Consider the following 72,089-nt stretch of genomic DNA (forward strand, 5'->3'; position numbering starts at 1 on the left):
GGCACCACATCTCAAATGTTTCCATTCTCTTCTGTTCCGGTTTTCGCACAGTCTATGTTTCACAACCATACAATGCTGTGCTCCAGACGTAAATTCTCAGAAATTTCTTCCTCAAATTAAGGCCTATTTTTGATACTAGTAGACATCTCTTAGTCAGGAATGCCCTTTTTGACAATAGGGCCTACTAGTCTGCTTTTGATGTCCTCCTTGCTCCATCTGTCATTGCTTATATTGCTGCCTAGATAGCAGAATTCCTTAACTTCGTCTACTTCGTGTCCATCAATCCTAGTGTTAAGTTCCTTGACGTTCTCATTTCTCCTACTTTTTGTAAAATTTCTGGTAAGTTCCTATGGGACCAAACTGCTTAGGTCATCGATCCCTAGGTTGACACACTACCTAATCTAACTTAAACTAACTTACACACACCCATTCCCGAGGGAGGACTCGAACCTCCGACGGGGGGAAGCCGTGCGAACCGTGGCAAGGTGGCCCTGACCACGCGGCTACCCCAAACGGCTTCTGCTACTTCCCATTACTTTCGTCTTCCTTCGATTTACTCTCAGTCCATTTTCTGTACGCGTTAGACTGTTCATTCCATTCATTAGATTCTGTAATTCTTCTTCACTTTCACTCACGACAGCTATGTCATCAGCGAATCGTATCACTTGTATCCTTTCACCTTGAATTTTAAATCCTCTCCTGAACCTTTCTTTTATTTCCGTCATTTCTTCTTCGATGTACAGCTTGAACAGTACGTGGGAAAGAATAAGTCTCGGTCTTACACCCTTTTTGATCCAAGCGCTTCTTTCGTTGTCTTCCACTCTTATTATTCCTTCTTGGCTGTTGTACATATTGTATATCACCCGTCTCTCGCTATAGCTTGCCCCTATTTTTCTCACAATTTCGAACATCTTACACCATTTCACATTATCTAACGGTTTTTCGACAAATCCTATGAACGTGTCTTGATTTTTCTTTAGTCTTGCTTCCAGTATCAGCCACAAAATCAGAATTGCCTCTCTGGTGACTTTACCTTTTCTAAAGCTAAACTGATCGTCACCAATACTTTCCAAATTTTTTTTCTCATTCCTCTGAATATTATTCTTGTCAACAACTTGGATGCGTGAGCTGTTAAGCAAATTGTGCGATAATTCTCGCCCTTATCAGCTCTTGCAGTCTTCGGAATTGTGTGGATGTTACTATTCCGAAAGCCAGACGGTATGTCGACAGACTCATACAGTCCACACACCAACGTGAATAGTCGTTTTGTTGCCACTTCTCCCAATGATTTTAGAAATTCTGATAGAATGCTATCTGTCCCTTCTGCCTTATTTGATCTAAGGTCCTCCAAAGCTCTTTTAAATTCTGATTCTAATACTGGATCCCATATCTCTTCTAAATCGACCCCTATTTCTTCTTCTATCACACCAGACAGATCTTTTCCTCATAGAAACCTTCAATTCACTCTTTCCAACTATCTGCTCTCTCATCTGTATTTAACAGCAGAATCCCCGTTGCACTGTTAACGTTACCATCCTTGTTTGTAACTTAAGGGGAGGTTTACTATATTTTGCTTCAAAAAATCGATTTTTTAAAATTTCATTTTTGGATCCATAAAAGTTTTTAGAATCCATCCCTGAAACGGTTTTTCCGAATACTGAACGGAAATGTTTGTTATTCGCGGTTGAACAAAAAAATGCACCTGCCCAAAACCGGAATTTTTCGCGCACCAGTTTTTTTGTTTCAGAGGACGAGTTATTGTACCAGTGCTTGGGAGGGAACACACAAAATTCAAATGAAAGTCTGAACGTGTGTGTTTGGAAGTTAGCCCCCAAACAATTGCATTCTGGTGCGAAGACTGTGGCGATTGCGACTTTCCTGGGAGTGAGCAGCTTCAACGACGGGTATTCAGCAATTCTGAATACCATGACAACGATGGACGTCACCCTGGGACTCTATTCGATGCAGTTCGCCAAGCATTCGGACGACCACCGGATTCGAGCGGCCGGAAACCGCTTTGTCACCGGCCGTACGAGCGGCTCTGGAGCAGCGCAGGATGGCCCAGGTCGAGCAGAACGCCCTCTGTGAGGAAGAGGAAGGACTAGTTTATGGACCCGGAATAGCAGATTGAACGTACGTTGCATAATACCGAAACTTCAAACGCGTTTTTCTCGAAATGATTTTTTTTTTTTATCGCGCGGTGTGGTAACTTCAAATCTACTGAACCGATTGGCATGATTCTTTGTTTCCGACGAAGCTAACTAAATTGTCTAGGAGTTGTACCATTTTTATTCCGATCCATCAAATATAAATATTTTTACTACCCCGACGAAGTCGAAAAATCGATGAAAAAAACCCTATTTTTTCAAATCGCCGCCATTTTGTTTTCTGTGGCCCAGATAACTTAAGCGATGTTTAACTCCTAAAGAATCTTATATACTTCGCTAACATCAAATCAATTTTGATTTCAGACGAGCCGGCTGACCTATGACATACCGCGCGTTGAGGTCTATATCGAAATTTTGTTTCGTTCCGACGGCACTTCCGCCTCTTCTCTTCGACATTTCCGGTCGGAAAAACTCCAGTTTGTAGAGGAAATATCAATGGACCAAATTTAACATTGACATGTATAACACATCCCGAGAAAAAAATTCTCAAAGAACATGCTTTTTTCGGGCCAAAGATAGTAAACCTCCCCTTAACCGAAGACTGTTTTGACTTTGCTATATGCTGATTCAGTCCTTCCGATAATAATGTCTTTTTCGATTTCTTTACATTTTTCATGTAGCCATTTCGTCTTAGCTTCCCTGAACATCCTATTTATTTAATTCTTCAGTGACTTGTATTTCTGTATTCCTGAATTTCCCTGAACATTTTTTATACTTCCTTCTTTCATCAATCAATCGAAGTATTTCTCTTGAGTTACCCATAGTTTCTTCGCAGTTACATTCTTTGTACCTATGCTTTGCTTTCCAACTTCTGTGATTGTCCTTTTTAGAGATGTCGATTCCTCTTCAACTGTACAGCCTACTGAGCTATTCCTTATTGCTGTATGTATAGCGTTAGAGAACTTCAAGCATGTCTCGTCGTCCCATAGTATGTCCAGAATTAATGCAATAATTTTATATCTGTGTCTTCCTTTGTGGTGAGAACTGGTCTGGACAGATGCTGTGGTCTCGCCATGAACTTGACAAAGTCACTCCATTTCCAGGAGTGTAGAAACGTTCCTAGATTAGGAAAGGAAAGGCATGGAACCCAGAGTATGTCATTGCGATGCATTACACACTCCTTTTCGTGTATTTGGAACGATATGTTACGTGTTCCGTCGAGTTTAGCATAACCAGTTCAGCTACACTGCGAGTGTTTTTGCAGCAGAAGCGGAACCGCAAAGGTACAAAACAGGACGGGAACGATCTCCCGCTATTGCGATGTCCTGAAGCTGCAACGCCCCGTGTCACTGCAGGAGCGATAACCGCTTCCTTATCCTGTCTCTGCCACCGCATCCTGCCGATGCGGAGGATGGCAGACGAACCAGAACTCACGCGTTTACAGAGTTTCTGCCACCAACGTAAACATGAAGGAACGGAGGCGCTAAAGTATAACTTGTATTTGGAACGCAGAACAAGTGGAACGCATGTGACCAGGCAGAACGGAAATCCGTTTTTATTAATACAGATATTATCCACTGGTTTTCGTTAATGAAAGGTAAACCACAAAATCCCCTGCAACTCAAGAAATTAAACGTCATCAACGCAATCTGGTTGGAGTTCAGGCAGCGAGTACTCATATTACACATGGGGCTCCCAAAACCTGATTTGGTAAACCGTTTTCCCAATATCGCTTCTGGATGATCATGTAAACACTTCAAAATCAGTTCTGGATACCCGCTTCCGTTTGCCTGTTTTCCAGTTCCGCAATGTAGTACTGAAATTAAATTTGGGACAGAGTGGGGGGGGGGGGGGGGGAGGCTGTGCGACGGTAACATTTACATTACTGTGGGTGGTACCAATATTTATAAAAACTCGCGACACTAACTTATTACCTCTTAATTATGCGACACATGTGATCACAAAAGCAGCTAATAAAAATATTTTTTTCCAGCTATAGTCAAACACAACACGTGTGTTTAACACATAGTAACAGAAGTTCGTCATCACATTTAAAAAAAAATAATATTTCGTATTTCTTTTCAACTGTCTATTAAATACAGTATGTGGTGTGTAATCAATATATTCTAAAAACATAAAATTACGACAACTGCAGACTATGTATTGCTAGGATTTATACATACAGGTAGGTGGAAGTTACTTGTAATAGCTTTGACATATGTCAACTGACACCTTTTGCTCCACTTTTCCGAAAATAATTTGATAAAAAGTTATGCTTTCGCCGGCCGGTGTGGCCGAGCGGTTCTAGGCGCTACAGTCTGGAACCGCGCGACCACTACGGTCGCAGGTTCGAATCCTGCCTCGGGCATGGATGTGTGTGATGTCCTTAGATTAGTTAGGTTTACGTAGTTCTAAGTTCTAGGGGACTGATGACCTCAGAAGTTAAGTCGCATAGTGCTCAGAGCCATAGCCATAAAACTTTCGCATTGTAAAAATATATTTTTTGTAAAATTGAATAACGTTTTAATAACCAATGCTATATTGTTGTAACCAAATCGAAGGGAATTTGCGTTTCATGAAGTATCAGCGCGTTCTGTGTAAAACAAAAGGCCGCGCGGGATTAGCCGAGTGGTCTGAGGCGCTGCAGTCATGGACTGTGCGGCTAGTCCCGGCGGAGGTTCGAGTCCTCCCTCGGGCATGGGTGTGTGTGTTCGTCCTTAGGATAATTTGGGTTAAGTAGTGTGTAAGCTTAGGGACTGATGACCTAAGCAGTTAAGTCTCATAAGATTTCACACACATTTGACTTTGTAAAACAAAAGAGTATCAAAGAGCTAAAAAAAAAAAATGTGATATAGCTTGCAATCTGGTTGGAGTTCAGGCAGCGAATACTCATAATACATCCCGTCTACATCGGGCTCCCAAAACCGAATTTCGTAAAGCGTTTTCCCAATATCACTTCTGGATGATCATGTAAACACTTCAAAATCAGTTCCGGAAATCCGCTCCCGGTTGCCAGTTTTCCAGTTCCGCAATCGATTTTCACTTCCCTGTAAACACAACCGGTTTGGCTGCTAGGTTTCGGCTTGTTTTTAAAAATTTTCGGCTAACATGGACGGAATAGCTTTGTGTACAGACAAGAATAAGCAGAAATATTAGACTGAAGCTGTTTGCACCTCGTCTACTTGAAGATAAATAGCGATTGTGCTGACTAAATCAGAAACTATAACACCTGTTTTCCAGGCCCCATATTTAACTGGGCTAGCGAATCCGCTTGGCACCTTAATATGTAAGCACGACAGCGAAAAACGGTTTCCGAAATTTGGTGTTCGTCTTTCGGAAGATGTGTCGCATGTCAACAAAGCGACAGCGAAACTCGCAGCACCTGAAAAGAGCCGGCCGCTGTGGACGAGTGCTTCTAGGCGCTTCAGTCCGGAAACACGGGGCTGCTACGGTCGCAGGTTCAAATCCTGCCTCAGGCATGGATGTGTGTGATGTTCAAATGGCTCTGAGCACTATGGGACTTAACATCTGAGGTCATCAGTCTCTAGAACTTAGAACGGCTTAAACCTAACTAACCTAAGGACATCACACACATCCATGCCTGAGGCAGGATTCCAACCTGCGATCATAGCGGTCGCGCGGTTCCAGACTGTAGTGCCTAGAACCGCTCGTCCACCCCGGCCGGCGTGTGTGATGTCCTTAGGTTAGCTCGGTTTAAGTAGTTCTAAGTCTAAGGGACTGATGACCTCAGATGTTAAGTCCCATAGTGCTCAGAGCCATTTGAACCTGAAAAGACGACTGGCTCCCTCACCGAAATACTGTGCAGAAAATCGAAACACCTCGACTGAACGCCATGAAGCTTACTACAATTTATACTTTTATGAATATTTTACTCATTACAAAATTATTGTAATTAATAAGTTTCAGTTTCGTCAAAATTCACGCGGGAAATGTGAAATTGTAATTATGCGTAGTTACGTCCGAATTGTGTGTTGACAGATGTGATAATTATCGAACTATCAGTTTAATAAGCCACGGCTGCAAAATACTAACACGAGTTCTTTACAGACGAATGGAAAAACTGGTAGAGGCCGACCACGGGGAAGATAAGTTTGGATTCCGTAGAAATGTTGTAACACCTGAGGAAATATTGACCCTACGACTTATCTTAGACAATAGATTAAGGAAAGGCAAACCTACGTTTCTAGCATTTGTAGACTTAGAGAAAGCTTTTGACAATGTTGACTGGAATATTCTCTTTCAAATTCTGAAGGTGGCAGGGGTAAAATACAGGGAGCGAAAGGCTATTTACAAGTTGTACAGAAACCAGATGGCAGTTATAAGAGTCGAGGGGCATGAAAGGGAAGCAGTGGTTGGGAAAGGAGTGAGACAGGGTTGTAGCCTCTCCCCGATGTTATTCAATCTGTATATTGGGCAAGCAGTAAAGGAAACAAAAGAAAAATTCGGAGTAGGAATTAAAATCCATGGAGAAGAAATAAAAACTTTGAGGTTCGCCGATGACATTGTAATTTTGTCAGAGACAGCAAAGGACCTGGAAGAGCAGCTGAACGGAATGGGCATGGTCTTGAAAGGAGGGCATAAGATGAACATCAACAAAAGCAAAATGAGGATAATGGAATGTAGTCGAATTAAGTCGGGTGATGCTGCGGGAATTAGGAAATGAGACGCTTAAAGTAGTAAAGGAGTTTTGCTATTTGGGGAGTAAAATAACTGATGATAGTCGGAGAGGATATAAAATGTAGACTGGCAATGGCAAGGAAAGCGTTTCTGAAGAAGCGAAATTTGTTAAAATCAAGTATAGATTTAAGTGTCAGGAAGTCGTTTCTGAATGTATTTGTATGGAGTGTAGCCATGTATGGAAGTCAAACGTGGACGATAAATAGATTATACAAGAAGAGAATAGAAGCTTTCGTAATGTGGTGCTACAGAAGATTGCTAAAGATTAGATGGGTAGATCACATAACTAATGAGGAGGTATTGAATAGAATTGAGGAAAAGAGAAAGTTGTGGCACAACTTGACTAGAAGAAGGGATCGGTTGGTAGGGTATATTCTGAGGCATCAAGGGATCACGAATTTAGTATTGGAGGGCAGCGTGGACGTTAGAAATCGTAGAGGAAGACCAAGAGATGAATACACTAAACAGATTCAGAAGGATGTAGGTTGCAGTAAGTACTGGGAGATGAAGAAGCTTGCACAGGATAGAGTAGCATGGAGAGCTGCATCAAACCAGTCTCTGGACTGAAGACCACAATAACAACGTCCGAATTTTGGGTCTGTGCTTAACTTTTGATCTATAAGGTACGTGTCAGTTAGTCTGTGATAAATTTATTGTTTGAAAGATACTACGCCACTTGTATCATGATGTTTCTCATTTGTCTCACTTTTCTGTGGTAGTTGTGTCGTGAATAGCTGATCTGATGTTTTATTTGTTTAATCGTATGACTGGGGGCCCCCGTCAGTATTCCGTTCGCCGGGTGCCGGTCTTTCAATTTGACTCCTCTTCGGCGACCTGCAGTCGATGAGGATGATACGATGATGATGAGGATAGCACAACACCCAGTCCCTGGGCGGAGAAAATTCCCCGACCCAGCCGGGAATCGAACCTGGACCCAGAGGATTTGAGAATCCGTCACGCTGACCATTCAGCTACCGGGGGCGGACGATCTGATGTTAATAAATGATGAAGAAGACGACGCAATGTGCTTCAATCGTCGCATAACAAAACCGATCTTAGACAATGACCAGGAAGCAACAGAGGCCGATAAAAGCTATTTTGTTTGCGATTACTTCTTCCCAGTTGGTTGATGTGGGGGAGGGGACCAAACAGCGAGGTCATCGGTCCCGTCGGATTGGGAAAGGATGGGGAAGGAAGTCGGCACTGCCCTTTCAAACGAACCATCCCGGTGCTTGCCTGAAGCGATTTAGAGAAATCCCGGAAAACCTAAATGTGGATGGCCGGACGCGGATTTGAACCGTCGTCCTCCCGAATGCGAGTCCAGTGTGCTAACCACTGCGCCACCTCACTCGGTACTTCTTCTCTTCTTAGAAGTGCAAGAACGGTGAAAATGTGCTTTCGTTGTTGGCTGTTTATCTTTGTCGCAAACTGCCAAAATTGTAATATTCCATTAAAGTAATTCCATGCAGTTTTGGCATAAACTAGCGACGGCCAGACTACTTGTCTGGTGTAGCATACTCTGTTTACGGGCCACTGCTTACAGTTATAAATAAAATTGAGTAGGTGAAATTCATCACTTTCATATTCACTATATAATCAAAGGTATCCGGACACCCCCAAGAACATACGTTATCATATTAAGTGCATTGTGCTGCCACCTACTGCCACGTATTCCATATCAGCGACTTCAGTAGTCATCAGACGTGAGAGAGCAGAATGGGGCGCTCCGCGGAACTCACGGACTTCGAACGTGTTCACATGATTGGATGTCACTTGTGTCATACGTCTGTACGCGAGATTTCCACACTCCTAAACATCCCTAGGTCCACTGTTTCTAATGTGACAGTGAAGTGGAAACGTGAAGGGACACGTACAGCACAAAAGTGTACAGGCCGACCTCGTCTGTTGACTGACGGAGACCGCCGACATTTGAAGAGGGTCGAAATGTGTAATGGACAGACATCTATCCAGACCATCACACCGGAATTCCAGAATGCATCAGGATCCACTGTAAGTACTATGACAGTTAGGCGGGAGGTGAGAATACTTGGATTTCATGGTCTAGCGGCTGCTCATAACCCACACATCACGCCGGTAAACGCCAAACGACGCCTCGCTTGGTGTAAGGAGCGTAAACATTGGACGACTGACCAGTGGAAAATGTTATGTGGACAGACGAATCACGGTACACAATGTAGCGATCCGATGGCAGGGTGTGGGTATGGCGAATGACCAGTGAACATTAACTGCCAGCGTGTGTAGTGCCAACAGTAAAATTATGGTGTGGTCGTGTTATTCACAGAGGGGGCTTGCACCCCTTGTTGTTTTGCGTGGCACTATTGCATCACAGACCTACATTGATGTTTTAAGCCCCTTGTTGTTTCCCACTGTGGAAGAGCAATTCGGAGATGGCGATTGCATCTTTCAACACGATCGAGCACCTGTTCATAATGCACGGCCTGTGACGGAGTGGTTACACGACAATAACATCCCTGTAATGGACTGGACTGCACAGAGTCCTGGCCTGAATCCTATAGAACACCTTCGGGATGTTATGGAACGCCGACTTCGTGCCAGGCATCACCGACCGACATCGATACCTCTCCTCAGTGCAACACTCCGTAAAGAATGGGCTGCCATCCCCCAAGAAACCTTCCAGCACCTGATTAAACGGATGCATGCGAGAGTGGAAGCTGTCAATGCTAACGGTGGTTCAACACCATATTGAATTCCAGCATTACCAATGGAGGCCGCAACGAACTTGTAAGTCATTTTCAGGCAGGTGTACGGATACTTTTGATCACATAGTTTAACTTAGGCGTTGTCAGCAGCGCACGCCAGGAAAATAATGTGGAGGCATGGCTTTATGCGTTCCGTACTGAACTGGCGTTTGCACTGACATCTCATATTAGTAATGGGAGCACATCATGATGTAAATAGTATGTTTACAACCATCGTAAATAGTGCAGGCGAAGCATGGTTGTACATGCATGTTAATGATTCAGTATGTATGGGATGCTGGCTGAGATGACACAAATAAAAGAAGAAATAAGGAAAAACACGCATGATCTACATGTTTAGCTGGTGTTGCAGCACCTCTGTTGAGAAGCTTAGTACTCACATGACGTTGAGAACACAGATTAACTTCAAACTTTGTACACCTTTAGTAGGCCATTAAAACAACTTTAAGTGCGTGTTGTGTGCACTACTCTGGCAATTACGGAAAAAAATCGGAAGCGAAATTTTACGCGTCTGTAACGTGGCTTATATATCTGTGCGTAGGTACTAGATGTTGCAATTCATGATGATCAAGTGATTAGCGTTCGAGCTTCGGCAGCCAACGCGTGTCTGGGGCGACTGTTCGACTCAAACTTAAATATTAATCTATTTTTTTCATCACTGGTCATATTATTCAACGTATATAACACCTGAGAGGTAATATAACGAAATAAAAGCACTTGTAATTGCGCGAGTTTCAATTTTTCCACGTCTGTATGACAAATACCATCCAGCAACGTGTGATGTCGAGAGCGCATCCGACCAGTTCAAAATGGTTCAAATGGCTCTGAGCACTATGGGACTTAACTACTGTGGTCATCAGTCCCCTAGAACTTAGAACTACTTAAACCTAACTAACCTAAGGACATCACACACATCCATGCCCGAGGCAGGATTCGAACCTGCGACCGTAGCAGTCGCGCGTCCGACCAGTAATTGTACGTCACTCTCATGGTCTGGCACACTGTGACTTACTACATTACTGGGCATTAAAATTGCTACACCACGAAGATGACGTGCTACAGACGCGAAATTTGACCGACAGGAAGAAGATGCTGTGATATGCAAATGATTAGCTTTTCAGAGCATTCACACAAGGTTGGCGCCGGTGGCGACACCTACAACGTGCTGACATGAGGAAAGTTTCCAACCGATTTCTCATACACAAACAGCAGCTGACCGGCGTTGCCTGGTGAAACGTTGTTGTGATGCCTCGTGTAAAGAGGAGAAATGCGTACCATCACGTTTCAGACTTTGATAAAGGTCGGATTGTAGCCTGTCGCGATTGCAGTTTATCGTATCGCGACATTGCTGCTCGCGTTGGTCGACATCCAATGACTGTTAGCAGAATATGGAATCGGTGGGTTCAGGAGGCTAATACGGAACGCCGTGCTGGATCGCAACGGCCTCGTATCGCTAGCAGTCGAGATGACAGGCATTTTATCCACATGACTGTAACGGATCGTGCAGCCACGTGTCGATCCCTGATTCAACAGATGGGGACGTTTGCAAGACAATAACCATCTGCACGAACAGTTCGACGACGTTTGCAGCAGCACGGACTATCAGCTCGGAGACTGTGGCTGCAGTTACCCTCGACGCTGCATCACAGACAGGAGCGCCTGCGATTGTGTACTCGACGACGAACCTGGGTGCACGAATGGCAAAACGTCATTTTTTTCGGATGAATCCAGGTTCTGTTTACAGCATCATGCTGGTCACATCCGTGTTTGGCGAGATCGCGGTGAACGCACATTGGAAGCGTGTATTCATCATCGCCATACTGGAGTATCAACCGGCGTGACGGTATGGTGTGCCATTGGTTACACGTCTCGGTCACCTCTTGTTCGCATTGACGGCACTTTGAACAGAGGACGTTACATTTCAGATGTGTTACGACCCGTGGCTCTACCCTCCATTCGATCCTTGCAAAACCCTACATTTCAGCAGGATAATTCACGACCACATGTTGTAGATCCTGTACTGGCCTTTCTGGATACAGAATGTTCGACAGCTGCCCTGGCCAGCACATTCTCCAGATCTCTCAACAAATGAAAAGGTCCGGTCAATGGTGGCTGAGCAACTGGCTCGTCACAATACGCCAGTCACTACTCTTGATGAACTGTGGTATCGTGTTGAAGCTGCATGGGCAGCTGTACCTGTACACGCCATCCAAGCTCTGGCTCAATGCCCAGGCGTATCGAGGCCGTTATTACAGCCAGAGGTTGTTGTTCTGGGTACTGATTTCTCAGGATCTATGCACCCAAACTGCGTGAAAATGTAATCAGTTCTAGTATAATATATTTGTCCAATGAATACCCGTTTGTCATCTGCATTTCTTCTTGGTGTAGCAATTTTAATGGCCAGTAGTGAACTACCTTTTGCGGTCGGCTGTGTTAAATCTGCAGTGTAGTGGTGTCGCAGTTAGTGACTGCTACGAATTTGAGAGAATTCTGCAATGAATAACAAGTCTGTAGATTCCAGTAGGGGGCGAGTCCCCCGTCTTGCCCCCACCCCCACCTTGCGGACGCAGATGATGAGCTCTACGCTGTATTGGCTAACAGCTTGTTGGCGTCCTTGGTGTGTTCCTTCTCCGTTCGCAGAACTGCGACGCCGTTGAGCTTGCTGGCCTTCCTCAATGTTGCGGTGCTTCCCGGTATCCCCAGCGACCAATAGAGGCCAACGGCCTCGCTTATATGTGCACGGTGCTGGTGAAGCCCCGCAGTGCGCGATGGACCTCCGCCGAGGGCAGCTGTGGCCACTCTTGCTGCTGCTCACCGCTGGTAAGTACCGGCCAATAAGTTGGGGAGTCGGTAGGGGACGAATCCATCAGCCTGACAAATGTGGCCAACCCACTGCAGTCTGTCTGCCGTTATATTCGGCCAGTGCCCAAACCCCTGGTACAGGTATTCTTTCGTTCTTTGCTCCCATTTACGTTACGTGACACTGTAGACGGGCCCGCAGACTAAAGACGATGCGATTAACATTTATTATCCACTGAGGCACTTCTGTCGCCCACTTCACTTTTATGAGTCGGTATGTAAAGTAGCAAATCATTAAGAGTTTTCACCTTGCACTGAACGCTTAGCTTGCCGTGGAGCCAGTGAGAGAGCAGGTGTTTGGATCTCACGCTTTGCTACTGGGCCGAGCGAGCAGTGTACTTGATTAACGCTGCATGCAGTACGTTACACGTACTCTCTGTGAATACGAAGAAGTACTATTGTCGTGTCACCGCCAGACACCACACTTGCTAGGTGGTAGTCTTTAAATCAGCCGCGGTCCGTTAGTATACGTCGGACCCGCGTGTCGACACTGTCAGTGATTGCAGACCGAGCGCCGCCACACGGCAGGTCTAGAGAGACTTCCTAGCACTCGCCCCAGTTGTACAGCAGACTTTGCTAGCGATGCTACACTGACAAATACGCTCTCATTTGCCGAGACGATAGTTAGCATAGCCTTCAGCTACGTCATTTGCTACGACCTAGCAAGGCGCCATTTTTTTTTTTTTTTTTTTTAGCACTCCGTCTTCAGGCCACAATTGGCCCATCGGGACCATCCGACCGCCGTGTCATCCTCAGTTGAGGATGCGGATAGGAGGGGTATGTGGTCAGCACACCGCGCTCCCGGTCGTTATGATGGTTTTCCGTGACCAGAGCCGCTACTATTCGGTCGAGTAGCTCCTCATTTGGCATCACGAGGCTGAGTGCACCCCGAAAAATGGCAACAGCACATGGCGGCTGGATGGTCACCCATCCAACTGCTGGCCACGCCCGACAGCGCTTAACTTCGGTGATCTCGCGGGAACCGGTGTATCCACTGCGGCAAGGCCGTTGCCTAACAAGGCGCCATTACCAGTTTATATTGAGGTTATAAATTATGTATCATCAAGAGCGATGTTCTCGAATTATGGATTAAAGTTAAGTATTCCAGGATCTTCGTACTTTATTTGCAATTCTCAAGACATTGTCCTGTTCCAGACCTCACGCCAGTCTGCGTGAGCTTAAACGCGTGCCTTTCGGCTACCTCCGAGTGGCTTGGCTGTCTTGCCAAGTCATTACAACTATTAAATATTAATCGATCTTTTTCATACTTTGTATACCAAATTCTATGGATAATACAACCACACCGTTAAAATTTCAAATCAATAACTCCAATACTTTTGGAGATATAAATTTTTACCTAAATCACATAATAACCGTGCTGGCATTGTGAAACGGAGTATTCATCTATAGTATCTATTGAAACCACAACCCAGAGGATGGGTTCACCTAATCTAATGTTCTACAATTTTCTTTATTTTGATTACCACAGATTTCTACGTTATTAAAAGTACTTTGTAAAATTATTGTTTCATCGCGTTTTGGTTGTGTGAAGCATTGGCGTGATGCGCCTCGTGTTACGTGACCACGAGTCTGCATTGCTCAGATACACGTATTTAGTTTTGTAGCTGCGAACTGCTATTTACGAGGCGACCTGTACGCCACAGTTGCCGCGTTACATTAACGATCTGTCGCGTACGGGGTGTGCTCAAAAACTAAGGTGACTTTATATTTTTATGAAAAAAAAATATTTATTTATTCATTAATATTCACGTTGTCTATGAAGATAGTATAACTCGAAAGAACAGATACCATTGATGACCGTGCAGCTTCTCTAGAATAAATGATAATTAGTTGAAACCTTCAGCTGCCGACAGGTGTTGTTGACATACCTCGATGGGGACAGCTGAAAATGAGTGCCCCGACCGGAACTCGAACCCGGGATCTCCTGCTTACATGGCAGACGCTCTTCCATCTGAGCCACCGCGGGCGCAGAGGACAGTGCGTCACGCTCCCCGTGAGATCCACATTCCCAACATGTCCACACCACTACATTCGTAGTGCGCCTAATAGATGTTTGCCCATCATACTCATTACTCGTGGCAGATTAATCTACCAAGTCCCGTACGAGTTCGGGCATAGCGTGTGCGTTCGCACAAGAAGGTCAAAGGCCGGGAACCCATATTTTTAACTATATATGACGGTAGTATCTGTTCCCGAAAGAACAGTTACCGTGGATGACCATGCAGCTTTGCTAGAAATGAAATGATAATTAAATAGACACCCTAGCTGCAAGCAGGCGTTTATACACTTCATTGGGGACATGTTGAAAATGTGTGCCCCGACCGGGACTCGAACCCGGGATCTCCTGCTTACATGGCAGACGCTCTATCCATCTGAGCCACCGACGGCACAGTGGATAGTGCGACTGCAGGGACTTATCCCTTGCACGCTCCCCGTGAGACCCACATTCCCAACTGTCCACAATATACATACATAATGTTCCTAGTAGATACTTTGCCCATCCACTCATTACTCGCTCCCACTTAAGTTGACGGTTCCCGTAAGAGTTCGGGCAACCTGTGCGAACTCGCATGGGCTAAGTATCTATTAGGAACATTACGTATGTACCGGGTGATCAAAAAGTCAGTATAAATTTGAAAACTTAATAAACCACAGAGTAATGTAGATAGAGAGGTAAAAATTCACACACATGCTTGGAATGACATGGGGTTTTATTATAACCACCCCATATTGCTAGACGCGTGAAAGATCTCTTGCGCGCGTCTTTTGGTAATGATCGTGTGCTCAGCCGCCACTTTCGTCATGCTTGGCCTCCCAGCTCCCCAGATTATTGGCTTCGGGGTTACTTGAAGTCGCAAGCGTATCGTGATCGACCGACGTCTCTAGGGATGCTGAAAGACAACATCCGACGCCAATGCCTCACCATAACTCCGGACATGTTTTACAGTGCTGTTCACAACATTATTCCTCGACTACAGCTATTGTTGAGGAATAATGGTGGACGTATTGAGCATTTCCTGTAAAGAACATCACCTTTGCTTCGTCTTACTTTGTTATGCTAATTATTGCTATTCTGATCAGATGAAGCGCCATCTGTCGGTCTGTCGGGAAGCATGCAAGGGATAAGTCCCTGCAGTCGCACTATCCACTGTGTCCTCGGTGCGTCAGATGGATGGAGCGTCTGCCATGTAAGCTGGAGATCCTGGGTTCGTTTCCCGATCGGGGCACACATTTTCAGCTGTCCGCATCATGGCCGGCCGGGGTGGACGAGCTGTGCTAAGCGCTACAGTCTGGAACCGCTGCGGTCGCAGGTTCGAATCCTGCCTCGGGCATGGATGTGTGTGATGTCCTTAGGGTAGTTAGGTTTAAGTAGTTCTAAGTTCCAGGGGACTGATGACTTCAGAAGTTATGTCCCATAGTGCTCAGAGCCATTTGAACCATTTTTTTGTCCGCATCAAGGTATGTCAACAACACCTGTCGGCAGTTGAGGGTTTCAATTAATTATCATTTATGGATGGATAGAGCGTCTGCCATGCAATCAGGAGATCCTGGGTTCGTTTCCTGGTCGGGGCACACATTTTCAGCTGTCCCCAGCAAGGTATGTCAATAACACCTGTCGGCAGCTGAGGGTTTCAATTAATTATCATTTATGGATGGATAGAGCGTCTGCCATGTAAGCAGGAGATTCTGGGTTCGAGTCCCGGTCGGGGCACACATTTTCAGCTGTCTCCATCAAAATATGTCAACAACACCTGTCGGCAGCTGAGGGTTTCAATTAATTATCATTTATCGATGGATAGAGCGTCTGTGATGTAAGCAGGAGATCCTGGGTTCGTTTCCTGGTCGGGACACACATTTTCAGCTGTTCCCATCAAGGTATGTCAATAACACCTGTCGGCAGCTGAGGGTTTCAATTAATTATCATTTATTCAAATTGTCCCTTCAAAGCAATCGCCCTCCGATACAATACACTTGTGCCAACGCTTCTTCCAATCCTCGAAGCACTTCTCATAAGCACATTCTGATACAGTCTTCAGTTCTTGCAGCGATGCAGTTTTTATTTTATCAATCGTTGAAAATCTTAGTCCTTTGGTAGGTCTCTTCAGTTTTGGGAACAGGAAAAAGTCGCAGGGGCCATATCCGATGAATATGGTGGCTGGGGCATGACTGTCGTGTTGTTTTTGCCAAAAAATCTCTCACAAGCAACGACGAATGAGTTGGTGCATTGTTGTAATGCGAAAACCACGAATTGTTGTCCCACAATTCCGGACATTTTTTGCGTATTGCTTTCGCAAACGACGCTTAACGTCGAGATAATATTCCTTATTGACTGTACGACTTTTTTGTCAAAAATTCAAGGTGCACTACACCACGGTAATTGAAAAAAACAGCGAACAAAACTTTGACATTTGATCGAACTTGGCGTGCTTTTTTCGGTCTTGGCTCTCAGGGATGCTTCCATTGGGACGACTGGGCGTTGGTTTCGACGTCATAATCGTAAACGAATGTTTCGCCACCAGTATGACCCTTCTGAGCAAATCAGGATCATCACTGATGTCATTCGAGAGCTCCTGAGCGATGCTCATGCGACGGTTCTTCTGATCAAAATTGAGAAGTTTTGGAACAAACTTCGCTGAGGCACGTCTCATGTCCAAAACATCCGAAAAACATTGCATGACACGAGCCGACAGAAATGCCAACATCCTCAGCATGTTCCCTTACGGTAATTCGACGAGTTTCCAAAACAATTTTCTTCACAGCTTCGACGTGATCAGCTGTTGCTGATGAGCTGGGGCGTCCAGAGCGAGGTTCGTCATTGGCATCTTCTCGGCCACCTTCGAAGAACTTGTGCCACTTGCAACTTTTTTTTTTTTTACTTAGAGCAGACTCACCGTATGCCACTGTCAACATTTCAAGTGTTTTAGAGCACTTGATTCCATATTTCACACAAAATTTGATGCAATTTCTTTGCTCCATTTTTTTATAACAATAGAAAATCGCCGAGTACACTAAAACACCTCTAAACTTTCTGTCAAAAACAAACGAAGTATGCTGTAACTTGAAACTGTGAACATATGTTCGGGACATGTTTACCAACATAACAAAAAGAGATCATTAATGGATTGTATGCTGCCCGCACAATTTGAAAAGATACCGTACTTTTTGAACAGCCCTCGTATGTGACAGCGCCGTGGTATAATGATTGCCATTGCATGTGACATTCATCAGTGCGAGTCAGATGTTTGGGCAAGACTAGCGGTGGACATAAAATAATTGAATCCTTTTATCGCCCATCAGGCTCGTCTCCTGATTTAACCCAAAACTTTAGAGAAAACCTCAGTTCACTTGTATCTAAGTTCACCAATCATACTTTAATTATCAGTGGAGACTTAAATCATCCAGCAATTGATTGGGAAAATTACAGTTTTGTTAGTAGAGGGCGTGATAAGACATCCTGTCAAACTTTACTAAATGCGTTCTCTGAAAACTACAATATTAAGAGTAAAATCAGGCTTTTTGCAGATTATGCAGTTATCTATGATGAAGTACTATCTGAGGTAATCTGCTTAAATATTCAGTCAGATCCTGATAAGACTTCAACATGGTGAAGAGATTCCAACTTGTTCTAAATGTTCGGAATGTAAAATTTTGCGTTTCACAAAACGAAACAGTCAAAAAGTCACTTTAAAAATGCCGTGTGACTAGGGCCTTCCGTAGGGTAGACAGTTCGCCGGGTGCAAGTCTTTCGAGTTGACGCCACTTCGGCGATTTGCGTGTCGATGAGGACAAAATGATTAAAATAAGGACAACACAACACAACACCCAGTCTCTGAGCGGAGAAAATCTCCGACCCACCCGGGAATCGAACCCGGGACATTAGGTATGACATCCTGTCGCGCTGACCGCTTCTTTTTTTTTTTTTAAATCTCATTTTGTTCGCTTTTGTTCCTTGCATCTGCTCGGGGCGGACGTCGTAAGACATTCATTTAAGTTCGTTGTTGATCGATTAACTCAGTATTTTTTATTACAGACGGCAGCTGACCCTCTGACCGAACACGCTGAGCTACCATGCTGGCGACCACTCAGCTACCAGGGGCGGAAAATAAGTCACTATTGGAATCGGCTAATTCATACAAATACCTGAGAGGAACACACTGTAGGGATATGGAATGGAATGGTCACGTAGACTCAGTTGTGTGTAAAGCAGGTGGTAGACTTCCGTTTATTGGTTGAATACCAGGGAAGTGCAATCAGTCTACAAAATGTAATTGCTTGCAAATCATCGGTACGACCAGTTCTAAAATACTGCTCATGTGTGTGGGACCCATAACGTACAGGACTAACAGGGGATATTAAATGTATACAGAGAAGGGCAGCACGAATGGTCACAGGTTTGTTTAATCCGTGGGAGAGTGTCACAGAAGTAGTGAAGGAACTGAACTGGCAGAGTCTTGGAGACAGAAGTAAACTAACCCAATAGTGAAACTTCCTGGCAGATTAAAACTATGTGCCTTTCGTCAGCAAGTACTCTACCAACTCATGGCGAAATTGAAACTGTGATGACGGGTCGTGAGTCGTGCTCGGGTAGCTCAGTTTGTAGAGCACATGCCCGCAAAAGACAAATGTCCCGATTTCGAGTCTCGGTCGGGCACACAGTTTTAATCTGCCGCGAAGTTTCATATCAGCGCACACTCCGCTGCAGACTGAAAATTTCATTCTGTAACCCGAGACTGTCTAGTAACAAAGTTTCAAGAGCCGGATTTAAATGATTACTCAAGGAATATACTACAACCTCTTACATGTCGCTCACATAGGGGTCCTGAGGATAAGATTAGAATAATTACTGCACGCACAGAAGCGTTCACACAATCATTCTTCTCGCACTCCGTACATGAATGGAACAGGAAGAAACCCTAATAAGTGGTACAATGGGACATACCCTCTGCCATGCACTTCATGGTAGTTTGCAGACTATAGATGTACAGTAGTTGTGATGCTCACAGTCACCCATAAGAATTTTACACAACAGTTGCGCAATTACTTTGTTGATAGAATGAGATTTTCACTCTGCAGCGGAGTGTGCGCTGATATGAAACTTCCTGGCAGATTAAAACTGTGTGCCCGACCGAGACTCGAACTCGGGACCTTTGCCTTTCGCGGGCAAGTGCTCTACGGTCCCGAGTTCGAATCTCGGTCGGGCACACAGTTTTAATCTGCCAGGAAGTTTCATACTTTGTTGATAGTTTCTAATGTGCTGAACTCTTCAATGTTCACTTTCACCTATACAAAGAAAATTATAAAGGCTCGTTATTCAAAATCTGAAATCTACAAAAGTTCTTCGGCGATTGCTTCGAAATTTGGACACAACGTTGAATTCGAATACGCATGTGTTTTTACATAGACTGCCTAATTGAGTGCCATGTGTTGAACATAAATGCAAGTACCGTGATCAGCCAGAGCATTATGACAACCGTTCTACTATCGATATAAACCCGTCCAGGTGATAGCAGCATCACCTGGTGAGCAACGACTGCTAGTCAGACAGTCACACGCACGGTGCATGCGGTATCAATGGGTGTACTGTCCAGGTGTAGAAAGGGCAAGGTACGCGTTACATCTGAGTTTGGTCGAGTTCAGATCGTGATGGCCCGTAGGCTTGGCTCGAGCAATTCGTAAACCGCATGACTCATCGGGTGTTCTAGCACTGCTGTGTTGAGTGTCCTCTACATGTGGCGAAACCAAGGTGAAACCACTCCTAATCATGGGATTCCGCAGCTGGCGACGCAATCATCCCGTCCCCCATGCGGATCCTCTATGACCTCATTCCTTTCCCCCATCTGCTCCTATTCCTCGAATATATCCGCATACTCTACACCTCCCACCGCCTTGATCCCCCTCACCCCCTGGTTGCTCCTCTCAACCCCCGCCCTCTGCCCCACCTTCACTGTTGTGTCCCCCCTACCCTCCACCTCTACACCCTTCATCTCCTTTCCCAAGGTGGCTTCCATCAACTACTCCTCCTGGCTCATGCCCTCTCTCCCTTCATATATCCCACCTATCAACTCTGATCCTCATCTCCCCCTCCTCTCCTCTGTCCTTTCCCTGGGCTCCCTCCTCCCCCCCTCTTCGTCCTGTTTTCCTCCACCAAACCTCTCTCTGCCTCCCTTCCCCCCCTAGTCCTTTTGCATTCCCCAGTCCCTGTCACGTCTGCCCCCCCCCCCCCTGTTATGGGTCCTCGTCCCCCATCAACTCCTTCCCCCCTGCCCTCCACATCGTTTTTTCCTCTCCTTCCCCCCTTTTCCTTCCCATTGTCTGTCCCAGTTCCCCCCGCCTGCCCTCCCTCAGCTGTGGTGTGTCATATTTGTGCCAACTTTTTAGTGCAGTGTTCAAGTGAGTGTTCAGTGTTGTGCATCTATCCAAAGTTTTGCAAACAGAAATCATGCTGTCGCTGGGTGTGAATTTCATATCCTTTGCAAACAGAAACCAGACTGTCGCCGTGTTTTTTAGTTGTCTGTCTATTATTTTTCTGCTTCCTGTTTATTTTATTAGCATCATCAACCCTTTGTTTTATTTTTTAAGTTCCACAATTTTCCGCCATTTGACCATTTATGTCACCGATTTTATCGCCAGCTTTTATTATTTATTATTTTCATTTTTTTTAAAACAAATTCTGTAGGCTGAAGAGCGGCGTACTAAGCTGCTGCCAGCCCGCCCTCTTCGGGGGGAATCGCAACTCAATAAAGGAGAAAAAAAAATGCCAATGATAACACGTGACCATCGGCACTGGACGTTGGCGCAGTGGCAGAGCTTTTCTTCATCTGATGAATCCCAACACTTTCTTCATCAAGCAGACGGGAGTGTGCGAATCCGTCGTCCTCCAGTGGAACAGCTACTTGACTTCCGTTCTGCAGGACGGAGACAAGCTGGCGGCAGCTCCGAAGTTTCACTTTAAACTACATAGTTCTTACAAACTTACTCGATGGGACTGTAATGGCCCTACATAGAGATCTTACCTGGTTGCTCATTGGTTAGTGACAGGTGACTTTGTGGGACGTTGACTATTTAAAGACAGGCATAAGATTATGTGACTTCTGAAACTACATAATGTTTTGAAAATTGGCTAGGGTAGACTTTGCTATACTGCATGTACTCTACAGTTTTACTATTATCTGGTTTATAAAAAAAGGTTTCATGGTAGTAAAACATAAAATATATGGAACATTATTATTCATCCTTAGTCAGAAATCCCCTACCCACCAGTGTAGCTGAAACCGCTAACGCACTGCTTGCTGGACTCGTGTAGGTGTGCCGGCGGATTACTGACGAGGGCTCGTGTGCTGGCCAGCGTGGTTGTGGTTTTTAGGCGGTTTTCCACATCCCGCTAGGTGACTTCTGGACTGGTCCCCACGTTCTGCCTCAGTTACACAGATTGCAGACATCTGCACACTATTCCATGGATTACACTAGGTGCAGACAGTTGGGGTACACTAATCCCTTCCCGGGGGGTACGGGGTGGTGACACGAAGAGCATCTGGCCACCCCTTCAAATTAACATGCCACATCCGATTGACCAGCAGACCCCACCAGTCGAGATTAATGCTTGGAAAGAGAAAGAGTCAGAAACCCCCTGTTTACATGTATGAAATCCATCTTGGAATAAATTTGTTATGACCCCAAATTATACAAAATCTCTGTCTGTGATTGAATTAATTAGTGAGAGGTGTTGTTTCATTCAGAAAAAAATATAGCAACAAAAATACATTGTCATACTTCAGAATCTTGTAGGTGTTAAAGCAAAATAGGCAGTTGGAATTGTGAGGTTCTGAACTTTTATTAATGTTAATCATTTCATGAGTTGGTTAGTTTCAGATAATTCAAAATATGTTCTCAAAAAGTTGGGAAGTCTGCTTTTGAATGAGTGGTAGCAATACCTCCTATGCTCCCTCTCCTGCAAAATGTTTCCTGATTAAATGTCATAACCTCAGTTGGTCATTTAATTATATAGGCTTCTAGTAAAGTCAATTGCATCATTAACAAGGAAAGTAAATGTGAATAACCCTGAAAGAATGGTTCGGTGTGGGGTGTTGGAGGGGTGAAGTGGACTGCGGTAGTCGTCGTGGGGTTGTGGACCACTGCGGCTGCGGCAGCGACGGAGCCTCTCCATAGTTTCTAGGCCACTGGTTAACATACAATACAGTACATACAATACAACGTAAATATGAACAAATAAACTGTGACTTTAAATGGAATTTTTCATAAAGAACAATTTTATATTACTGTACACATTATCTATTAAGTGTGCAGCTGCATTACATATAGAATGAAATAGCAAAAAAAAAAAATTAATTATTCTTGGGAGCAGAAAGTATAACAGATGGAGTAGTAGCAACACACTACAGCTTAGTATCCTGAAGGTAAGTAAGAGCCAGCAATTTTAAATTCATCTTGAGTGTATTTTCTTTTTTGTACAAAATGTGAAACATAAACTCCTGCTTCCTTGCTTTGAAAACATGGAAGGTGAACAGCAGCATCAAAATGGACATGCCAATGAATAAATAAGATAGTTCAATATACACTGAGCTGACATAAGTCATGTGATACCTCCTAATGTCATGTCAGAGCCCCTTTCGCCTGACATAGTGCAGCAACTCGAGGCTGCATGGACCCCACAATTTGCCGGAAGCCTACTGCAGAAACACTGCATGGTGATGCCTCTATAGCCATCCATAATTGCAGAAGTGTTGCTGGTGCAGGACTTCTTTATTGTGGCCCATAAATATTCGATGGGATTCATGACTTGTGATCTGGGAGGCCAAATCATTTGCTCAAATTGTCCGCTGTCTTCTTCAAACCAGTCATGAACAATTGTGGCGTGGTGACATGATGCATCAACTTCATCCCTAAAAATTCCATTGTTGTTTGGATACATAAAATTGATGAATGGCTGCAAATGGTTTCCAAGTAAAGAAATATCCAGAGGAGCCAGTCAATTGCATGTAACCATTATGGAGCCATCACCAGCTTGCACAGTGCCTTGTTCACGAGATGGGTCCGCGGCTTTGTGAGGTCTGTGCCACACTCGAACCCTACCATCAGCTCTTATCAACTGAAATCGAGGCTCATCTGCTGTGGCCACAGTTTTCCAGTCATCCAGGATCCAACAGACATGGCCACAAACGCAGGAAAGGAGCTGCAGGTGATGTTGTGCTGTTAGCAAAGGCACTCACATCAGTCATCTGCTGCCACAGCTAATTAACGCCAAATTTTGATGCACCACCCTAATGGATATGTTCCTCATATGTCCCACATTGATTACAGCGTTTGTTTCATGCAGCATTGCTTGTCTGTTAGCACTGACAGCTCTACCCATACGCCACTGCTCATGGTCGTTAAGTGAAGGCTGTCAGCCACTGTGTTGTCCGTGGTGAGAGGTAGTGCCTGAAATTTGGTACTATCGGCACATTCTTGACACTATGGGTCTCAGAATATTTAATTTCCTAACAATTTCCAAAAGAGATTGCCCCAACTACCATTCCGCGTTAAAGTCTCTTGATTCCCGCTGTGTGGGCATAATCACGTCAGAAACCTTTTTGACATAGCGACCTGAGAATAAAAAATGACAACTCTGCCAACACACTGTCCTTTTATAACTTGTGTACGAGATACCACTGTCACCACTATGTATATATACATATCACAATCCCATGACTTTTATCACTTCAGTGGATAACGAAAGGAGCCAATAAAAAGAGAATGCATAAACATGGAAACATGCAACAACAACATAATGGGATAGTCAATGAAAGATAGTAATACAAGTGATAGACTTCATGGTCCTCATGGTGAAATGAGCGATGACAGATAATGTTGCTAGAAACCAAGACATTGTTTCTGGAAATCAGCAGATGTTATCTTACTTGTGGCAAGGGGCTCAATTAATAGCCAACACTATTATCTCTTCTCCAATTTAAAGTGAGTTCAAAAACAATTAGTATTAGATCCCCATTTTACGGAAGATCAGTACAGATAAATGATAGAGTGTTCTGTAATAGTATTGTTTACTAAACCTGAGGAAGACAAGATTTATATTTATGAAACATATCTATAACTTTTAATGTATGAAAGTAAAAAACTGTTACCCAGCCTGTAATAATATTAAGTAAATGCTCATACTAACCAACTTGTGAATTATTTGTTCTCTGCTCATGTACCCTACTGTTTTACTGAATCATGAGCATACTGTAAAATATCCTCTTCCCTGCACTTCAAAGTAATTTCCATAGTATTAATGTGGAGGTAGATGTAAAATTATGCTTCCTGAAGATTCACTTTATTTTGCCTACATTGCTTGAACTTGTCTGGCAAATAACAATTGTAAACTTTATGCCACCAATATAAATTTGTCAGCCTGATCTTTATCATCATACATGTAAATACTAAAATAATTCAGAAAGTAAAATCAAATGTGTGATTATAAAAATGTTGCAGAGTGTGTAAAACCAATTCCTACAGACGAATCGTATCTCCTTGATGGAAAGCCTTCACTGGCTGCAGAATTTCCATGGCATGTTGGAATATATTTACATGAAAATGATGGATATTTACAACTATGTAGTGGAACCCTTATAAAAAGAAAGTTGGTTCTAACTGGTGAGTTATTTACAAGTTAAATATTTGCTACAGTGTGTGTTACTTCAGGGTAACGTATTATGGATTGCATTACATAGTATCACCCAAGCTTCTCTAAAGGCAGTAAGTCTATAATTTGTTCACTCCCTCTTTACCCCTCTGAATACCTGAGATTTGTAAATCTTACTGTTTATTGCATCTTGTTGTGTATTTGCCTCTCATTTTGTTGTAGTATCCCTCTCTTGTTCCAACAAACGTACCTGATTGTCTTGACATACCTTCGTAAACTCCCAGTCTGCACAAATCTACAAAGAGTATAAGCAACAATAAAGAGCACAGACAATCACCCACAATGTAGTTGAAGAGCGGAGCAGGAGACAGGCACATAAACAAGCTCTAAAACATATTGCTTAGCTTTCTTGCAGCTGAGCTACAAATACCAAATATTGATTATGTGATCCATGACACTCTGTTATACAGGGTGTCCAGAAAAGGGTTCCCTGATTTCAAAATTAAATATCTCGAAAACAAAGATCGATAGAGGAATGCAGTAAACGGTATGTTTATTGTGAAAGCTGTAAGAAGTTTATACAGCAGTTTGAAATAATAGTTACAAAAGCTGCTAACAGATGGCGCTGTACGCTGTACAGCTCATATCAGCATACATAAGTGAATTAATCGTATGAAAACAATCTTTGCAAACAATCACATCACAATGTTTTCAAAATGTTCACCATTGGCACTACAGAGGTGGTGCAAACGAAGAATGAAATTCGCCATCACATTTCGTAGTGTCTCAACCGAAATGGATCACCTGCCACAGAGATCGCCGATTCAAGCTCGTCCAGCGTGGCGGGATGCTTCGGGTAGACCATGTCTTTCACCGTGCCCCACAAAAAAAGTCACAGGGAGTCAAATCCGGCGAATATGGAGGCCAATCCATGCCAGCACCAGTAAATTTGGGATATTCCAAAGCAATGACTCGATTCCAGAAGTATTCCTCAAGAAAGCGAAACACTTGTTCGGTCCGATGTGGATGGGCGCCATCTTGCATAAACCATTCAGTACCTGGTCGATCCTCTGACGCTTGCTGTCTGGCGACAAATTGTTCCAAAATCGCAACGTAACGTGCACCAGTGACCGTTTATCGAATGAAAAAAGGGTCAATAATGCCTCTGCTGCATACTGCAGCCCACACAGTAACTTTAGGAGAATACAGGGGTTTCGCTTCACACCAATATGGTTTTTCGGAACCCCAAAATCGCCAGTTCTGCTTATTCACTTATCCATTCAGGTGGAAGTGTGCTTCATCTGTTAACCAGATGCAGCCAACATCAAATCCTTCACTATCAATCATTGTGAGCATCTGATTAGCAAAGGCAACCTTTTCTTGCACAGCTCGTATGGGTATGGCCTGGTGCGTTTCAGTTTTGAATGGAAACATGTGTAGGCTCGTTCTCAGTATTTTCTGCGTGCTGGAACGCTTCAAACCAGTCTCAGATGCAATTCTACGGACGGATGACATTGGATTTCTCTGAATAATTCCAGAAACTGTGGCGATATTTTCAGGCGTAACTGCGGTTTGCTTGCGGCCAACATGCCCCACTAGATCATGTTACGCCGCCTGTTCATTGAAATTTTGCGAAGAGCGTACGAATGGTTTTCGCATCGGGTCCTTTTGGAACATTAAATCGTGCTTGAAAACCTCGCCTTGTTGCCGTAGGACTCTCTTCTAACCTGTGGTACTCTAGCACCAGAAGAACGCGTTGTTCAGTGGAGTACAAGGTTTTAATCACTTCCTTCGGTACGCTAACCTCCTTTCACGTTTCAATAGTGGAACTGATCGCTCTGGGCTTCGGATCACTATTTATACTAGGTATTACGTAAGGCGATTACAGCGCCATCTGTTAGCAGCTTTTGTAACTATTATTTCAAACTGCTAACTTCTTACAGCTTTCACAATAAACATACCGTTTACTGCATTCCTCTATCGATCTTTGTTTTCGAGATATTTAATGTTGAAATCAGGTAGTCCTTTTCTGGACACCCTGTATGTGTTCATTACAATTAAACTTTCGCTACTTCCGCCAATGTACATGGAAAGCTATTTACTGTACAGGTAGCCAACTTTATAGGAATACTGTCCAGACTTTGTGTTGGAGCATTTGCATTGTTAGTAGTGTCAGGGTCATGTCTTGACCTAGAAGCTGGTACTGGTATGGCAACGCTGAGTTGAAACAATTGCAGACTTTCAGCATGGAGCTTTACCCATAAAGCTTTTTTTTTATCAAAACAGCAGCAGGACTGATGTTCTTTGTGAGCATCAATGTGTGAAAGGAATGACGAAAGGCCCTCTACCCACATCAAGTTGGAGAACATGATTCAGAAGTTTGAATTAACTGGCGAGAAGCCGACAGTGAATCGTGCCACAAATTGTTGAAGAAGTTACTGTTGCCATAGCTAAAAATGCCATCTCCTGGCAGTGCATGAGCTGAACTACCAATGGTCCACCGTTCAAAAAGTGTTGCAATCATGAAAAGGAATCCATACATGGCATCATATTTTGGGGTAATTCATCACTGAGGAATAAAGTATTTATTGCACAAAAGCGTGTAATCAGAATAATAGCTGGAGTCCACCCAAGATCATACTGCAGACATTTATTTAAGGATCTACGGATATTCACAGTAGCTTCTCAGTATATATACTCTCTTATGAAATTTGTTATTAACAACCAAACCCAATTCAAAAGTAATAGCAGTGTGCATAACTACAATACTAGGAGAAAGGATGATCTTCACTATTCAAGATTAAATCTAACTTTGGCACAGAAAGGGGTGAATTATACTGGCACTAAAGCCTTTGGTCACTTACCAAATAGTATCAAAAGTCTGACAGATAACCAACAAGTATTTAAGAAGAAATTAAAAGAATTTCTGAATGACAACTCCTTCTACTCCATAGAGGAATTTTTAGATATAAATTAAGAAAAAAATATTTAAAAAAATAGAAAAAACAGACAAAGAAAATAAAAAAGTTGTTATATTAACTTAAGTATGTTGTTAAATTAACTTAATTATGTTATGTATTGGAAAATTTGACTCGTTCCTCATCATTACGAAATATCGTATTCATGATCCATGGAACTAGTATTATTCTAATCTAATCTAATCTAATCTCTTTACTAACCATCTGGCGGCCGCGGTGGTCTAGCGGTTCTAGGCGCTCAGTCCGGAGCCGCGCGACTGATACGGTCGCAGGTTCGAATCCTGCCTCGGGCATGGACGTGTGTGATGTCCTTAGGTTAGTTAGGTTTAAGTAGTTCTAAGTTCTAGGGGACTGATGACCATAGATGTTAAGTCCCATAGTGCTCAGAGCCATTTGAACCATTTTGAACTAACCAACTTTTTTCATTTGATGCAAACATTTGAGTAGACTTTCTCTTATGTTTCTCGCAAGAGTTAAGGACATTTGGCCTTGGAACATTTTCTGAAGTGATGAAGCACACTTTACGCTCACTGGGGCGGTGAGCACTCTCATCTGCCACGTTTGGGAATCGTCACCACCAACAAACATTCATGATGTTCCCCTGGATAGTGAACACATTATTGCAACTGGAGCCCCAAAGATGAAGGACAGGCAGCGTGAATAGCACACAAGTGTGTCATTGTGCTGCAACAGAGAAACGTATTGTTGAAAATGGCTCTGAGCACTATGGGACTTAACATCTGTGGTCCTCAGTCCCCTAGAAATTAGAACTACTTAAACCTAACTAACCTAAGGACATCACACACATCAATGCCCGAGGCAGGATTCGAACCTGTGACCATAGCGGTAACGCCGTTCCAGACTGAAGCGCCTAGAACCGCATGGCCACAACGGCCGACACTTATTGTTGAAATTTATATAACTTACATTTCAAGAAGAGTCATGTCTGACAACATACTACTTTCTCTTACATGAAGTTATTGTGTACTTGGTCCAAAGACTGGTTTTATGCAGCTCTTTCCATGCTGCTCCGTGATGTAGAAACCTCTTTGTCACCAAATGACTACTTCAAACTACATCAGTCTGAATCTGCTCTTACTGTATTCATCTCTTAGTGTCCCTCCACAATTTTTACTTCCAAAACTTCCCTCCGATACTAAACCAATGATTCCTTGATGTGTTAGAATGTATCCTATAACCAATCCCTTGTCTTAGTCAAGATATGCCGTAAATTTTTCTCCCCAGTTCTGTTCAGTACCTCCTCATTAGTTATGCAATCTACCTATCTACGAGGTGCGTCCATAAAGTACGGTCACCAAGAAACTGGAACCATGAAAAACGGTTTTGGCTCCCCCCCCCCCCCCCTTCAAATCCCCATTAATCTCAGACTGCTGCAACTCACGGTCTTGACTGGGTAGCTGTTTGCGATGGCTCTCCCCTAGTTTCTCTTGTAGGTGCCATTTACTTGCAGTGATCTAGTTTTTTGAGTGCCGAGGGCACTACCCCCATTAACATGCGTTGTCAGTTATGCAAAGTCTATGGGCCAAAGTGAATGGACATTGAAAACATGTGGAAGTGAGAGAGTTCAAGAACAAACATACAGACATCCACAGTGGACAGAATTCTGGTTGGGTTTTGGTTTCGGATGAAACAAATCCAAAAGTCGAGACAGAAATGTATGACTATTGGTGTAAAACGATTCATGAACTATGTGAAAGGATGCTTGAAGTCCATCAGACTACGACTGACAAGATATTGGTTGAACATTTGCATTATCACAACATGTGTGCGAGGTCGATCCACAAAATGGTGACCAAATGCCATAAATGGCAACGTGATGAAGTGGCCTGCAGATTCCTGGAGTGCTATGCAGAAGAGGGCAAGGAGTTTTTGAATTCACTTGTCATGGGTGATGAAACCTGGGTATACTACACTACACGACACCTGAAATTAATGAAAAGCCTTGTCAGTGGTGGTATTCGAATTTGCCAAAGCCGTGAAAGTTCAAACAAATATTGTCTGCTGTCAAAGTGGTGGCGATAATGTTCTGGGAAGAATAAGGCGTATTGTTGTGATAGTTTATAACTACCGGCAGAACAATAAATGCTGCCCACTACTGTGAGACTTTGAAACAACCCATGTCATTCCTAATTGGAGGAGGGGAATGCTGGCAAAGGGAGTGTGTTTTCATTATAAAAACTCTCATTGCCATATTGCCTATGCAACAGCCAATCTCTTGGCCCAGTTCTGATTGGGCATGCTCACCCCTACAGCCCAGACATAATACCTAGTACCTATGTTTCCTGAGTTGAAGTTACACCTCGGTGGAATGCATTTGCAGACAGATGATTTGGAAAACGAAGTTGAGTGTTACCTGCACAATATGGCAAGGGAGTTCTGTGACAGGGGTGTATGAAAAGGGCCTCACCACATGCAAACTTGCAATGACCAAAACTGTAACTACATCAAAAAATATCTGAAAGCCCAGTCATATCATCAACATGACATTCATTGCCAATAAACTTGGTTTCTATGTGAAAAAAGTTGGAGACCTTATTTTATAGACATGTCTCATAATCTTCATCTATTTTCTTTAGCACTGACTTTCAAAATCTTCTATTCTTTCCTTTTCTGACCTGATCATCATCCATGTTTCAATTCCATACAAGGCTAGCTCCACTCTGGGTATCAGAAATGAAGTTATAACATTTAAACTTATGATCGATCTTAACAAATTTCTCTTCTTCAGAAACGCTTTTCTTTCTGCTGACAGTCTACAATGTATATTCTATCTGTTTTTGCCATTATCAGTTATTTTTCTGCCAAATAGCAAAACTCATCTTCAATTTTCAGCATTTCATTTCCTAATCTAATTCCCTGAGCATTACCAGATTTAACTTGACTACATTCCATTACCCTTGTTTTGTTTTTGTTGATGTCCTCTAATAATCTCCTTTCAGGACAATGTCCATTCTTTCAGCTTCTCTTCCAAGTTCGTTGCTGTCTGTCAGAATTACAACGGCATCAGCACTAGTTTCTTGTAACAATAATAGTAATTTTGATAATAATAATAATAAAATAGTAGCAGATTATAGGTTTTCAATGTTAGGTTATCTCACAAAAGTTGTGCAACTAAAGAATATTGTTTTTACAGCTGCTCATTGTCTTGGAAAATCAAATAATCCTAAGGATTACATGATTGTAGCAGGCAAATACCACAGAGGCTGGGATATAAAGGATCCAAAAGAACAACATCTTGAAGTGAGTAGAAGTTCTATACTCGTCTTGAGTACAGAAAGTATATTTTGGAGCGGAATGTTATCACAGGTGTCACATACTGCTTAATTAAAAAATGTTGGATGATGCAATTTCTGAGATGAATGTATATAAAAAAATTTGTGAACACAATGAGATATTGTTTTTCAGGTTCTATACCTCAGTCGGTAATAACAGAACCCTTATAGGATCACTGTTTGTCTGTCTATCTGTCTGCCTGACTGTTAAAAACCATTTCTCTCAGGGATGTCTAGACAAATACTGTTGAAATTTATCATGTATTAAGGTCTACAGTCCCTTGGTGGTGTCAAAATTGAGCTTCTAAGCCAATGCAATCGAAAGATATGGGAATTAATGTCACATATTTTGATAGTCGCAAACGTTCTCATGAAAACCTATGGTGTACTTCCGTTAGTCTAGAACCATGAAATTCGGCAAGAAGCAAAGTTTCACAGGAAAAGTACAGGAAAAAATCCAAAATTTTTTATCTGCAATTATACAACATAAAAATTAATTTTTTGCCATTAGAAACTTACGTTGCATTCATAATCTGTCTAAAGTCTCAGGAACTACTTTAGGGATTTTTATATGATTTTCACTGAAGGGTACAGTGATTCATGAGAAACATTTGTATATATAACATATACAAATATTTCGTGCTAATTGGCTGGCTATGATGGAGTGAAGTCCCTTGCCACAGTGAAAATTATGACTTTGCCATCTAGTGGTGATAGGTGTAAGGCTGTCTGAATACCATGCCACACCAGCGCTCATTGTAGATGCAAACTGTCTCTGACAGTCTATGCCTATGACACGTACAGCATCTGTAATGTTTCAAAGTGAAGTAATTCAGGTAACTGATGCAGGATTGCAATTCCATTGTTTGGAATGAGTTTCCAACATCCCGTAGAATATCCACTCAAGCATTCCACACAGCAATTTGATATCTGCGTAACAATAATAGGCCTATCTCTGGCTGTTCCATTTTCTTCTCTGGAGACTTCTGTCAAATCTTACCGGTAACTGGACAGGGATGAGAGCAGATGAAGTCAGAGAATCTGCAATTGCCAATTAGTGTAGCATGTTAACATAACTTCAAAATAAAATAAATGAAAAATAGCGACAGAAAATGTGAAATTAAAAAATCCAGGTTTTAAATTAAACATTGTTGAATGTCTTGGGATTCCTGAGACCGTTATTTTGCTAGTATCAATGTTTATAACAGGCAAAAATGGACAGGTTTCGCAATTCCCAGGATGGGTAAAACTATCTACAGGATGTACATAATTAAATTTGTATGGAACACTCAGAGCGGAAGTCCTACTCAGATCTGTACGGTCTTTGCATTTTTTAACATTCTCGGAGGCGAAGATGATAGCAGCCTTGTTAACAATGCCTCTCACACATGTTCCTGCTCGAATTAATAAATGGTTTGAAGCTAGTTCACTGTCATTAACCTTTCAAAAGACCCACTATATGCAGGTCAGAACCTGTGTGAGATTTCCTTCCAGTATGCCTATAACACACAAAGATATGCAGAATGAAGTTAGCAGTGTTAAATTTCTGGGATTACAACCCAATAATTACTTTAGTTGTGAAGCGCATACCACAGAACTGCTGAAGCGCCAAAAAAGTCTGTATCTGCAGTGAGAATTATGTCAGATACAGGAGATATAAATATAAAAAAAACTTGCATAGTTTCATTACTTTCATTGTATTACGTCATACAGGATTATATTCTGGGGTAACTTGTCAAATTGAGCAAAAGTTTTAGCATGCAAAAGTGTGTAGTAAGATTTATTTGGGGTATAAATTCGAGATCATCGTGTAGAAACCTGCTCAAGGAACTTTGTATTCTAACCTCTAACCACTGCTTCTCAGTATATTTATTCCTTAGTGAAATTTGTTGAAAGTAACATATCTCTATTTCCAACCAATAGATCAATACATAATATCAGTACTAGGAATAAGAACAATCTACTTAAAGACATAAAATCACTTAACTTGGTCCAAAATGGGGTCCAATATTCAGGAACACGCATTTTCAATAAATTGCCAATGACCATTAGAAACTTGGTTTCAGATAAAGCACGGTTTAAACAGAGTTTGAAAGATTGCTTGATAAGCAACTCTTTGACTCTATAGATGAATATCTTAACAGAGACTCTTAGACCAGCTTAAGTAAAAATGTCTGTTAGATTGTAAAAATGTCTGTTAGATTTCAGTTCTGACAGCACTTGTTCACAACAGTCATGATTAGATGTTTTGTGTATGATAAATTTATTAAAAGTGCACAACAATGTTTCCTACTGGCATTGTATTAATTCTGTAAATATTAGCAGTTCCAGTTTACTGTGATATATTCACCTATTTGACAATCTCCTGACAAGTTTGCCCTGCTGGAAACTGAACTCTGGCCTGTCATGTGACATCATTCTGCTGTGCTGACCACTAAGCTGTGGAAACACACACACCACTAAATCGGCTGGTTTCAATTCCACAAAAGATGTCTGGGACTACTTGGGAAAGTGGATGAAATATAGCAATCAGCTTAACCACCACTAGTCAACTCTACAATATCCAATTGAATGGCTATAACTGGTTATGGCATACATGTAGAAATTTGTGCACTCTCCTTCTTACCTAATAGAACCTGTTATCTAGACTAGAGGTTCAAATAGATGCCGGCTGCAGTAATGATTCAGAGGTGAAGAGACAAAATAGACTAGCATGGAGAGGTGCATCAAATCAGTCTTCCAATTGAAGATGACAATGACAACAACGGCAACACTGCTATCCACAAAACTGAAGGAATAATGCATACTCCATATATAATTGCATAGGCTTCCGCGGCCAGAGTCAGTCAACATGAAAGTTTTCTGGGTTTGGTACTGCGTCATAATGTAAAAGCTACTACTGCTATAGAAAAGCTAACGTTTCAACCCAGAAGAAGGCCGCTGCAATCATGGCCGAAACGTTGGCCTTTCTATAGCAGAAGTAGTTTTTGCATTATGATGTAATACTAAACACAGAAAACTTTTATGTTGACATACTCCACATATTTACAGAACATGTTATGTTCTGTTTAAAAAAAAAAATGGTTCAAATGGCTCTGAGCACTATGGGACTCAACTGCTGAGGTCATTAGTCCCCTAGAACTTAGAACTAGTTAAACCTAACTAACCTAAGGACATCACAAACATCCATGCCCAAGGCAGGATTCGAACCTGCGACCGTAGCGGTGTTGCGGTTCCAGACTGCAGCGCCTTTAACCGCACGGTCACTTCGGCCGGCGTTCTGTTTCTGATCAGTTGCTACTACATGTATATGGAGGACATATGATAGGACCTTGAACTATTTATATGGGGTAGCCACAAGGATTTATTTTGTTACCTCTCCTGTTTCACTTTTTTGGTTTACTCGCTAAACATGTTAACTGATGTTACCTTTGGCCATGAGACTCAAATTTACAATAATCAAACAAAAAAATATTATATTTTCAAAAGTAGTTCAATCTACAGAATTTAAACATGCACAGTTTATTTCTTTGAATCACTGCAACACACATGAGGTATTTGCTAGTGTTCCATTTATATTGTTTAACAAATATTATGTGATATAAAATGTTTGGAAATTATTAGGTCAATTTGGAATAATGTTACATCAAAATCAAGTCTTGTGAAACACCAGAAAATATGCTGCACAGCACATAAATCTCTAATTTTGGAACTTATGTCCATATGTTCCATCAGTTACAGTGGAAAGTGTATGTAAATGCTAATTCAATGTGTTATCTTGCAATAATCAATTTTTAATTATGTTATAAGTAAGCAATATGTGAAAAAATACAAGGAGGAATTGATCACTAATGCTTACTTTCAAACCATTGTAATGTATAGCACTGTTGAAAGACAAATATGAGACATGTCCTGAAAGTAAGTTTCATCAATATATTTTAAAGAGATGGTACATCAAGTGACACAAATGCATGCCATATAGTGAACCCACAGCTGTTTCTGGTTCAAAGACAGAGGGGGGGGGGGTCAGAGGAGGAGGAGTAATGATGCATGCTCAGAAAATGGGAGAAGAGAGAGTAGTAGCAGACTGGCATGCCCCATCAGGATGGCAGACACAAGTGTACTGACAATTTGATCGCCAGTGGAAGTGTGAATGTTATCTGGTATGACTCGTAATGGCGGACTAGTGTATCCATCATCTGTGAATGTCTATAGTCTGTATATGGTGAAGTAGTTGGTTGCTGGTGCTGGTGTTGCACGTTCAGAGAAGGAAGGCAGAGCATGGAGGTTGAAAGTTGAAGTGGACGTCCCTCCACATCCACAAATGAAAAGATTACGCTGATAAAATAGCTCCCTACTTAGCAATCATATACAACCGCTCGCTCACCGACAGATCTGTACCTACAGATTGGAAAATTGCGCAGCTCACACCAGTGTTTAAGAAGGGTAGTAGGAGTAATCCATCGAACTACAGACCTACGTCATTGACGTCGGTTTGCAGTAGGATTTTGGATCATATACTGTATTCAAACATTATGAATCACCTCGAAGGGAACGATCTATTGATACCTAATCAGCATGGTTTCAGAAAACATCGTTCTTGTGCAACGCAGCTAGCTCTTTATTCGCACTAAGTAATGGCCGCTATCGACAGGGGATCTCAAGTTGATTCTGTATTATTAGATTTCCAGAAAGATTTTGACACCGTTCCTCACAAGCGACTTCTAATCAAGCTGCGGGCCTATGGGGTATCGTCTCAGTTGTGTGACTGGATTCGTGATTTCCTGTCAGGAAGGTCGCAGTTCATAGTAATAGACGGCAAATCATCGAGTAAAACTGAAGTGATATCAGGTGTTCCCCAGGGAAGTGTCCTGGGACCTCTGCTGTTCCTGATCTATATAAATGACCTGGGTGACAATCTGAGCAGTTCTCTTAGGTTGTTCGCAGATGATGCTGTAATTTACCATCTAGTAAGGTCATCCGAAGACCTGTATCAGTTGCAAAGCGATTTAGAAAAGATTGCTGTATGGTGTGGCAGGTGGCAGTTGACGCTAAATAACGAAAAGTGTGAGGTGATCCACATGAGTTCCAAAAGAAATCCGTTGGAATTCGATTACTCGATAAATAGTACAATTCTCAAGGTTGTCAATTCAACTAAGTACCTGGGTGTAAAAATTATGAACAACTTCAGTTCGAAAGACCACATAGATAATATTGTGGGGAAGGCGAGCCAAAGGTTGCGTTTCATTGGCAGGACACTTAGAAGATGCAACTAGTCCACTAAAGAGACAGCTTACACTACACTCGTTCGTCCGCTGTTAGAATATTGCTGCGTGGTGTGGGATCCCTACCAGGTGGGATTGACGGAGGACATCAAAAGGGTGCAAAAAAGGGCAGTTCGTTTTGTATTATCACGTAATAGGGGAGAGAGTGTGGCAGATATGATACGCGAGGTTGGATGGAAGTCATTAAAGCAAAGACGTTTTTCGTGACGGCGAGATATATTTACGAAATTTCAGTCAACAACTTTCTCTTCCGAATGGGAAAATATTTTGTTGAGCTCAACCTACATAGGTAGGAATGATCATCAAAATAAAATAAGAGAAATCAGAGCTCGAACAGAAAGGTTTAGGTGTTCGTTTTTCCCGCCCGCTGTTCGGGAGTGGAATGGTAGAGAGATAGTATGATTGTGGTTCGATGAACCCTCTTCCAAGCACTTAAATGTGAATTACAGAGTAATCATGTAGATGTAGATGTAGATGGACATGGTTTCAGTGGACATGCACATTACAGTGTCAGGCGAAGCATCCACGCTGCCTGTTGGCTGTGCTCAAGCCCACCATATGCTCCACGATGTGTTGGGTTACCAAAAAGTGTCTGAAAGATGTGTACTGAGAAAGCTGATCCCAGATCACCAAGAGTGCAGGAATCGGAGCCAGCCTCCATCACCTGGTGCACAGTACACGTGAGAGGGAAATAAGTTCATATTCAGAATCATCACAGACATGGAGACACATGGGTGCACCACTTTACCCCTGAATCCAAGGATGCTTCAACGATGTGGAAGCATTCCAGTTCACCAGTGAGGAAAAAACCAACCCAGGAAAAGTTATGGCTCCAGTGTTCTAGGGCACAAAAGGTGCTACTCCAGTCCTCACCAAACTCAGGTTCGCCATTCAACGAAAGAGATGAGCCCTTTAGTGAAGGTGTTGGTCTCTTGAATGACAATGCAAAACCACACACAGCAAGGCTCACACAGAATCAGATTTGTTGCCGGCCTGCAGTCCTGATATTGCCCAATTGGACTTTCAGTTGTTTCCTGTATTGAAAGCCGCACTTTCAAGATATCCTTCCAAACCAATGCTGAGTTGGAGCATTGCGACAATTACTTGCATCGCTGGGCACCGAGTTTTACCAAAGCGGTTTCTTCAAACTGATTGCAAGATAAGACAAATGTCTCAATGTCAGTGGCAACTATGTTGAAAAATAGTGCAAGATGTATAGTTCACGATGCCATGGTGTAAGTTTTTAGTACAAAGTATTCATGTAGAAATAATGATGAGACTTTCATTCAGAACAGCGCTGATGTAAAAGTAAAAGCGACACACTACTTAACATTAGAACTAATAGTTCCTTATCAGTTACGAGAGGTGGATTGTTTCGCAGGATGAAAAATGAAGGGCATGCCTCCCAATAAGTAGGAGCCGAGTGTGGTGATGACAAGAGTCTATAAAGGTGAAGGGGGAGGTGCTGGAGGGAGTAGGTTCGGTACGGTAGACACGTAATCACTCTGTCAGCAAATTGACAAGGAAAGAGTGAGAAGTAAAGATAGATTAAGAGGAAGAGGAAGATGAATTTTTTTCTGACTTAATTCTCAGTCACACTATTCTCTCTCTTTCTCCAAATCTATCATTACTTGTCAATCTGTCCTTATCACACGTGGACTGAAGCTGACAGAGTGCTTAGCAATGTAGCAAGTCTGCCCTGCTCTCTCTGACACCTCCCCTTTCACTTTTGTTGGCCCTCGTCCTCGATACATGTGAATGATTTTCCCCTCCTTTTTAACTGTGCACAACCTATGCTTCTCTTCAAGGGAGAAACTGCTAGTTCTGAAAGCTGGGAAGTGTGCCCCTATCACTTTTATATTTGTCTGTCGGTGGTACTATACATTTGAACTGCTTAAAAGTAAGTACTTGACATCAAACCTGTCTCATGATTTGTTAGCTTCCTCAATTGCATTCTTCTTCGATACAATTCCGTAATATGTGTTCAATTTGCAGGTGGAGTCAATTGTGATTCATGATATGTATAGAGGACCTTCACGAAATTATGCAGATGATATAGCTATAATAGTTCTGAAAAATGAAATAAGAATCTCAGATTTTGTGAGACCAGCTAGTCCAGATCTTGAAAGTAAATATGAGAGAGAGCAACTGTCTTCTGGGAGTTTTGGCTCTGTGAGTATATGTTTCTATTGATTTCAGTCTTTGTTTTCAACATGCTTTATTTCCTTTCCATTAGTTTGCATAGAAATGTTTCTTTGATGGTACTACACTTAAAACTGCACAATTACTAAACTTTAAACTAAAAGTGTCATCAGGCATGCACCTAAACTCACCCAGTGTATGAGTATGTATATGCAACACACTTCTTTCTAGAAATTCGAACATTTGTTCAGCTTTGTTGATAATGTACTCATCTTTTGGAACATTATTATTTTTGTCGTCTGTGATGTTTCATCTTCATGTTCGTATACTGATCACTGCATCAATACCTGACTTTCCTTGTTTAATTTCTTTAAAATGGTGCTCGTACATTAAGCATTTAACATAGAAGGGAAGTGTGTCATTTGAAATTGCTGAAGAAATAACACTAGGGACAGGAATGACACACAAAAAGATAAAATAAGAATGAAAATGACATCCTGGTCACTGAGACATAATGAGGTACTTGAGACAGGGCACAGTTCGCAGAGGTCAGTTTACTAGTTGATCTGAACTCTGTTTCAGCTGAAAATAGGGAATTATCTTTTTGTAAGATGTAGGACTTGCGTCCCTATCCTATTATGGAGAAGGTTTTAATGTGTTTAGCACTGAAAAAGTTACAGATTTTACATTCTTCATGACTAGATGTGACTGGGTGGTGAATGTAAATGGAAGAAAATGGTTCTAATCTTAAAATGACATTTTATTTGAGGCATTTTTGCTTTTAATGCCTTAACCACATTTGTCTGTCTATTTTAGCACGTGCACCAATAAACTTGCTTCTGAGTGTTCTAGAGAAACAAACATATGCATCGCATCACACACACACGCACACACACACACACACACACACACACACACACACACACACACACACACACGCACACACACCTTTTCGATTTAGGTTTTCTGTGGTCTACTTTGATGAAAAATGCCCTGATGATTCCTATGAATGTCGCAGAACCCCTTTTCTGTCTCATCATATGTCAATCCGAGATCTGGCTCAGTTCCCAAAGATGTCATAATTGATCGGATGTGGAACATTAATATTTCTTCTCTTCTTCTTAATCTTAGATGTGCAGTATCTTGCTTAACAGAATGACTGGACAACATCCCCACAGTCAAAGCCATTGCTGTTGAGACACGTAAAACTGGAACTCCACTGAGCATTCAAGTCTAATATTTTTGTAGGTGTTCACTTCAGTTTTGTTTGGGTAAACTAATTGTCTGAATTGTTGATGCATATTTTTAAGTTTTTGTCTTAAGTTTGGGTGACTTGTCTGATACTGCACGTAATTTATGTGAAAGCTTTCTTATCTATTGTTAGTTATTCAAGAAATAAGTCATTCTTGAAAGGATGATACAAATATAATAAAATCTCTGTCATCTGTCATTTTAAGATTGCCCACTGGGATTACAATGAAAGTCCAGAACCAAGTGATGTACTGCTAATGACCAAATTGCCATTTATCGAGTTCAGCCAGTGTTACGAGCTACTTCCCCAGTCTGTAAGACCTTTATTTGCTTCTGACAAATTCTGTGCAGGATTTAGAAATGGTGAGTATTTAAACACTGTTTCATAAATAAAATGAATATGAATCTGCAGTTCAAGGAAATTACCACTCTCTGTTGTTTTCTTAATAAAATGGTGGTCTTTACAGGTACTGCACTTTGTGCAGGTGATGGCGGTGGTGGCTTGTTGTTCGAGCAGAAGGTAACAGCCACGACAAAGCAGTGGTTCATTCAGGGAATAGTAAGTTTAGGCCCACCAAGAGGACGGAAACCGTGTTCCGGTTACCCGGTTCTTTTCACGAGGGTGAATAGTCATCTGAATTGGCTCAAGACATACTATGACAAATATTAAAAAGACTGTGACATTATGAAACATGTGCTATAATTATACGTGGAAGAACTTTTATTATTCTGGATTCCACTTAATGTAAATAAGCTTGTGAGAGTTTGATCAGGAGAGGTGGGGGTTTAAGCTATAATAAAGTGTCTTCCTAAGAAATACAATACATTTATCCAGAAGGAATTTGTAGGCTTTATTTGCCAATAAAAAGAGATATCTTAAAAATGTGTCTATGTAAAAACAGACTTTTATTATAGAAATAATAAATTGCAGCCATGCAATAGAAAGTAATTTTATGAGAGGTCAAGCTGTTGAAGCTGAAAACGGCCATATTTAAAGAAAAACGAGGAGGTGGTATGTAAAGGTGGCAGAAGTAATGTACGGAAGAGAAGCTTCTTCTTTCTTTGTAGAACCGAAATGGCTCTCAAACGTAATTTACGTTGCAAAATAATTCTAAGCAGTATGCATTTCAAGTATTTGAACCTTTGTGAAACATATTAATTGAAGTAACAATTTACATGACATGTCTGAATGAACATACTTGTGATTTTTGATTTGATTTATTGATCCATTTTCATCTACAGCTGCACAATATGCAAGAGATATTTGGAGTTTTATGCTAATATTGACAGTTTTACATATAGTATACCTTTGTACATAATAACACATTAATATATCAATTAATGATGAATACTTAAATAAATGTTGTTACGCTATATACAGAGAGATAAAATACAAACGTTCTTCTGAATGAGACTACATTGGGTTAACACGGATAAATTTAGTTTTGTAGGTATTCATTTACGTTGTAGAAGCAGTGATCAACCAAGTACAACTTCAGTTTAGATTTGAAGTGACCAATGTTCTGTATGTGTTTAATGGTATCTGGTAAGGCATTGTATAGTTTGATACTAGGATGGATAATGCCATTTTGAAATAACTTCGTGTTGGCACTTTGAACATGTATATCTAATTTTTGTCTTTTATCATAGCTGTGTATTGTGTAATTTTGAGTGATGAGTGGTCTTTTTGTATGTAAGTTTTTCTTTATAATGTATTTAAAGAAAAACTTACATACAAAAAGACAATTCATCACTCAAAATTATATATATATATATATATATATATATATATATATATATATATATATATATATATATATATATATATATATATGAAAGGAAGTGGCAGGATCATCCTTTTTTGAAACAATGGTCTACATGATTTGCGATTATCTGCCGCTTCCATTAATCTTATAATGTTTTTTTTTTAATTTTGAATGTTTTGATGGCATCTCCAGAATTTTCCCCAGTAAATATTCCCATACCGGAGGTAAGAGTGTACAACTGCATAATATACACACTGAAGGGTGTTGTAGCTGGTGACACTTATTTGTAGAAGAATACATGATATAAATTTACAACATGGTTCTAAAATGTTGCATATTTTGCTGATCTCATACCAGTTACAGAGTTATTACTACATGACAGCTGACAAGTTTTAAAATCCTGTTAAATAATTATGATATGGTGGTCACTGCCTCTAAAGGTTGTGCATGGCTTAGACATAGTTTCAACACACCTGGGTATGCAATACAACAGTTCAGTCCTTCATTTAAAAGGGTAATGTCATACGGATTTGAGCTATGGCACTAAATACATAATCCATAACTCACTTGTGTGTTAGATCACAGAAAGAGCATGTTTATCGGATTTTATCCATCAGGAGAAACAAGTCTTAGAGAAGGCGTAGTAAATTATTTAGTATTCGGTCGCCATGGTACTGGGTTTAAACCTGTATCCAACAGCAAATAAGGCGAGTTTGCTATTGGTATGATAATGAGCAATGAAGTTAAGTGCTGTGTTTTACTATAATTACTCTTATGCTTTTAAAATTTTTGGGGTGATTTACTTGTGTAACAAGTGTAGGCCGCAGATTGCAGAAAAAATATACAGGTTGGTCCATTGACGAAATAAGCATCAAACGAAGAAACTACAATGAACAAAACTCGTCTAGCTTTAAGGGGGAAACCAAGATGGTGCTATGGTTGGCTCACTAGAAGGCGCTGCCATAGGTCAAACGGATATCAACTGCGTATTTAAAATAGGGACCCCCATTTTTTATTACATACTCGTGTAGTACGTAAAGAAATATGAATGTTTTAGTTGGACCACTGTTATCGCTTTGTGATAGATGGCGCTGTAATAGTCACAAACGTATAAGTACCTGGTATCATATAAGATTCTACCAGTGCGGACGGTATTTGCTTCGTGATACATTACCCATGTTAATGGACCGTTTACCATTTGCGGAAAAGGTCGATATCGTGTTGATGTATGGCTATTGTGATCAAAATGCCCAACGGGCGTGTGCTATGTATGCTGCTCGGTATCCTGGACGACATCATCCAAGTGTCCGGACCGTTCGCCGGATAGTTACGTTATTTAATGAAACAGGAAGTGTTAAGCCACACATGAAATGTCAACCATGACCTGCAACAAATGATGATGTCCAAGTAGGTGTTTTAGCTGCTCTCGCGGCTAATCCGCACATCAGTTGCAGACAAATTGCGCGAAAATGGGGAATCTCAAAAACGTCAGTGTCGAGAATGCTACATCAACATCGATTGCACCTGTATCATATTTTTAAGCACCAGGAATTGCGTGGCGACGACTTTGAATGTCGTGTATAGGTCTGCCACTGGGCACAAGAGAAATTACGGGACGATGACAGATATTTTGCACGCGTTCTATTTAGCGTTGAAGCGTCATTCACCAACGGTGGTAACGTAAATCGACATAATATGCACTGTTGGGCAACGGAAAATCCACGATGGCTGCGACAAGTGGAACATCAGCGACCTTGGTGGGTTAATGCATGGGGCGGCATTATGGGATGAAGGATAATTGGCCCCGATTTTATCGATGGCAATTTAAATGGTGCAATGTATGCTCATTTCCTACATAATGTTCTACCGATGTCACTACAAGATGTTTCACTGCATGACAGAATGGCGATGTACTTCCAACCTGATGGATGTCCTGCACATAGCTCGTGTTCGCTTGAAACGGTATGGAATAGCATATTTTATGACAGGTGGATTGGTCGTCAAAGCATTTGACGTGTCCGGATTTCTTTCTGTGGGGAAAGTTGAAGGATATTTACTGTCGTGATCCACCGACAGCGCCTGACAAAATGCGTCAGCGCATTGTCAGTGCATGTGCGAACATAACGCAAGGCGAACTACTCGCTGTTGAGAGGAATGTCGTTACACATATTGCCAAATGCATTGAGGTTGGCGGACATCATTTTGAACATTTATTGCATTAATGTGGTATTTAAAGGTAATCACGCTGTAACGGCATGCGTTCTCAGAAATGATAAGTTCACAAAGGTACATGTATCACATTGGAACAACCGAAATAAAAGTTCAAACGTCCCTAAGTTCTATATTTTAATTTAAAAAAACCTACCTGTTACCAACCGTTCGTCTAAAATTGTGAGCCATATGTTTGTGACTTTACAGTGGCATCTATCACAAAGCGAAAAAAGTGGTCCAACAAAAACATTCATATTTCTTTGCATACTACACGAATTAGTAATAAAAATGGGGGTTCCTATTTAAAAAAAACGCAGTTGATATCCGTTTGACCTATAGCAGTGCCGTCTAGCGGGCCAACCATAGCGCCATCTGGTTTCCCCCTTCAAGCTATACGAGTTTCGTTCTTGGTAGTTTTTCTTTTGACGCTTATTTCGTGAGATATTTGGCCCGGTCACGATCGGTGGACCACCCTGTATATCTACATTGTTGAAAGTTGTCTGTCATTTTCCGTGACATACGCCGGGTGCTCGGAACTACCATCGACAGACCGTCACTGCTGTAATACAAGTCAAACCTGCAACCAACAGCCATGAATTGGATTTTTACTTTGCCTATTTGGTGAATAGGTGCAAAATCACGCTGCTTTCTGAGAATAAAGTCGAAATTTGTCCACAAGTATGTGCACAGTGTGTCCGAATTGCAACTAATTACTTCCATCAATCTCGTTTGCATTTAATTACTTCCATTAGTCTGGTTTGCAATTAATTACTTCCTTCATTTAAAGCTGTAAGTGAATTTTTAAATAAACGGCAGTAAGCTGCAGTCTGAATAAAGGAAAAGATAGAAATCTTACTTACATTATATTTTAACATCCGCTTAATTATCGTTCATTCACTTTTTATTTACTATCTCTAGAAACATTTATCAAACTCAGTGCTACTTCCTCTTCAAAATTTCAACACAAAACCCTTTTTCATGACCATTAGCTCACAGACCGTTTTCCATTATTATTCCAGAACAAGACAGAACATTTCAATCTCATATTACGATAATTAATTATTAAAATAATTGTTACTTACTTGGGTAGTTCACATAACTAATGAGGAGGTATTGAATAGAACTGGGGAAAAGAGGAGTATTTGGCACAACTTGACAAGAAGAAGGGACCGGTTGGTAGGACATGTGCTGAGACATCGAGGGAATACCAATTTAGTATTGGAGGGCAGCGTGGAGGGTAAAAATCGTAGAGTGAGACCACGAGATGAATACACTAAGCAGAATCAGAAGGATGTAGGCTGCAGTAGGTACTGGGAGATGAAGAAGCTTGCACAGGATAGAGCAGCATGGAGAGCTGCATCAAACCAGTCTCAGGACTGAAGACCACAACAACAACAACTTGAAATCAAAGAATAATTACGATTCTTAATTTTTTTTTTTTTTACTTTATTGAGTTTTGATTCCCCCTGAAACGGGCGGGCTGGCAGCAGCTTAGTACGCCGCTCTTCAGCCTACAGACTTTGTTTCAAAAAGGTGAAGATGATAAATAATAAAAGCAGGAGATAAAATCGGTGAATTAAATGGTAAAACGGAGGAAAATTGTGGAACTTAAAACATAAAACAAAGGGTTGATGACGTTAATGAAATACACAGGAAGCAGACAGGTAAAATAATAGACAATTAAACAACACGGCGACAGTCTGGTTTCTGTTTGCAAGAGATATAAAATTCACACCTAGCGCAAGCACGATTTCTGTTTGCAACACTTTGGAGAGATGCACAACACTGAACACTCAGTGGAACACTGCACTAAAAAGTTGGCACAAATATGACATACCACAGCTGGGGTAGGGCAGACAGCGGAAACGGGGCAGATGATGGGAAGGAAAAGGGGGGAGGGCGGAGGGGGGAGGAGCCGATGGAGGACGAGGACCCATAAGAGGGAGGGAGGCTGGGCAGAAGCGACAGGGAGTGGAGAAAGGCAGAGGAGGGGAATGCAAAAGGACTTGGGGGGGGGGGGGGAGAGGGGAGACAGAGAGAGGTTAGGTGGGGAGAAAACAGGATGGAAGGGGGGAGAAGGGGCAGTGCAGGGAAAGGACAGAGGAAAGGAGGGGGAAGTGAGGATCAGATTTGATAGGAGGGATAAATGGAGGGTGAGAGGGCATCATCTGGGACGGGGAGTTGACGAAGCCACCTTGGGGAAAGAGATGAAGGGTGTAGAGATGGAGGGTAGGGGGGACACAGCAGTGAAGGTGCAGCAGGAGGTGGGGATGGGAGAGAAGCAACGAGGGGGTGAGGGGGATCAAGGCAGCGGGAGGTGTAGAGTATGTGGATATGTTCGAGCAATAGGAGCAGATGGGGGAAAGGAATGAGGTCATAGAGGATCCGCGTGGGGGACTGGAGGTGTATACGGAAGGCGATGAGGAGTGCATGATGCTCGAGGATCTGGAGGGACTTATAGAATTTGGGGGGGGGGGGGGATATCCAGGCGGGACTGGCATAACAGAGGATTAAAAATCTCAACACAAAACCCTTTTATGATACATGTCCATAACGTCACAGATCGTTTTTCATTATTATCCCAGAACAAGATAGAACATTTCAACCTTATATCATGACAGTAAATTATTAAAATAATCGTTAATTACTTAAAATCAAACAATAATTAGGCTTTTTTAAAAATCACAAGGTATTTTTTAAAACTGCAACATGCCACTTTACATTTAAAAATCTCTTGACTCGTTTCAACTTTTATGACACTCACTCATAGATGTCACTCTCGTCGGCAGTTCATGTTCTCTCTTTCTGGTAAGCCTTATCCCGAGACACATGGCAATACTCCTGTCCGATACAGATCGTCTTTCTCTGCCCACTGCATGTTGAAACATTGAGTGTCAGTTGGAAAATAATATCCCCCTCCCATCTTTTCCTACGTAGTTCTCTTGAAACATTTACTTGGATTACATTTCGTTTGAATGCTGTAAAGAAATTATCTGCACATTGAGCGGACTAAAACACGCAGCTTGTGACGGAAATTCGCCTGAAAAAATGTACACCAATGTGTTACCTTACAAGTGTTGTTCCAGTTCGCCAGTGTACTGATTTAGAAACAACTTCCGGTCCATCTGTTCTTTTGTTTTTTGCTAGTATTGTTATTTTTTTATGCAATTCTTTTGAGAATTTCCTTTTTGGCCACACCTAAATATTTAATCCTCTTTGTTGACAGTAATTTAAGACAGTAATTTTCGTCACATTCACCTGCCATTACAAGTAAGTATTTAACCTCCCCAGGAAAGCCGAACATCTTTAACGGCCAAACTTCTGGGTCAAGGAAAGGGGTGGGGTGGGGTGGGAGTGCGGGGGTTGGGGGTGGGAGGTGGGATGGTTGACATACGCCAGTCCCAGGTCGATGCCACCGCACATGGGGGAAGGATGGAAGGAAGAATAGGTTTAACGTCCCTTCAACTTCGAGGGACACGGGGCACAAGCTCAGATTGTCTTTCTCAAGTATGGGGAGGAAATTGGTCGTGCCCATGGCAAAACCTCTCGTTTAGACAACTGTAGCGTTATGTACCCGATCGCAGTGAAATAATATAAGGCGGCTCACGAAAAAACGGCCTCAAGTACAGACTGCTAGCTAATTACGCACGATTTGCTGACCACTACGAGCGGAATAGATAATTATGTACGTAGTTATTAGGCATTAAAGAAAAAACAAATAAGCTAATGCAAACAACAATTTCGAAACAACAGATGACGGTTGGTGGGCGACAATCAGCAGTTTAGTACTCGGGGCCGATTTTTCGTGCGCCACCCTGTACCACTGAAATAATATTTTAGGAGTTATCGTATTCTCTTCACAAAATGTGACACCAGATATTTGATTGTGTAGTGCGGGCTTCATTTGGTTGTAAGTCGGCCTGCCTTCCGTAACAATGAACATGCTGTTTTAACTTGGATAAAAAAAAAAAAGACGGAAAATGGCCACTCGTGTGTGCCGTGCCTACTTCCTTTGCATGTGCAATAACAAAAAAAAAAGCCTTTTTATGTCTCCTGCTACTTATCGAAATAGTGAAATAAGCAGATACGCTCTTTTGTTACCTGAAAACATATATGTATTACATACCACGTAATTCTTATGTAATTTGCGTTATTATAAAATACATTTTAATTACCGGTCGTGGGCGCTGAATAGAATACGAAAAGAACCAGAAGTCCAGAGTTCAAAAAATGTTTGAAACATATCTAGTATGGGTGTGCGCAGCGAACGAAACGAACAACTCGATACTGAACTAACTATGAGCAGTCGGCATTGGAACTTCGACGAGTGGCCACCCGAAGAAGGACGAGTCCGGCCGAAGGAGACCGAGACAGGCAGGAACGGGACCGAGGCTGGAACGGGACCGGCCGACGTGCCGTTGTGGGAACGAGACCGACCGCTTCCAGTTCTCGGGAACTGCAATTAGAAAGCCGCGACCGAAGTGAACTATGAAAGACCGTTCCTTAGGATTCTTTCCTCGCTCCTTCCATTCATCTTGGTGAACCGTTCCTTTGGGCATGTTAGTTCGCGAACGACCCATCTCTACTAATCTCCGTAATTTCATTTGGTAACTAGTTTAAACAAGTAACAAATTCCAGATAATTCATTAATTACTAGGATAAGACTGCTTATTAACTAAATTCATTAACATATTATCTATTTTAAGATGTATGAGACAGGTGAAATACCCTCAGATTTCAAGAAGAATATAATAATTCCAATCCCAAAGAAAGCAGGTGATGACAGATGTGGAAATTACCGAACTATCAGTTTAATAAACCACAGCTGCAAAATACTAACACGAATTCTTTACAGACGAATGGAAAAACTGGTAGAAGCCGACCTCGGGGAAGATCTGTTTGGATCCCGTAGAAATGTTGGAACACGTGAGGCAATACTGACCCTACGACTTATCTTACAAAATAGATGAAGGAAAGGCAAACCTACGTTTCTAGCATTTGTAGATTTAGAGAAAGCTTTTGACAGTGTTGACTAGAATACTCTCTTTCAAATTCTGAAGGTGGCAGGGGTAAAATACAGCGAGCGAAACGCTATTTACAATTTGTACAGAAACCACATGGCAGTTGTAAGAGTCGAGGGGTATGAAAGAGAAGCAATGGTTGGGAAGGGAGTGTGACAGGGCTGTAGCCTATCCCCAATGTTATTCAATCTGTTGTATATTGAGCAAGCAGTACCGGTAAAGGAAACAAGAGAAAAATTCAGAGTAGGAATTGAAATCCATGGAGAAGAAATATAAACTCTAACGTTCGCCGATGACATTGTAATTCTGTCAGAGACAGCAAAGGACCTGGAAGAGCAGCTGAACGGAATGTACAGTGTCTTGAAAGGAGGCTATAAGATGAACAACAACAGAAGCAAAACGAAGATAATGGAATATAGTCGAATTAAATCGAGTGATGCTGCGGGAATTAGTTTAGGAAATCAGACGCTTAAAGTAGTAAATGAGTTTCGCTATTTGGGGAGCAAAATAACTGATGATGGTTGAAGTGGAGAGTATATAAAATGTAGACTGGTACTGGCAAATTTCTCTTCTGAAGAAGAGAAATTTGCTAACATCGAGTGTAGATTTAAGTGTGAGGAAGTCTTTTCTGAAAGTATGTGTATGGAGTGTAGCCATGTATAGAAGTAAAACGTGGACGATAAATGGTTTAGATAAGAAGAGAAAAGAAGCTTTCGAAATGTGGTGCGACAGAAGAATGCTGAAGATTAGATGGGTAGATCACATAACTAATGAGGAGGTTTTGAATAGAACTGGAGAGACGAGAAATTTGTGGCCCAACTTGACTAGAAGAAGGGATCGGTTGCTAAGGCATATTCTGAGGCATCAAGCGATAACGAATTTAGTATTGGAGGGCAGCGTGGATGGTAAAAATTGTAGGGGGAGACCAAGAGATGAATACACTGAACAGATTCAGAAGGATATATGTTGCAGAGGTACTGGGTGATGAAGAAGCTTGCACAGGATACAGTAGCACAGAAAGCTGTATCAAACCAGTCTCTGGATTGAAGGCCACAACAACAAAATTATCTATTTATTTATTACTAATTAAAATCTTAGTAATTAAGATCTTGAAGTTTGTCAACTTGGCTCCATCTGTTGTGCATTTTAGTAGCAGTGTGTATATTGTACTTTCTGAGAGAGATTGGAGACCAGCCAAGCATTTGCCGGAATGAGCATGGAAAACCACATAAAAACATCACTCAGGTATGCCAGAGTAACGGTTGTTAACGCAATCCATGAATGTGATCCAGGTCTAACTCTCTTCCCTATGTTGCAAGCTAGCACACTGACAATTAAGCTAGACAAGCTATTCGATAGACTCATCACCTGTTGTCAAAATCATTAATGATAATCATCACTTGTAAGCTTCAGTCTCTGTCACATTTTAACTATATATAGGTCGGATTGATGGTGTTCACTAAGGACAATGTTTCTAGTAATTCTGATAACTTTTTCAGCGTTTTTATAATTCCACTAAGGGGAGTTCAGTAATTAACGCAACAAAATCTTTTGTTCGGCCAGTTTCGGTTGAAAAGCGCGGAATTTGTTGTGCGACATAGTGGAATTACAGAAGAATGCTGAAGATAAGGTGGGTAGATCACGTAACTAATGAGGAGGTGTTGAATAGGATTGGGGAGAAGAGAAGTTTGTGGCACAACTTGACTAGAAGAAGGGATCGGTTGGTAGACATGTTCTGAGGCATCACGGGATCACAAATTTAGCATTGGAGGGCAGTGTGGAGGGTAAAAATCGTTGAGGGAGACCAAGAGATGAATACACTAAGCAGATTCAGAAGGATGTAGGTTGCAGTAGGTACTGGGAGATGAAGAAACCTGCACAGGATAGGGTAGCATGGAGAGCTGCATCAAACCAGTCTCAGGACTGAAGACCACAACAACAACAACATCGTGGTATTATCCATACAGTTTCATGAAGTTCTGACATGTGGCTGTGCCATACGTAGAGCAACAAAGGGTCAGTAAAGGAGGTGTGTTCCAAGCAGACAGCTACCATGGAGTTTCATAGGCATTTGCAGAATGACCAGTTTCCTGCGTACCTGCTGGTTGCACACAGCTGAGAGTCCTGCAATGCTGGGATGTGCACACACTCATTTGAGGTGGTCAACGGATCACACTCACTTCACTGCTCAATTGGACATCTGTGTTGGTAGTGGAGAACATCTGTCCACCAGTTGGGGTACTAAAAGTTGTCTGCCTGCTGGGTTCCTTGCTACCTAACAGGAGACCATAAAGAGCAACAAAGGGCCAACTGTGAGGAATTGTTTGCGCATTTACAAGTCTGATGGCGACAGTTTTTTTTGGTCAAAAATCATCATAAAGCTTCATTGGACCGTCCTTTCCACGCTACAGTCCGGATCTCGCACCTTTCGACTTCCATCTGTTTAGCCCAATGAAGGATGCACTCCACAGGAATCAGTATGTGGATGATGTGGAGGTGATTGAGCAACAAGACATTGGCTCTGACCTCGACTGGTAGAGTGGTACCATGTGGGCATATAGGCAGTCCCTGTAAGGTGGCGTAAGACCATATGATGTTGAAAAATAGGGGTTTTAGCCTGAAGAGTGAGGAATAAAATGGTGTATTGGTGTCTCGAATATAACCAACCTCCTTTCAGAAAAGAAATGTGATGTGTTACTTATTGAAGGCCCATCATATGGTTCTGTATTCGTATGTCATAAGAAATACATAATGGGAAGAGGAAAAAGCATACTTTGATAGCAACTAATGATTGTATAAATCAGTTTTCACCTGTGCTGTTCTCTGGTAGATATGGCTGATGTTTCATTCTGTTTTGAGGAATTAATATTGACGTCTTGAGGCTTCGAATTTTTCGTTGGATATTAGCGTCTTTCATGCACGATATTTAGACAGCATTACTTGTTTTCTTCATCAGACTGCTCTTCGAGTCACTAGTCACCATAACTGTCGAGTATTCCTCGTTTGGCATGTGTCCAGGCTAACATTAAAATGTTATTCCTGCTGAACTTGGTACAACGCTAAGTATTACCTGACCTGTTGAATTGGTCTTAGCTAATGTGTAGGTCTTCATCATCATCATTCATTCCCATTACAGTCAGAGGAAGGTAATGGCAAACCACCTCAGCATGGACTTTGCCTAGTACGTTGGTGCGGCTCTCCCGCATCGTCCCCCTACGCTCCTCGGAGTATGGGATCTCATCATCATCATCAATGTGGAGGCGATTGTTCTCATGCTGTTGTAAAGAAAATTATTCTCACAGCAAGACTGGCCTCTGGTGACGGGGAGGTGAGTCTACCTCAGGCTGCTGTGGAGAAAATTATTCTCACAGCAGGTCAGCCCAACGTGTTGTCAGCCTGTGGTACAAGGTGCATTCAAGTTCTAAGGCCTCCGATTTTTTGCCTCCGGACTGGAAAGAGATAGAAACATGCGCATTGTTTTAAAATGAAGACGCGTTCATTGTCAATACGTCCCAGAGATGGCAGCACCGTATGGCAGATGGAATTTTATCGCCAGCGGCGAGAATGAGAACTGTTTTAAATACTTAAAATGGCGACGTTTTCCTTACTTAAACAGCGTGCAATCATTCGTTTTTTGAATTTGCGTGGTGTGAAACCAATTGAAATTCAGCGACAGTTGAAGGAGACATGTGTTGATGGAGTTATGGATGTGTCGAAAGTGCGTTCGTGGGTGCGACAGTTTAATGAAGGCAGAACATCATGTGACAACAAACCGAAACAACCTCGGGCTCGCACAAGCCGGTCTGACGACATGATAGAGAAAGTGGAGAGAATTGTTTTGGGGGATCGCCGAATGACTGTTGAACAGATCGACTCCAGAGTTGGCATTTCTGTGGGTTCTGTGCACACAATACTGCATGACGACCTGAAAATACGAAAAGTGTCATCCAGGTGGGCGCCACGAATGCTGACGGACGACCACATGGCTGCTCGTGTGGCATGTTGCCAAGCAACGTTGACGCGCAACGACAGCACGAATGGGACTTTCTTTTCGACGGTTGTGACAATGGATGAGGCGTGGATGCCATTTTTCAATCCAGAAACAATGCGCCAGTCAGCTCAATGGAAGCACACAGATTCACCGCCACCAAAAAAATTTCGGGTAACCGCCAGTGCTGAAAAAATGATGGTGTCCTTGTTCTGGGACAGCGAGGGCGTAATCTTTACCCATTGCGTTCCAAAGGGCACTACGGTAACAGGTGCATCCTACGAAAATGTTTTGAAGAACAAATTCCTTCCTGCACTGCAACAAAAACGTCCGGGAAGGGCTGTGCGTGTGCTGTTTCACCAAGACAACGCACCCACACATCGAGCTAACGTTACGCAACAGTTTCTTCGTGATAACAACTCTGAAGTGATTCCTCATGCTCCCTACTCACCTGACCTGGCTCCTAGTGACTTTTGGCTTTTTCCAACAATGAAAGACACTCTCCGTGGTCGCACATTCACCAGCCGTGCTGCTATTGCCTCAGCGATTTTCCAGTGGTCAAAACAGACTCCTAAAGAAGCCTTCGCCGCTGCCATGGAATCATGGCGTCAGCGTTGTGAAAAATGTGTACGTCTGCAGGACGATTAAGTCGAGAAGTAACGCCAGTTTCATCGATTTCGGGTGAGCAGTTAATCAGAAAAAAAATCGGAGGCCTTAGAACTTGAATGCACCTCGTATGGCTGGTGGCCCAGTTCCATGATAAGAAGATTGTGGGACTGACTCAACTTTTTGTAGGAGCCACGAGCAGTCTGCCAGATTCTGTCCTGCACTAGTGGATACAGCCCCAGGAGGTGCAAGACGAGTTTCAGAGCTCGAATCTGCACCCTGTGCGGTGCCATAATGTGCGGTTCGATGGCCTTCACCCACACCATGGTCGAATACTCCCAACACTTTTCCGACCAGTGTTAGAAAGAGCACAATGCCGTGATGTGGTGGGAGTGGTGACTGTGGATTAAACAGCAGATACTGTTGTTCCACAGTCACTGGTTTTAGTATTGTTCGAGTTGTTTGTGGAAGTGTTTCGTGGAACTGTGTGTAGCTTGTGTGGTTTGACTAAGCAGCTATTTTAATGCTGTCTGCAAGTGTGGTAGTTGGTCAGTTGAGACAGAGCAGCGAGCAACTCTCTGCGGCGCTAGGTCAGGCCGGGACCACAGGCAACGTGCACGCGCGGTCTGATTGTGAGGCGCTAGCTGCGAGAGCTACACACCGAACCTGGACGCTGAAGTTGAGTGATCGGCTAACCTGTTATGAAACCTCAACTGCTGTGACAGCTCTTCGTTCATTGCCGGTTGTTGTTTCCTGGGCCGTTCCCACTAGCAGCAATGTATGGTGTCTTGGAGTCGGCGAAATTTTTCAGCCGTCTTCCTGTATGGTGTTTAACTATTAGATTGGTTGTTACTTATCAGTGAAGTGCACCACCGGAATTTTCTGCCTTAACGCCCCAGTTACCTGCCCTGGTCGTTGGCACAGTTTTCCTCACTGTGTTGATGCTGTCCAGCACGGCGTGTAATTCGACAGTCTTTTTTGTTGTTCTTTCATATTTTTTTTTCTTACAGTGGTTATTGTGCCCTGGCTGTTTTTAGATGCCAATTTTGAAGACGTAGTGCTGCTGGTATCTTCGTCCTTGGCTGATAGTTTCTGTTGTCATGCCGTTGGTCGGGCAGAAGGGAATTGATTAGGTTGTCGGCCGGTCCTTCAGCCGTCCATGTGTCGGGTTGCCATCTGATTATTTAACGTTACTCTTGGTTGGCTGTCTCACCTAAACTGTGGTTAGAGTTTCCTCCTCAGGCCGACCCATGGAACACTTATGAGCACCACTGTTCTGTTGGTTCTAGATTGTGATTTTCATTTTAGTCTGAAGTACTGTCGGAGGCTTTCAGGCATCTATTAATTTACCTTGCTTTAATTTTTAAAAAAGGCCTTCAGCCGACTTAAATTGAAATTTAAGGATTGATTTGCTTAAAAACTAAATTTTGAATGTTTGTTGTATCTGAAATTGTTGTTATGCAGGCCGTAAGACCTGTGTTGTTCAACGTCCAGTGTGTGGCCTTCAGCCGAGCTTTTATATGAAATACTTTTGGATAAGGCCTTCAGTCACCTTAAATTAAAAATAGAAGATTCTTTTGTTTAAAACATACTTTTTTAAAATTTGCTCTATCTGAAATTCTTGTTATCCAGGCCCTAAGCCCTGAGTTGTTCAATGTCTTGTGTGTGGCCTTCAGCCAAGTATTTACGTGAAATATTTTTTTAAGTAAGGCCTTCAGCCGTGTGTATTCTTTAAAGCGATTTTTTTATAACTTGTGTTTATGCCTTCAGCCATTCTTGTTTTTCGTGTGGTTTGGGCCTTCAGCCCAGGAGGTATCTCAAGTTTCCTTAACTAGACCTTCAGCCATATTGTTTTATTTTGATCTCTTTAAGGCAATGTGTAATTAAATGGTTCTTAGAAAAATAAATGTTTGCGTGTGTTTTGTGCAACTAACAGTAACTAATTACGGCCCCCTCCACAACCATAACCTGATCTGCTTTATCCTGTGAAACCGGATTTCAGTATGAGATATTCAAGAGTGGAAAAAAGTTAATTTTTTCATAAAATCTATCGAAATCTAAGCTACAGGTATCATTACCATTCCCCCTGACTGCCAGGGTGTTTCTGTAAGAGTGTGCGAACATTAAACAGGACAGAGGACGTTCCACTGAACAATTTGAGGTAGCGAATCTGGGGTTGGAGAAGTCAGCTTAAGGAGATAATAGGAATAAAATCACATTACTGTGTACGTACCAATTGTACTGTATCTTACAAAATGTGCTGAAACTGACGCCCGTCAAGCTCAGTGCAAGCATGACATTGGTGAGCAAGATTCTGATGCACCCTGACAAATGCCCCTAGTGTGTTTCAAATCATATGATGGGTAGCTACAGTTCTAGCAACTAATTCCACCTCTGTATCCAGTGTGGTGTCATACACAAGTGACTTGAGATATCCGCATAGGAAATAAACAAGGGCATTCAAGTCAGGTGAACTTGCAGGCCATGGAACAGGACCTCCTCTCTAGTGACCAGGAGATACAGCTTGGAGATGGTTGGGGACATCCACACTGATGTGAGGCGATGCATCGTCATGTTGTATCCACATCCTCTCACCACCAGCCAACGGTTCCTTGTCCTACAACTCGGGTAGAACTCTTTGCAAGAACCTCTAGTACAGATGGACATTCAGATGGCCAGGTAGAAGACATGGCCCAGTGAGATTGTTGCCTATAGTGCCGGCCCAGACATTCACAGCAAAACTTACTTGGTTGTGTGACTCTACTAGAGTGTGAGGGTTTTCCTCATCCCACACACGGCTATTCCCGCGGTTCGAAATACCATCACGGTGGAGAGCCTGTGACCATCGTACATTGGCTGGGGCGGGGCAGCACACACAGGGTTGAGATAAGTAATACACTCCTGGAAATGGAAAAAAGAACACATTGACACCGGTGTGTCAGACCCACCATACTTGCTCCGGACACTGCGAGAGGGCTGTACAAGCAATGATCACACGCACGGCACAGCGGACACACCAGGAACCGCGGTGTTGGCCGTCGAATGGCGCTAGCTGCGCAGCATTTGTGCACCGCCGCCGTCAGTGTCAGCCAGTTTGCCGTGGCATACGGAGCTCCATCGCAGTCTTTAACACTGGTAGCATGCCGCGACAGCGTGGACGTGAACCGTATGTGCAGCTGACGGACTTTGAGCGAGGGCGTATAGTGGGCATGCGGGAGGCCGGGTGGACGTACCGCCGAATTGCTCAACACGTGGGGCGTGAGGTCTCCACAGTACATCGATGTTGTCGCCAGTGGTCGGCGGAAGGTGCACGTGCCCGTCGACCTGGGACCGGACCGCAGCGACGCACGGATGCACGCCAAGACTGTAGGATCCTACGCAGTGCCGTAGGGGACCGCACCGTCACTTCCCAGCAAATTAGGGACACTGTTGCTCCTGGGGTATCGGCGAGGACCATTCGCAACTGTCTGCATGAAGCTGGGCTACGGTCCCGCACACCGTTAGGCCGTCTTCCGCTCTCGCCCCAACATCGTGCAGCCCGCCTCCAGTGGTGTCGCGACAGGCGTGAATGGAGGGACGAATGGAGACGTGTCGTCTTCAGCGATGAGAGTCGCTTCTGCCTTGGTGCCAATGATGGTCGTATGCGTGTTTGGCGCCGTGCAGGTGAGCGCCACAATCAGGACTGCATACGACCGAGGCACACAGGGCCAACACCCGGCATCATGGTGTGGGGAGCGATCTCCTACACTGGCCGTACACCACTGGTGATCGTCGAGGGAACACTGAATAGTGCACGGTACATCCAAACCGTCATCGAACCCATCGTTCTACCATTCCTAGACCGGCAAGGGAACTTGCTGTTCCAACAGGACAATGCACGTCCGCATGTATCCCGTGCCACCCAACGTGCTCTAGAAGGTGTAAGTCAACTACCCTGGCCAGCAAGATCTCCGGATCTGTCCCCCATTGAGCATGTTTGTGACTGGATGAAGCGTCGTCTCACGCGGTCTGCACGTCCAGCACGAACGCTGGTCCAACTGAGGCGCCAGGTGGAAATGGCATGGCAAGCCGTTCCACAGGACTACATCCAGCATCTCTACGATCGTCTCCATGGGAGAATAGCAGCCTGCATTGCTGCGAAAGGTGGATATATACTGTACTAGTGCCGACATTGTGCATGCTCTGTTGCCTGTGTCTATGTGCCTGTGGTTCTGTCAGTGTGATCATGTGATGTATCTGACCCCAGGAATGTGTCAATAAAGTTTCCCCTTCCTGGGACAATGAATTCACGGTGTTCTTATTTCAATTTCCAGGAGTGTATTATTGGCTTGGTATGTATGTACCGTGTACTTGTAAAAAAATTTTATGGGGCCTTGCCGCTGTAGGTGTTGATTTTAGCCTTTGACTATGCCTATTTAGGCAAGCTGTTTTATATTTGTTCTGAAGAAGGAGTGGTTAGCCACGCTGAAACCCAAGTAAACACCAGGTAGTTTGTGCAGTCGAGGTGGATTTTTCATAATTATTTCCATCACTATGAAATGAGGTCTCGCACTAAACAGCACGACTTGGAGGAAATCTGGTCGATCAACCCATTGTTGGAGTACCACTGACACAATGCGGCCATTGGCGCAAAGTCGGTCACAAGAACTGGATGGACTCGTTGTGAGTGAAATGAGTGTAGTTGTTGTTAGTGGAGTACTCGCCACATACTACTATGTGCAGCTCCCATTTAACGTGCTATACGACGAGTACTTGCAGAGACGTCCGCTGCGACACTTTCCAGCACCTCCTCTTCAAAATCGGGTGTGCGAGTAGTCCTCATGCTGCCAGACCCCTCGTTTCTTCTTTCCAGTGAACCAGCCTCCCGCATTCGTCGATCGAGAGAAATAAACAGTCGTTACAGATGATGTCTGTTGCGAAATTGTTCCCTGGACAGCGTTTCAGCAGCGAGAGCATTGCAACGTACTTTGCCATACATGTGATGTGTGTCAGTGAGTTCTGCGACTCTGTACCAGTACTGCTCCATCATACGGTACTGTACGTCTCTTAATAACACTGAGTAATGAGTGGGTGTTTCATTGATTCATACCAGGTCCTGTCAACGTAAATAAAAACGTGTGAAATCTTATGGGACTTACCTGCTGAGGTCATCAGTCCCTAAGCTTACACTCTACTTAACCTAAATTATCCTAAGGACAAACACACACACCCATGCCCGAGGGAGGACTCGAACCTCCACCGAGACTGCAGCGCCTTAGACCGCACGGCTAATACCGCGCGGCTCAACGTAAATACGATACAAGAGAGGCACATTATGGACAAGTAAAATAAACAAAACCTGCATCATGACTTCCTAGTAATCAGGCTCATCCTCCTTGTTTCCTCTCAGAAAATAATGTACATGTAAATCAACAGCACAGTACGTGTAAACGTGTAAGTTGCAAAAAAAAAAAAAAGAAAAAAAAAATGGTTCAAATGGCTCTGGGCACTATGGTACTTAACATCTCAGGTCATCCGTCCCCTAGAACTTAGAACTACTTAAACCTAACTAACCTAAGGGCAGCACACACATCCATGCCCGAGGCAGGATTCTAACCTGCGACCGTAGCGGTCTCGCGGTTCCAGACTGAGGCGCCTAGAACCGCTCGGCCACCAGAGGCCGGCTGTGAGTTGCAAATAAGCTAGAAAACAGTAATGCTAGACAAAGTGGTAACAAGTTTACTTCTGGATCTCCTTCAGCTAGCTTCTCTCACCCCAGGTTCCCTATACCAAATTGTTCAGTGGAACATTCTCTGTGTCCTGTTAGACTTTTGCACGCTCTTACGGAAACACCCTGTTGTTACGCCGTTGCCAAAGTAGCCCCTGCGGGCCGGCAACACATCTAACATGACACAGGACCGAGGTTGCCTATACCCAAAGGCGTAAGCAATGGTAACATCGGCTGTTTTGGAAACAGACATTCCGCATACTACTTCCTGCAGAGGGAGTTCGAGATAGCCTGCAGGAAGTATTACTACACCAACATCTGATTGGCTGAGCAATACTATTTAAAGGCTAGAAACAGCACCAGACGTTAGTTCACGCCGAATACCGACCTCAAGGACGTCTCCACGGAAGACTACGTCTTTGCCATCGGAATAGGACTTGGAATTAAGTGTATGTGTGGTACAACGGACTCTTGTGGGAAACTTAGAAGTTTACTTTTGTTAATAAATGAAAAGCACCAGTTTGCTTTTGTTCTACAATATTACTTTTATTGTTAACCGGTTTTCGGCTTACTAGGCCATCTTCAGACATTTACTATTATCACCAAAGAAGTTAAATGTTAGCAAACAACATTGGAAGAGAAGTAACACATCTACACTGAAGTAGAAACATACAGTAAGTAACATCTTTGCAATGAAAAAGTAAAAACTGAACAGTACATAAATAACAATGGAGTCGACTGGAAAACCCTTAGCACAAAATTAAGCACTATCAATAAGATAAACAGAAATAAATAAATGCAGGAAAATGGAGGTGTTTGAGGAAACCTACAGTTTGAAAGTGTGGTGGTACTGCATTTTAACATTAACATTATAATCAAAGCAGTGGATGGGTAACAGTTTTAATTAAATTTAAATTTGTTTTCATTAAATAAATGAGCTAAGTAAAATATGAACAGTATTTGATGAGACAACTACAAGGGGTATTAAACATCGACAGTAATACAAGTACCAGTTAAAAGAAAGCCTTAACTATTGAAACTACAGTCTATGTGGAATACAAAGACAACTTCAACAAAACAAAACAACTTAATGAGTACAGGAAAATGGAAATATGTTGGAAGAGAGAATGTGGGAAGCAATGAACAACAAAGATAATTATATGAAGTATAGGAGAGGGGAAGTGGTGAGTTGTGTCTGGTCATTTAGGATGAGATCTGGACTGTGAGCAAGATGTTTGTTAATTTCCAGGGCTTCCAGCAGGTTGAGTTTATGGCTTTTGTTGCCTCTAGTAGGAAATTCTTACTGGCTTTGTGATTGTGACTTTTCGTTGTTGTTCAGTCATTTTCATGTAGACTCATGTAAATAAAAGTTGAGTTGTAAAAACGTTCGAATTGTCAGTTACAAGACCTGCATACCACTGAATGTACCTGCAAAATTATATCATTCTACGACACACACAGGGAGTAGGCTAAAACATGGAAATAACACAAACGCAACACATCACCAGGCCTAATACTGTGTAGGAAGCCCATTCGCATTAAAATAGCTTCCACTTGTCTCGAAATGATTAAATACAGGTCGCGTATGGTCTTCAAGGGAATATTGTATCATTCTTCCTGCAAAACAGTGGCGACTTCAGGTGACAGTGATGTAGGTGGTAGTGATTGTAGTGTCCTGCGGACGGCAGAAAGGAACTAACGAGCAAGTTTGAACACAATTTATTAAACTAAAACGCCTGCTTGGCGAGGACTAATTTCCAAAACTCAAGAACAGCAAGAAACAAAATAATTCTGGAGGTGTCAAATCCAGCTAAGAGTACAAGATAATGAAAATAAATAATAACCAAAATACGAGGGCTATCCACAAAGTACATTACGTTTTGGAATTAAAAATAAATAAAGTATTAGAACTTTTTTTTTATTATATACAGATGAAAGCCACACTTAAGTACTACTTTTCTACATAGTTGCCATTTAAATTAAGGCACTTATCGTAGGGATGGACGAGCTTGGAAATTCCTTCGTCGTAAAATTCGGCCGCCTGCCCCCTCAACCACGTAACGACTGTCTTTTGGGACAGAAAAGGTGTGATGTTTGTGGATTTCCTGGAAAGAGGCACTACAATAAGCTCTCAAAGGTATTGCCAAACTCTGCACAACCTCGGAAGAGCAATACAAAACAAGCGCAGGGGAAAGTTGGGCTCAAAGATCTTGCTGATTCACGACAACGCCCGGGCCCACACGGCAAATGCCACTCGTGAAGTTCTAGAATCTTTTAAGTGGGAGTTGTTTCCTCATCCGCCGTACAGTCCCGACCTGGCACCGAGCGACTTCCACTTATTCCTAGCAATGAAGAAGTGGTTGGCTATACAGCGTTTTGATGGCGAAGCACAGCTTCAAGAAGAGGTAACGACGTGGTTGAAGGCGCAGGCGGCCGAATTTTACGACGAAGGAATTTCCAAGCTCGTCCATCGCTACGATAAGTGCCTTAATTTAAATGGCAACTATGTAGAAAAGTAGTATTTAAGTGTGGCTTTCATCTGTATATAATAAAAAAAATTTCCAATACTTTATTTATTTTTAATTCCAAAACGTAATGTACTTTGTGGATAGCCCTCGTACTACGCTACACCAAGTGGCGTTGCGCCCAACAAGATAGAACTTTCTACGGAAGACTACGCGAGTGTCTACTGGGCTAGAGCCGGCGTAAGTATTGGCCAGAGCTGTCCTAGGTGTAGGTACACACTGCCGGTCTGACTCTGCTGGCGTGCTTATAACACCGATTCTGCGGAATGCTACACTTATTCACATTAGTACCAATTGGTGGATTTCTGTCTCACGGCTTCGTAAGAAGTAGTGCCATGTTTATGCAGAAAGGCTGTTGATGTTTACATCCACTGGCAATGTTTAGATCTGAGCTCGGAGGTCAGCAGCCCACCTTGCTTGTCTGTTGTGCGGGCCCTCTAACTGATAAGGGGCCGCTACGACAGTGATCACCACCCTCCTCTCCAAAGTTGACCACAAACGCTCAATGGTATTGAGATAAGGCGATTGTGGTTGCCAGATCAGGTGTGACAGTTCATCCTAGCGCTGTCTGAACAAGGGTCCTATCGTCTTGGAACACAGCATCACCACTGAAGAACAAACACTGTACAATGGGATAGACCTTATCAGTCAGAATGGCCACATAATGCTTGGCACTAGCGCAAGCTTGCAGGTTCATGGAATACCACGAAATAGCTGCCCAAATCAACACCGATCCCGCACCAAGTTTTTCTCTTCAGACGTAAATTGGACCAGAAGCTATAAACAGTGTGAAAGAAGACTCATCCGACCAAACGACATTCTTCCTTTGCTCTACATTCCAGTTTTTATGGCTTCAGCACCACGATTTCCTGTGAAGGGCATTTGGGTCACTCATGTACAGCTTTGAATTATAGTTCACCCCGCAGTTAGCTGCTTATGAAACTCCCTTCATGTTATTTTGGTACTGACAGGGTTCGCAGGTGCTACATTCAGTCCTCCAGTGTCTTTTGCGGCTATCATCCTCTTATTTTTGGACACAGTCCTCTTCAGTGACTGTCTGTCATGAACAATCAACACACACTTCAGTGTAGCGAGTTATCAGATGATGGTTCTCGACTTTCCCTCTAGGCAGTATAAATGTTCCATACAGTGCCTCTTGAAACAGCAACCACTTCTACTACCTTGGATATGGAAGCACCCACCATATAGATACCAACAATTTGCCCACGTTCGAAAACACTGTTCTCCAACAAAATTCACCCACAATTACGTAGAACACTTTTCTGATCACGACTAACACTAGCGAAATATTGAGGACATTGCACATGCGCTGTTTGTAGTCAAATATAATAATGTAGACTGTAGGTTTGGCTAGCATCTGTATTTAGGTCAAAAAAAGAAAAGAAAACAGACAGCACGCAGAATCTGCAGCTGTGAGACATTGTATGTCAATTGAAGGGTATCCCTGCTGCCAGCTGCAGCAGGACATCAAGCGAAATCAGCGGCATTGAGTGAAAATGTATACTGGACTGGGATTTGAACCCAGGCCCTCCTGCTTGCTAGGCGGGTGAGTTAATCACTGCGCCATTCAGTTAGCACAGTTGCCTGGACTATCTCGGCGTGCCTCATGGTCAATTGACATTCATATCGATCACTATCTATCCGCAGTCCCTGTCCATCTACTCACTGTTTGCTACTCTGAGATTCCCCACAGGGGGTCGGATGTATGTGTGCATCCATGCAGAAGAAAGTGGATCCATTTCTTAGCTAGATGTATCAGTTATATGAACGTGTGGTGTCTGTTCTTTCAGACATGTCTGAACGAACAGATACCATGCATTCGTATAATTGCTACTCCTAGCTGAGTAGTGGATGTTTTGGACATGTCTGAAAGAATGGACATGATGCTTTCATATAACTGATACACCTAGCTGGGCACTGGATCTTTCAGACATGTCTAAAAGAACAGACACCACACATTCATGTAATTGATATGCCTATCTGGGCAGTGGATTCACTTTCTTCAGTGCAGATGCACACATACGTCCAACCTCCTGTGGGAAACTCAGAGTAGTGAACAGTGAGTAAATGGACAGGGGCTGTGGACTGCTCAGTGGGAATGCGGATTGGCCATGAGGTATGCCAAGATAGTCCACACCGTTGTGATAACGCTGTGTCTTGGATGGTGAAGTGGTTAAAGTATCTGCCTAATAAGCAGGAGATCACGGATTCAATTGCAGGTCCGGTACACGTTTTAGCTCGTCACTGCTGATCCTGCATAATGTGCTCTGTAGCTGACAGCAGTGATCCCCTTCAATTTACAAGTAATTGGAGACATGCACAGGAAGCCATTAACGCCACTGTGGACACGGGTTCGTTTGGAGAGGTGCCATGACTGGGGATCATGGGCTGCAGATGAATAATGTCATCGTGTGTTCAGCGTGGAATCGCGACTGTACAGTATGCCGAATGACCATCGTAGTTAGCGTTTGAGGGAACTCTGACAGCAGAGCAGTACGACGCAAATAAGACTAATGATATTTTCAAAAATATCGGGAATTCGAATTATCGATAGTTAAGAAAGACATCTTTACCTGCGCTCGGTATATCGACGGAAAAATATCGACATACTGGCCAAAAAGAAACATCGGCTGCACATTGTAAATATGCCGGCAGTTTTACAGCTGTATATTTAAGTACTGACTTATTTTTAGATATTCTGTACATCAACGAGCTGGCAGCCTGCTTATCCCCCCATTAGAGAAAGGATTGAAAGGAAAACGATGAAGCCAGCCGATGTTGCCGAGTGGTTCTAGGCGCTTCAGTCCGGAACCGCGCTGCTGCTACGGACGCAGGTTCGAATCCTACCTCGGGCATGGATTTGTGTGTTGTCCTTAGGTTAGTTAGGTTTAAGTAGTTCTAAGTTCTAGGGGACTGATGACCACAGATGTTAAGTCCCATAGTGCTCAGAGCCATTTGAACCATTTTATTGAAAACGATGTGTGTGCATGCTAGGCGGTAACCACTTTGCTGCAAACAGTAACACCAGGTAAGCAGCACGATGGGGCCGTCGCTCAGTTCCGTCACATATTGGATTTGTGTGGATCAGTTCATGTCGACTTCCTTGTTTTTTTATCTCTGGAAACGCCACTGACCTAGCAGTTGTAGTGTGAAAATCGAGTGGTGAAGCTTGGCATAGCAGTTTCTGTTGGTAGCGCCGAGCGCAGATTACGTCAGCATTTCCCCTAACCTGTCTCCTCTCACCGCAAAGACCAATGTTGCCATTTAGATTTTTGTTCACCAGTTTCAGCAACTGTTTTTGAAGGATGTTGATATAAAGAAATAGCGCACTAGTTGCGTTAAAAATTCTTTTCAACGCAACTAGTGTGCTATTCCTTCACATTGAATATCTTGTTATTCCTTCACACCGCCACCCCCCCCCCCCCTCCCCCCCCTTGCAATGTGACATCTTCTTCGTGCCATCTATACTTGCTTCACACAGTCAAACACAAAGAGTGGATGTGATGGAAACTCAAAAAGTAGCAAGACTCCTTCACACAGTGAAAGTAAAATTACATTATTGGCCATTAAAATTGCTACACCACGAAGATGACGTGCTACAGACGTGAAATTTAACCGACAGGAAGAAGATGCTGTGATATGCAAATCATTAGCTTTTCAGAGCATTCACACAAAGTTGGCGCTGATGGCGACACCTACACTCCTGTAAATTGAAATAAGAACACCGTGAATTCATTGTCCCAGGAAGGGGAAACTTTGTTGACACATTCCTGGGGTCAGATACATCACATGATCACACTGACAGAACTACAGGCACATAGACACAGGCAACAGAGCATGCACAATGTCGGCACTAGTACAGTGTATATCCACCTTTCGCAGCAATGCAGGCTGCTATTCTCCCATGGAGACGATCGTAGAGATGCTGGATGTAGTCCTGTGGAACGGCTTGCCATGCCATTTCCACCTGGCGCCTCAGTTGGACCAGCGTTCGTGCTGGACGTGCAGACCGCGTGAGACGACGCTTCATCCAGTCCCAAACATGCTCAATGGGGGACAGATCCGGAGATCTTGCTGGCCAGGGTAGTTGACTTACACCTTCTAGAGCACGTTGGGTGGCACGGGATACATGCGGACGTGCATTGTCCTGTTGGAACAGCAAGTTCCCTTGCCGGTCTAGGAATGGTAGAACGATGGGTTCGATGACGGTTTGGATGTACCGTGCACTATTCAGTGTCCCCTCGACGATCACCAGTGGTGTACAGCCAGTGTAGGAGATCGCTCCCCACACCATGATGCCGGGTGTTGGCCCTGTGTGACTCAGTCGTATGCAGTCCTGATTGTGGCGCTCACCTGCGCGGCGCCAAACACGCATACGACCATCATTGGCACCAAGGCAGAAGCGACTCTCATCGCTGAAGACGACACGTCTCCATTCGTCCCTCCATTCACGCCTGTCGCGACACCACTGGAGGCGGGCTGCACGGGGTTGGGGCGTGAGCGGAAGACGGCCTAACGGTGTGCGGGACCGTAGCCCAGCTTCATGGAGACGGTTGCGAATGGTCCTCGCCGATACCCCAGGAGCAACAGTGTCCCTAATTTGCTGGGAAGTGGCGGTGCGGTCCCCTACGGCACTGCGTAGTATCCTACGGTCTTGGCGTGCATCAGTGCGTCGCTGCGGTCCGGTCCCAGGTCGACGGGCACGTGCACCTTCCGCCGACCACTGGCGACAACATCGATGTACTGTGGAGACCTCACGCCCCACGTGTTGAGCAATTCGGCGGTACGTCCACCCGGCCTCCCGCATGCCCACTATACGCCCTCGCTCAAAGTCCGTCAACTGCACATACGGTTCACGTCCACGCTGTCGCGGCATGCTACCAGTGTTAAAGACTGCGATGGAGCTCCGTATGCCACGGCAAACTGGCTGACACTGACGGCGGCGGTGCACAAATGCTACGCAGCTAGCGCCATTCGACGGCCAACACCGCGGTTCCTGGTGTGTCCGCTGTGCCGTACGTGTGATCATTGCTTGTACAGCCCTCTCGCAGTGTCCGGAGCAAGTATGGTGGGTCTGACACACCGGTGTCAATGTGTTCTTTTTTCCATTTCCAGGAGTGTACAACGTGATGACATGAGGAAAGTTTCCAACCGATTTCTCATAAACAAACAGCAGTTGACCGGCGTTGCCTGGTGAAACGTTGTTGTGATGCCTCGTGTAAGGAGGAGAAATGCGTACCATCACGTTTCCGACTTTGATAAAGGTCGGATTGTAGCCTATCGCGATTGCGGTTTATCGTATCGCGACATTGCTGCTCGCGTTGACCGAGATCCAATGACTGTTAGCAGAATATGGAATCGGTGGGTTCAGGAGGGTAATACGGAACGCCGTGCTGGGTCCCAACGGCCTCGTGTCACTAGCAGTCGAGATGACAGGCATCTTATCCGCATGGCTGTAACGGATCGTGCAGCCACATCTCGATACCTGAGTCAACAGATGGGGACGTTCGCAAGACAAAAACCATCTGCACGAACAGTTCGACGACGTTTGCAGCAGCATGGACTATGAGCTCGGAGACCGTGGGTGCGGTTACCCTTGACGCTGCATCACAGATAGGAGCGCCTGAGATGGTGTACTCGACTACTAACCTGGGTGCACGAATGGCAAAGCATTTTTTGGAAGTATCCAAGTTCTGTTTACAGCATCATGATGGTAGCATCCGTGTTTGGCGACATAGCGGTGAACCCACATTGGAAGCGTGCACTCGTCATCGCCAAACTGGCGTATCACCTGGCGCGATGGTATGGGGTGCCATTGGTTGGTTACACGTCTCGGTCACCTCTTGTTCGCATTGACGGCACTTTGAGCAGTGGACGTTACATTTAAGATGTCTTACGACCCGTGACTCTACCCTTCATTCGATCCCTGTGAAACCCTACATTTCAGCAGCATAATGCATGACCGCATGTTGCAGGTCCTGTACGGGCCTTTGTGGATACAGAAAATGTTCGACTACTGCCCTGGCCAGCACATTCTCCAGACCTATCACCAATTGAAAACGTCTGGTCAATGGTGGCCGACCAACTGGCTCGTCACAACAAGCCATTCACAACTCTTGATGAACTGTGGTATCGTGTTGATGCTGCAGGGGCAGCTGTACCTGTACACGCCATCCAAGCTCTGTTTGGGTCAATGCCCAGTGGTATCAAGGCCGTTATTACGGCCAGAGGTGGTTGTTCTGGGTACTGATTTCTCAGGATCTATGCACCCAAATTGCGTGAAAATGTAATCACATGTTACTTTTAGTGTAATATATTTGTCCAATGAATACGCGTTTATCATCTGCATTTCTTCTTGGTGTAGCAATTTTAATGGCCAGTAGTGTATGTTCTACTACGACTTCAAAAGAACAATATTTACCAGAAATTGCGAGAAAATATAATGTAAAATATTGTCATTTCGATATCGGTATATCGGTGAGAAAAATATCGCTGACGTATACCGAGACGTCTTTGAAAAAAAATATTTTATCAGCATTTTTAGTGACAAATAATCTTGCGTCCTCGTGTGTTGCCTCTCGTGCAACAGTATCATAGTGCTATTTACAACAGGACAATGCTCTTGTACGCATAACACATACACAGGTACTCCCGTAACCAACTAGATTGCCAGATCTGTCCCCGCAGGAACAACTAGGACGTCACCTCTGACCTGGTTCCAGCATCGAGAGTATAAAAGCCCAATTGCAACAGTCGTCGGCAAGCTTGCCTCAGGAGGCGTTACAAAACACAAACACCAGCCCAACAGGCCTTGAAGACCCAACAGTGCTGACCGACCGCCGTGTCCTCCTCAGCCGTTAGACATCATCACATGCGGGCATGGAGAGGCATGTGGTCAGGACACTCCTCTGCTGGTTGTTGTCAGTTATGATCAGAGCCACTACCTCAGCTGGCCCCACAAGGGCTGAATGCAGCCTGCTCCCCAACAGCACTCGGCAGACCTGGACGGTGACCTATCTCAGCACCAAAGGGCTAAAGTGCCAGCCAAGCCTGACACCGCTTACCTTCGGTGATCTGACAGGAACCGGTGTTACCACTGCATTATGACAGCATTCCCAAAACAATCAGAGCATGCATACGTCATACTGATAAGTGAGCTCAAATTTCAAAGTTCTTTTGAAATGTGGTTTGATTCTGTGACCACTGAAATGACATGGCATATCCCTTCAATCCATAAAGCTTCATTTCGTTTCCTCCTCTCATTCTTGGAGCCTCACTTTTTAGGGTTTCGCACCTCAGTGGTTAAAAACGGAACTTTATAGGATCAGTTTGCTGCTCGTCTCTTTGTTTGTCTCTGCTTGTCTGTCTGCCTGCCTGACTGTTAAAAAAACCTTTTTCTGAAGAATAGGTGGACGTATAAAGTTGAAATTTATGTCAAATATGATGTCTGTGGTATCTTGGCGGTGGAAAACATTGAAGCTTCTAAGTCAACGCAGTCAAAACATGTGGCCATTTATGTCACATATTTTAATACTCGAAAATTCAGTCATCAGAAACTGTAGGGTAATTCCTGTTGGCCTAGACTCGTGAAACACGCCAAGACACATGATTTTACAGTTCACGTAAAGCAAACAAAAATCTGAAACTTTTCAAACTGTAATCATATCACATAAAAATTGAACATACATTGCATTCATCACACGCCAAAAGCGTAATAGACGAACATCACTGCAAACAGACATAGCATGCGAGTTTTAGTCGTTTTACTGTGCGCTTTAATAAATCCTCTCTCACTAACGTCTTCTTGTATATCCAGGATAGTCTGAAGAATTACTGCAGAGATTCTGATACGGTCTTGGAATTCCCGGAACCAATATCTTGCCAGTACAGATATCGATAACAGGCAAAAAGTCTCGATTTCCATTATGGATGAACGGTTTATATAATTAATTAGCTTTGCATGAAATCATATTTTTTGTCAGTCATCGTGTTTTGGGACCGAACAGCTACACAATTAGCTCTTTATTCACATGAAGTATTGAGTGCTAGTGACAAGAGATTTCAAATTAATTCCGTATTTTTTGGCACTGTACCAAACAAGCTATTTGTACTGAAATTGTGTGCTTATAGAATATCGTCTTAGTTATGTGACTGGATTCGTGATGCCCTGTCAGAGGGTTCACAGTTCATAGTAATTGGCTAGTAATGGACGGAAAGGCATTGAGTAAAACAGGATTTCTACTACTCCCGTGTTGTAGGCCCTCTGCTGTTCCAGATCGATATAAATCATTTAGGAGACAATATGAGGAGCCGTCTTAGGTTGTTTGGAGATGATGCTGTCGTTTATCGTCTAGTAAAGTCATCAGAAAATCAAAACAAATTGCAAAACGATTTAGAAAAGATATCTCTATGGTGCGAAAATTGGCAACTAACCCTAAAGAATGAAAATTGTTTGACAGTCCACACGTGTACTAAAAGGAATCCGTTAAACTCCAGTTACACGATAAACCAATGAAACCTAAAGGCCGTAGATTCATCTAAATACGTAGGAATTACAGTTACAAACCATTTAAATTGCAAAGATGTGATATTCGCTATTTTTGACTTCATTAAAACAGCATATAGTTAACACTTTCAGCCAGAAGGCGAATACATGTTTATAAAGAATGATTAATGTGTAATAAGGCGTCGCACAGCGACGGTGGAATTTCCCAAATAATGTAATTCGTCGTCTTTGGCGGCAATATAAACAGAAGAATACGGATCGATATGCGATCCATCACTATTTTGTTCGCTGGAGAACAAATAAAGCCTTGAGCGCTAAATACTTGTACTGTTTTTCTTAAGCAAGACGGACGCAGATTTGTGACGGTCTGATCTAATTTTTACTAAATGTATAAAAACGTCTTCCGTCTGAGTGAAGTGTAAAAAGAAGAACTGTTATAACGTATCATGACGACGCACGGGTGACTGAGGAGGACAATGGCTATTGAAAAGAGCGCTCAATGGACATGAAACGGACATAACAATCTACTGTCATTGTAGTACTAACCATAAGGTACGATATATGTTTTAGTTATAATAAATATTTGTTCTGGAAATACTGAATCATTTAGCAGTGCTCATTCCTATCATCTCCTCAGTATTATTTTCATTTTAATTATGCATTTTGCTAAGATTACAGACTCCAAGATCAGCAGTCCAATGTGCGTGTTACACTAAAAAAACAACTGTTTTATCGTCTTATTGCATCAGCTTTAATATTGAATTCCCCTTTTGTGTGATGTTACAGTTGTTTTTGCGCCTTAAGAACTTTCTGGTCCCCTAGGAAATTGTTTTGTCATAACAATAACTTCACAACCGGGTACGATCGATCTACGATCATGAAGTAATTAGAAAGATGGTAATGCAATTTCTTAATCAATAGCAGGCTAGTTGCAAGTAAAGACTATTCACATTTCATAATGCAATATCTTATGACAAAGGTCAATCCATGATTTTTACGCCAATAGTGACTGATAAAACAGTAAGTGAAATCTCAGATTCCAACTTTTCAGTTGAACAACATCACTTTTATTTTATTACATCACAAAGAACACATAGAAAATGTTGTGGGGAAGGCAAACCAAAGACCGCATTTCAGTGGCAGAACACTTAGAAGATGCAACAGATCTACTAAAGAGACTGCCTACACTACGCTTGTCCGTCCTCGTTTGGAATACTGCTGCGCGGTCTGGAATCCTTACTAAATAGGATTAACGGAGTACATGAAGAAAGTTCAAAGAAGAGCAACACGTTTTGTGTTATCGCGAACTAGGGAAGAGAGTGTTACTGAAATGATACAGGATTTGGGGTGGACATTATTAAAACAAAGGCGGTTTTCGTTGCGGCGGTGTCTTCTCACAAAATTTCAAAATGGTTCCAATGGTTCTAAGCACTATGGGACTGAACATTTGTGGTCACCAGTCCGCTAGACTTAGAACTACTTAAACCTAACTAACCTAAGGACATCACTCACATCCATGCCCGAGGCAGGATTCGAACCTGCGACCGTAGCGGTCGCGCGGTTCCAGACTGAAGCACCTAGAACCGCTCGACCACACAGGCCGGCACATAGGGAGAAACGATTACCATAATAAAATAAGGAGCTCGCACGGAAAGATACAGGTGTTCGGTTTTTTTCGCGTGCTGTTCGAGAGTGGGACAACACAGAATTATTATGAAGGTG

At 43.0% G+C, this 72,089-nt stretch overlaps 1 protein-coding gene, 1 non-coding gene and 1 pseudogene across 2 annotated transcripts; 1 reads left to right on the plus strand and 2 right to left on the minus strand.

The window, feature by feature from the left end:
- Positions 1 to 12,242: 12,242 nt before the first annotated feature.
- On the plus strand, positions 12,243 to 41,210 carry LOC126428189 (melanization protease 1-like). The gene is made up of 6 exons (XM_050090104.1): positions 12,243 to 12,367; positions 24,917 to 25,078; positions 31,200 to 31,306; positions 38,619 to 38,795; positions 40,223 to 40,379; positions 40,484 to 41,210. The coding sequence occupies exons 1-6, from the start codon at positions 12,316 to 12,318 to the stop codon at positions 40,684 to 40,686; spliced, it is 858 nt and encodes a 285-aa protein (XP_049946061.1). The 5' UTR covers positions 12,243 to 12,315; the 3' UTR covers positions 40,687 to 41,210.
- LOC126428669 (5S ribosomal RNA) lies at positions 13,303 to 13,419 on the minus strand (annotated as a pseudogene).
- On the minus strand, positions 14,741 to 14,815 carry Trnat-ugu (transfer RNA threonine (anticodon UGU)). The gene has a single exon. It is a non-coding gene; the product is annotated as a tRNA-Thr (tRNA).
- Positions 41,211 to 72,089: the final 30,879 nt, after the last annotated feature.

This window comes from Schistocerca serialis, chromosome 12, assembly GCF_023864345.2.
Source record: "Schistocerca serialis cubense isolate TAMUIC-IGC-003099 chromosome 12, iqSchSeri2.2, whole genome shotgun sequence".
Taxonomy (NCBI): domain Eukaryota; kingdom Metazoa; phylum Arthropoda; class Insecta; order Orthoptera; family Acrididae; genus Schistocerca; species Schistocerca serialis.

Bases quoted from the DNA above. Each gene is read 5' to 3' on its own strand.
- LOC126428189 (XM_050090104.1), top strand. From the start codon at position 12,316: ATGGACCTCCGCCGAGGGCAGCTGTGGCCACTCTTGCTGCTGCTCACC. The intron at 12,368-24,916 runs GTAAGTACCGGC...AAAATGTTGCAG, and splicing joins CTTGCTGCTGCTCACCGCTG to AGTGTGTAAAACCAATTCCT. The intron at 38,796-40,222 runs GTGAGTATATGT...TGTCATTTTAAG, and splicing joins CTTCTGGGAGTTTTGGCTCT to ATTGCCCACTGGGATTACAA.